Below are 72,089 nucleotides of genomic sequence, written 5' to 3'. Positions count from 1 at the left end.
ACTGGAAGTTTTGTGAGAGAATACCAGTCCATTGCTTTAATGACAGTCTCAATTTTCCTTGAAAAAAATTCCAAAGTCTTGATCAAATTCAGAACCACTTCATTTTTATATCTGCAGAAGCTCTTTCCATGTACCATTTAAAAAGACAATTTAAAAAACCTTAATGCTTCCCTACAAAAGATCTAAAATATATGTGTGATATGCAGTTGATAATATATTCATAACTGAAGAGGCTTGGACAGCATTGTTGATATCTCATAATCTAGGATACTGAGTATAAAATTAGGAAGTCAGCGGTCTGTGGATAAATATATGACCTTCCTATTTTCTCTGCTGCTAGAGTGTTAGGGTTTGGGTCTCACAGCATCAGGTTTTGGCTAGGAAATCAATGAGGTTTGCCTAGTTGTGAGTGGGAACATTTTGGTCTAGATTTTGGTTTTTGTGTAATCTGATTTTTTTGGTTGAAACCTTCAGGATGCAAAAAATATGTTGGAAAGGAAGCCTCTCTACTCTTGGTTATATCTTCAAATCTGGCCCAGGCTACCACTGATGAGAAATCTTTTCTGCCTTCTGATAGCCTTTGCAGTTTATGAGGGAAATACAGATAGAGGTGGCTGAATTCCAGGTGGAGAAAGCTCTCAAAGCTACACCTCGCTGGTGAGCCACCTCAACGTTGGCCACTGCAAAAATCAGAACTGCTTACTCTCTCAGGAATGTGGGATCCTTCAGGGTTACTCTCAGAACAATGTTCACTTGCCCTCTTGTTGCCCTTACTGGACTTCTTCTGAGATAAATATTTCTGGTTTCTAAGACTCTGTTCATAAACATAAACTTCACTTTACATTTTGTAAAAATACAGAAAAAAAACCATATTCCGAGAAACCACAAGGAGAAACCCAGAGAGCATGATACCAGGAGAGAAAACATTGCATCTCCACATGAATATTGGTCTTGGCAGTGCAATGCAGTATCACTGATCTTGTTAAAATATCTAAAATTAATACTCCATCAGTATTATTACCTGCAGAGAAGGAGACAGACAGGAGAAGAAGTTCCTGGCATGGTTCAGAAAGACAAACTGTCAGAAGAGTTGTAATGGACAAGGGTAGAAGTTTTAAAATTGGGATCATCTGGACTATTTTACCCCTTATAAGTTCAGAGTGAAGTCCAAGTTAATCACATCATCTGCCTTCACATACAATGGAGGAAAATCAGGCATTTGCAGATCGTGATTTATCCTGTTTGTCCTAAACATGAGTTACTGTTAGGAAAGGATTGTTTCTGTCTCTTGAGTCTAGGTGGCTAATGCAGCCTGGATGGCCAGTTTTTAATTAGGTTAAGTTTGACAAGATGAATTCTATCCTGAATGACTTTGGAGAGTTCACATTTCTTCATATCAGTGGCATTTAGTAGTCAAACTAACTTGATAAATTAGGTTCAGTTGTACAATAAGCAGTTTAGCACAGCGAAATGCATGGTCATTCATCTAGGTGTATAGCCATATTTATAAGAAGAGGGATTATATCCTGCAAAGCAGTGATGCTGACATGGATTTCATGTTCCTTGGTAGGTAACACATTAAACATGAGCTCCTACAGAGACAGCAACACTTAGAGGGTAAACATCAGTTTTGGATGTATTAACAAATGAATATCTTGGAAAAGTAGCAGATAATATTATCGCTTAATAAGATACTACTGAAACCGTTATGGCTATCTGTTTCCAGCTCTGTTACCCTTACTTCAAAAAGGATAAACAAAACCAAGAAAAGAAATATAGCAATGCTTATATTACTGAGAAACAAATAGCATGCTATAAGACCCAGGGTTTTTTTTCAGTTGATCCAGAATATGATTAAAAGATTACTTCCTCAGCTTCACTGAGAAACAAGGAGGAAGATTAAACAGTGGGAGAAGGGCAAAATGAAAGTCGGTAACAGCACAACATTTTTGTCAGGTTAATTAGCCACCGCTTCTTTTGAGCTAGCTTATTTGAGATGTGGCACATTCCCCATTGCTGGTGTTCCTTAAGAGAGGGCTGATAGTGTGACAGAGATATTATGAAAGACACAGATCAGATCACTTCAAAAAAGTGGGGAGATTGTTTTCCAGTCTAGCATTGGTATGCATTCGTCTCTCCAGAAAAATAAGACTGCTATCAAACTGGTCCTAAACTTCTGAAAAACTTTGGTAGTTAAAGGCTTACTTCAGTCCCGGACCTCCCAAAGTCTTCTCACTTCTCTGTGCTGAGCTCTCAAATTCCAGCGGAAACATCCTCATTGTAGATTTTTACTGTTTCCGAAATGTGCTACAGTGCCACGGCGTTGAGAAATCCTGTTGTTCAGCTGTGCAGAAAGCAGGTGCCAAACAGCATTCCTCCCATCCCCACTCTGCACCATCATCTAGACTTCTGTCTTGAAAATTGTGCACATCTGGAGGAAGTAGCCTTCCAGGGGAATTAAAACATCTTGTTTTAACATCAAAGAACAAATAATTGCATGCACATATATATATGTATATACATACATACACATATATGTGCGTATGTGTGCACATGTATCAGTAGTTCCTTGTAGCAAACAGAAGACAATAAGCATTACTCTCAGTCCTTGCATGTTCTTCAATTAACTAAGGTAATGGCACTGTGAGGCATATATAGTTTCATCATTGTGATCTATCTACAATGACTTGGGGTAGATATTTAAAAGCAGAGAAAGAGAACAAGGGATTATTTCAATTCTTAGGGTTCTTTCTCAGCCAACTTTTCTGAGATCCTTTTCAACAAGATACATCTATCTTTGGTTTTCCTTTTGTAAAACTATGCTGGCATTGACCATCTTAACTTATTTACCTAGCATACAATCATATTTTGCACAGTGTTTCTTAATAATTCTTTGAAGTTTAAAAAAAATCATTAGATTTTTGCCTTTTCTACCGAAGTCCACCCCCTAAATAAAATGCTGTATCCTAAATAAAGCACAAATCTGCCCATACTCTTGAACTAAGTAAGGGGGGAGGAAGGAGAAGACATTTAGAGAAACCCAATTCACTTGCAAGAGAAGAGAAAAAAGAGAGAAGGGCAAATGAAAAAGAGGAGATTGTTTGCTGTAAATGTTAAATGTTTATAAGGGCCTGGTTCAATTCTCATGCATATCAGTCAGATTTGTTTTTGTGACTTTGAGATACGGACCACAGATAAAACTTCCACAAAGGTTATGCTGTATTTGTGCTCCCTCATGGTAACAAGTTCCTTTCTGGTTTATATCCCAAATTAACCCCACCAACAAAAATACCCCAGCATGAGATCTGCAAAGGTCACCGACAGAAATCCCCTCTGTCGGGAAGGCTTGCGAGGACGCCTGCACGCGGTGGACATCCTGAGCAGGCACAAGGGCAGTGAACATGTAGCTCAGCTTCCCATGCACTGCATCAGCTATTGTTATAAACACAATTAGCTGACAAAATGATTTCTCCAGTAAAACAAGTAGAACACACTGAGTGATTGGAGAGATATGAAAGGTGAAAAAGTGCCTTTTCTTACTTTTTCTCCTGCTAATAGTAATTTCAGGTGCAAGATGCTTTTTTTTATTCTTTTCCCTTAACTGACAAAAGGAAAGTTGCAATTTTTTTTTTTTTTTCCGCCTCTCCATAACAACTATTCTGCTCGCTAGATGTCTGTTCCTTTATTATCAGCCAAGGACAGATAAGGCAAACACGTCACACCCACAGTGTTACTGGCACTCACTTGGACTAACTGTATATTGAAGCACAATGCAGAGTTCCTTTTATTAATCTGAACAAACATCCATCCCATCCTGAAGTAAAATCCTGAACACTTACAAATGAGGAGATTAATTCGCTGGACAATTCTTTGAAGCTTTGGGACAATAGCAAACATCATGATTCATGTAGTTATATGTTGAAGAACCATTAGACAAGGATCTGTCAGCCAAATTCTCCAACTGTGGAGAACTGATAGAAATCCTTTGCTGCCAAAGGATTGTCACAGACAGGAATGTAGTCTTTGATTTCTAAAAAGCCCTTCTGCTGAAAACACCTTTGCATTTACTGATATTCTTGGTCAGGAAAGCACAAGACGAGGATGGTAAAAATTATCTGAGTTTAATAAAAATCTCCCAGTAGCTATGCCAGAAACTTTAACTTGTTTGCAAGGTTTTAGAAAGCTTAAGAACTTAAACATAGTTACTGTTATGATTCTTACTGCTTCCTGTTTAAGGGCAAGACAAGAAGTGGAAATTGCTCAAAAATAGCTTCTTGGAAGTTGTTTCCATACCAGGCTGAGTGTGTTTTTACAATATTTCCAGCCCCATTTTCCATATCAACAAGTTCTCATAAATAGTACTCGAACAGTATGTTGCTGACTAGAATCATACTGAACCTGTAAACCTTAGATCCACCCACAAATGTGAAGTTAATGTTGAACCTCAAAGTGATACTGCTAAGTTGAAAGAAATGATGAGTACGAGTTCTTATAGGTATCAGGGTGGAAGATAAAATTTCTTCAACACAAAGAATGTTGCTCACTTAGTCCTAGCCCTAAACTTACATGGTGATTTGTATTTTCTAGGTGCTCAACTGGTTGCTACAGAATGCTTTCTCCTGAATAATGGTATTATATTTCCAGAGAAATATGTTTTAAAATATTTGCTTTTTAATTGCAAAACTTTGTAATATGGTCTTATTTCATAGACCTATAAAAATGAGTGATGAGATTTATATAAATCAACAGTAATATCTGGCAAGATAATATAGGGGCAGGTATATGCAGAGATGTAGGAAATCAACTGTCCTTCATGGTCTGGTTATATGTTTCTACAGTCACAATCATCAAGCAGACAATATGGCTCATATACAATCCATCCAAATCTCATTACACCTCTGGGGATCAAACAAAACTGACTGAAAGATCGGCCCATCACATAGTATTATTTTCTTCATAGGGACAAAATTTCCACTGTCTGTTTTTAAAGCATTTTCCTCTCTGTGCATCTCTTCAGGACACTAAGGCAAACTTAGTTCAAAGTAAATGGTAAAACAAAAAGAAGTAAAAGGAAACACACCACCAACATGGTTCTGGTGACTATTGTATATATACAGTGGCAAATAATGTTACCCATGCACCAGGTTTGTGTTAGAGCTCGTTGCCTGTGAAGATGCACAATACTTTAATGGACCTGACCAAGACAACATTTATGACAGTTTGCTCTGTCCTCAAATGCTCTTCTTTCCTCCTCTTTGTTCTTGTTCATTTTCATGCCATCTCCACCACAGCAAGATGTTTGGGGTTTGAGTTCCATGGCTGCTGTTTCATGGTATTTGTGGTAAAACCCAAATCTGGCAGCTGTCTTAATATTCAGTCAGCTTGTTTTCTTTTTCTTCAGAGCGCTTGAGCTGTGGGGGGAACCCCAACAAAACCTAAAAGTCTGAAATGAAATCTTTTGGCAGGCTGACTTTATTCAGCATTTATTCAGTTCTGATGCTCAACCAGGCATAATAATCACTAGGGTGACTTTGGAGGATTAAAGTCTTAAGGCCCTGTGGATTACTATGTTCAAATCTATATCTTTCAGCTGTCAGGTAGTAGAAGAGTTTCTTCAGAGGCAGAAATTTTTTGTAAGTGCTTGCATGCAGAGAGCCCAATTTGTCAAAGTACTGAGCAGTTCCCAAGAATTAACGAATTTATCTTCCAAGCTGCCTGGAGAAGTGGAGAAGGATTATCTCCAGTTTACAGATGTGGAAGCAAAGCACAGATGGATTAAATTACTTGTTTCAGGTCACGTACAGGGCACTCCAGGCTGCAGGGGCACTTTGCTGATTTGGGCAGGAACAAAAGACAGTGGTCCTATAAGCTGCTTCACTGCTTTTTCCCAGGTGGGAAAAACACCTTCTTTGGGCCTTTGCATACTGAAAGTTTTGAGAAAGTTTTGGTGAACTCCAGAGCCCCTGATCTCTCTAGCAAGGTCTCTCAGTAAAGATGTTGGTGTTAGCCATTAAAAAGAGCAGAAAAAGAGCTTGGCTTGATGCCCTGGATGTAAAGGAGTACATCTTGGCTGAGTGAGGTGAATTGGGCAATCCACCAAAAGGTTTTGATTACTATCCTGGCCCACAAGTTTTCTTCAGCTAGACCTGTTAAGAGAAGGAATGCTATGCAATTGGTATAGACCAAAGCTTGAAGGAAAATTAAGTCGAAGGAGTCTCTCTCAGGTCTTTTGTGTGTGATATGTGCATCACACCAATTATTTTAGTGCTGGGAATAAGGGAGCTGTGCTGAAGTACTGATTTAAAATGCCTTTTGTTCTGCCAACTTTTCTTATTACCAATGACAGTCAAAATTATATTCTTCCCACTTCTGAGATAGCTGATAGGACTGGCGATCATTCTGAAAGTGTCTTCGGAGTTCAGGCATCTGTTTTCCATGCTGTCATTTTCTTGCTGTTTTCAGAGGTGGTTGAGATTATTCCCCGAAATATTTGGAAGATTTGGAAACTTCTTCTAGAGAAGAGTTGTGGAAGGTGTACCAAATATACATGCTGCAGATAGTTGCTAAAGGCTTCTTTCAAAACTAAAATCTGTAAGGCTTTCCAGGGCATCCTTTAAAAAAAAAAGTATTAAAGTCCACCATAAATAAGATACTACATATTATGGAAAAAAAAAACCGAAAAAAAAAGAAAAATAAAAAAGAAGGAAATCCTCAGTATGGATATTTCATGACATTTTGTCACCAGAGACTACTATGCAGACAGATGTATACAGCCCAGCTGACATTGTAGCACTTCCTCTCCCATCTTTCTGTGAGACTGCCATCAACCCAACACCACCATGCCCACTAAACCATGTCCCACAATGCCTTGTCCACACATTCCTTGAACACCTCCAGGGAGGGTGACTCCACCACTTCCCTGGGCAGCCTGTTCCAGTGTTTCACCACTGTCTCAGTAAAGAAATTGTTCCTAATATCCAGCCGAAACCTCCCCTGGCACAACTTGAGGCCATTCCCTTTTGTTCTATTGCTAGCCACTTGGGAGAAGAGACCAACACCCACCTCTCTGCAACCCCCTTTCAAGTAATTGTAGAGAGCGATAAGGTCTCCCCTCAGCCTCCTCTTCTCCAGACTGAACAACCCCAGTTCCCTCAGCCCCTCCTCATAAGATTTGTGCTCCAGACCCCTCACCAGCTTCATCGCCCTTCTCTGGACACGCTCCAGCACCTCAATGTCCTTCTTGTAGTGAGGGGCCCAAAACTGAACACAGGATTCGAGGTGCGGCCTCACCAGTGCCGAGTACAGGGGCACGATCACCTCCCTACTCCTGCTGGCCACACTGTTTCTGATACAGGCCAGGATGCCGTTGGCCTTCTTGGCCACCTGGGCACACTGCTGGCTCATCTTCAGCCATCTGTCAACCAGCACCCCCAGGTCCTTTTCTGTGGGGGAGCTTTCCAGCCACTCGTCCCCAAGCCTGTAGCATTGCATGGGGTTGTTGTGACCCAGGTGCAGGACCCGGCACTTGGCCTTGTTGAACCTCATACAATTAGCCTGGGCCCATGGATCCAGCCTGTCCAGATCCCTCTGCAGAGCCTTCCTACCCATGAGCACATCAACACTCCCTCCCAACTTGGTGTCATCTGCAAACTTGCTGAGGGTGCACTCAATCCCCTCATCCAGATCATTGATAAATATATTAAACAAGACCGGCCCATAAGCTGAGCCCTGGGGGACTCCGCTTGTGACCGGCCGCCAACTGGATTCCACTCCATTCACCACAACTCTCTGGGCTTGGCTGTCCAGAGTTTTCTACCCAGCGAAAAGTGCACCTGTCTGAGCCACGAGTCGCCAGCTTCTCCAGGAGAATACTGTGGGAGACAGTGTCAAAGGCTTTACTAAAGTCCAGGTAGACAACGTCAACAGCCTTTCCCTCACCCACTCGGCGGGTCACCTGGTCATAGAAGGAGATCAGGTTGGTCAAGCAGGACCTGCCTTTCATGAACCCGTGCTGGCTGGACCTGATCCCTTGGTTTTCCTGCACATGCCCTGTAAGCGCCCTCAGGACGAACCTCTCCATAATCTTCCCCAGCACGGAGGCCAGGCTCTAGTTCCCCTCATCCTCCTTCCGGACCTTCTTGTAGATGAGCGTCACATTGGCAAGCCTCCAGTTGTCTGGGACCTCCCGTGTTAATCAGAACTCTTGATAAATAATGGAGAGTGGCTTGGCAATCTCCACGGTCAGCTCCCTCAGTACTCTTGGGTGGCCCCATAGACTTGTGAGTGTCCAGGTGGCATAGCAGGTTGTTAACTGCTTCCTCCTGGATTATGGGGAGTTTAGTTTACTCTCCATCCCTGTCTTCCAGCTCAGGGGGCTGAATACCCTGAGGATACCTGGTCTGGCTGTTAAAGACTGAGGCAAAGAAGGCATTAAGTACCTCAGCCTTTTCCTCATCCTTCGTGACAATGTTCCCTCCTGCAGCCAGTAAAGGATGGAGTTTCTCCTTGGCTCTCTTTTTGTTGCTAATGTATTTATAGAAGCATTTTTTGTTATCCCTTATGACCGTGGCTCGATTGAGCTCTAGCTGGGCTTTTGCCTTTCTAATTCCCTCTCTGCATGACCTAACGAGATCCTTGTCCTCTTCTTCAGTTGCCTGCCCCTTCTTCCAAAGGTGATAAACTCTGTTTTTTTCCTGAGTCCCAGCAAAAGCTCCCCATTCAGCCAGGCTGGTCATCTTCCCCACTAGCTCTTCTTACGGCACATGGGGACTGCCTGCTCCTGTGCCTTTAAGATTTCCTTCTTGAAGAAGGCCCAGCCTTCCTGGACCCCTTTGCCCTTCAGGACCGTCTCTCAAGGGACTCTCTCAACCAGTGTCCCGAACAGGACCAAGTTTGCCCTCCAGAAGTCCATCGTAGTGGTTTTGCTGACCCCCCTCCTTGCTTCACCAAAAACTGAGAATTCTACTATTTCATGGTCGCTAAGCCCAAGACGGCCTCCGACCTTCACTTCTCCCACCAGACAAACTCTATTCGTAAACAGCAGGTCAAGCAGGGCACTTCCCCTGGTAGGCTCCTTTACCAGCCCTGTCAGGAAGTTATCTTCCACACACTCCAGGAACCTCTGAGACTGTTTCCTCTCTGCTGTGTTATATTTCCAGCAGACATCAGGTAAGTTGAAGTCCCCCACAAGGACAAGGGCTAGCGATTGTGAGACTTCTCCCAGCTGCTTATAGAATATTTTGTCTGCCTTCTCATCCTGGTTGGGTGGTCTATAACAGACACCCAGCAGGATATCTGCCTTGTTAGCTTTCCCCCTCATCCTTACCCATAAGCACTTGACCTTGTCATCACAATTGTTGAGCTCTACACAATCAAAGCACTCCCTAACATACAGAGCCACCCCACCGCCTCTCCTTCCTTGCCCATCCCTCCTGAAGAGTTTATAGCCATCCATTGCAGCACTCCAGTCATGTGAGTCATCCCACCATGTTTCTGTGATGGCGACTACGTCATAGTTGCCCTAATGCACAATGGCTTCCAGCTCCTCCTGTTTGCTGCCCATGCTGTGTGCATTGGAGTGGATGCACTTGAGCTGGGCTATTGATTTCACCCCCAATATCAGCATGCCACCCCTAGGCTCTCTCTTTCTACAGGAGATGGAGAGACAATGGAGCTGTGCAGCTCCTCACATGCCCAGGCTGACTGCTTTTGACCTTATGGATGCCCTCAAAGTCAAATTTCCCTGTATGCATGCAGGCAGTTATCCTGCATGGGCAGCCAGGATACTAGCCCCTGGAGCACATGGGACTCATTGCATTTAAGCACACCCTACTACGCTGACAGTCTTTTGGCTGTCTGTGAGGCAGCTGTGCAATAGGAAGGCAAGCAAGTAATGGAGCCCCATGCCTCTCTCTCCACTCTCCATCAGTTGCTGCCCAGATGTAGCCACAGTTTTATCCCACAAATTGCCAATGTCTTTGAGCAGTGCTAGTGAATTGGGTGTATCTCTCAAAGACGACTTAACAGCAAATGCATCAGAGTTTCATTTTTCATCTCAGTATAAATCTACAAGTATGGAAGGAAAAATAGGAAGAAAGCAAGTTTTCTTCTCCCCCATGATGTCCATTCATCACGAAGATGACACCGGGAGGGTAGTCTGGTATATATTATGTATTATTTTGTGGTACATAGATCATTTTTCAAATAGAAAAGCAATCCACATAGCCATTTATTCACATCTGGATATAACTTTTTGGTCAGACTAAAAATCACCTAAGCATCTTTATGCACTTAGGAATGATTCCAATGCATATGTAAAGGGCTGCTGCTTCACTTTGGTGTTTTTTCAAAAGACTCTGGAATACCATGGATTTTTCCATTAGACAAGTGAAATCAATTTACCTCCGAATGTGCCCCCTTGGCGATACTGTACTTTTGCCAATATTAAGAATATGTGATCATGTCTGGAACTTACTGGTGTATTTCCCGGACAAACAAAATTACGTTTGCAAGAAAAAGAAGTGGCTGAAAACAATTGCTTCCTCTTTGTTCTTTTGGAATAGCCTGTTGCTCCAAATAATCATATGTACATAGTATGTATAAAAAAGTGTCCTCCCTCTCTCCAGATTTTAAATTTATTTCAAGTTTTCATAGGAAATTGCATAAGCAATGATGTTGCCTCAACTTGCTGCAACAGTATGGCAGGATCTGTGGAGTAAATGCAACTGTCAAGTGAATCACAAAATGCCAAATTTTAAATGAAATGTATTTCTGGGATAAGATTCCAGGGTGAATCGCACCATATATCACTTAAGCATAAATTTTAATTCATGAGGTTTTATCACTCTGGCTATGAGGCAGTGTTGTACTCACAATTCTTTCTGTCAATCCACAGAAATTACATCAGCATACATAGATCAGAATTTTTTTACCTACATAAGGAAGCAATAATATTTTGGTACTCACTGAAGGACTGTTTAGAAATGCGTATTTATATTACTGTATTTTGGATTGTATCCTACTGTATCCTTCAAAGAGTCTCCAGAAAGATTAAGACCACTGTCTAAAGATGGTAGAAACCAAATAGGTAGATATTTGTGCAGAGATTTCATGGACTGTAGAAGGAGTAGAGAGCTGAAGGGTAGGGTAGCAGGATACTGAAATATGCTTTCTTTCCCCTCTGTTTTTTTTTGCAGATGTTACCTGTCCCATTACTGTAATTCATTTTTCAGCAGAAGAGAACAGCATGTGGCAATGTAACTGTCCAGCACTAAGAATGATTAGAAAAATTCCTTTTTCAAAGCACCTAAAAGGAAATACAAACATAAACTGTCAACTATTTCTAAAGAGCTCAGACCCTCTAGAGACTTTTTCAGTAGTTTAGAAGCTTCCCTGAGGGAAAGGTTTCAGAGCAGATCTCAGATCCAAGCTTTTCAGGTTGGACCAGAGTCTGCAGAGGAAGTTTTGGTCTGGGCATGCTTCTAGGATGATGAATTACTGAATTCATTTCATCACTTCTGTCTCTTCACTTTTCACCAACTACAGATATCCACGTATCATGAGGAATCCCAGCTGGGTGTGAACAGAATTGAATAGCATAATTTGCCATGCTATGTAATTAAACAAACATTGTAATTGTCTGGAATTAATGAAAGTAAGAGGAAATGGAGCCTAGCAAGTAGGAATGTAGGCTTTCACTACCGCTGAGCTGAAGTGTTAAAGAATGATAAATAGCAACAGAGAATTGAAGGGAAAACTTTGAGAGATGGATCCCATTTCTGTCAAATTGTCTGAAATTTCATATCTTGTGAAGAGCTGGGGGAAAAGAAACTCAGTACTGTAGCATTCAGCTGACTACTAGAGTGCAATACATGTTAACAGATTGCCATGTATACATACATGCTATACAATACTTTATTCCAGTCTATGTTTGATCTACCTATGGCTAAATTAGGAACAAAAATACATAGCAAACCACAAATTAGCAAATTAGCCATCAGACAGTTACAGATCTGTGCCCCAAAAGGTTTATAATACAGCAAGAAAACATTATTATCATCATTCTTATAGGCTGGTGCTTGAGGCCAGAGTTGGATACAGTGTCAAGGAAGAAGTGGAGGAGAGAAGGAACAGGAGGAAGGGTTGTACAGAGAAGCAGAGCATCTCTCTGCCACATGGCTTGGAGTGCTTTCTGCATCAGGCGATGTTAACAGGGGCACATAGTCTCTGCAGTGTCACATCTATGTGGTTAATGAGAAATTAAACAAATAGCCACCTCCTATTTATGTAGACTGTGGCTGATCTGGTAATTTTATCCCAAAGCTTTGAGTGCCAACCAGGCACCTGAATGGCAAAAGCAGTATTCCTTCATTAATCTCATTGCTTTGTCACTTGTCTTGTGCTTTTCTCTATTTCCTCCTCAGTCTCTGTCTCTCTGCTTGGTTTTCCTTGTACTGCCTTTCGATGCCTACAGCTCTAACACTGAAGTTATAGAACTGTGATTTTGTGTTATAGAACACCTGGCCTGGTTCCTTATTAAGGTCTGTAGGAGAAAGTTGTGTTTGTTATACAGATCTGGCTTTCATGAAGGCAGTCATTCTTTTACACATACAACTTGAAAACAGAACTTGTATTAGAAACTACACAAGATAAGGACTAAGTAAAAAAAAAAAAAAAGTATGCTCTTTTACACGTAGAAGTCTTGCGCAGTGGCTGTTTGGGCAATGGCAGGATGTGCAATGCAGAGACGGCTCCCCTGCATGACGAGGCATGTGTCTGTGATTTGAAAAATGAGAATGGAAGCAAACTTTTTAAACTTTCTGTGTGGATAAATCCATGCATGGTCAGGCAGGCATATAAGTAAACCATAAAAGAGGGGGGTAAAGAGGTGCAAAAACCCATCATAACAAAGATTACTGAATATGTAAGGAAAACCGGAATAAAGAGTTGAATCCCTTGAGAAGGAGAAAGAGATCTAGTATTTTAGAAGGAGATCACAGAATCACAGAATCATTCAGGTTGGAAAAGACCTGTAAGATCATCAAGTCCAACCATCAACCCAACACCACCATGCCCACTAAACCATGTCCCACAATGCCACATCCACATGTTCCTTGAACACCGCCAGTGATGGTGACGCCACCACTTCCCTGGGCAGCTTATTCCAGTGTCTCACCACTCTCTCTGTAAAGAAATTTTTCCTAATATCCAGCCGAAACCTCTCCTGGCGCAACTTGAGGCCATTTCCTCACGTCCTATCACTTGTCACCTGGAAGAAGAGACCAACACCCACCTCTCTGCAACCCCCTTTCAGGTAATTGTAGAGAGTGATAAGGTCTCCCCTCAGCCTCCTCTTTGCCTCCTCTTCTCCAGACTGATCTATTATTTTGAGAAGGAGATCCAGCATTGAGACAAGACTAGGAAAGACAAGAAAAGGGAATTTATTGGATGAGGAGAGAGGTGGCAGATACAAAACAGAGGCAGAAAAAAAGGACTGGGGAAATTTTATGAATTTGTATGTCACAGGAGAAAAGGAAGACACAATTGTCCCAATATCTGACAAAATGGTTTGGAACACAGGAGCAATTGTAAGCATGAGTTGAATGCAAATTAAACAAGTTGAAAAGGAAATATTGTATGATGTCTAAAAAGCATTCCACAGACTTTTTTTTTTTGCACACATATTTTCACTTACTAATTCAAGACAGAACTAGACGTGAAAGCTTGGAAATACAGTGCAAAAGAGGATTCTCACAATATTTTCCAGGCAGCTACCAGGAAGGAAAGAAAGGTCTCTGGGAAAGCTAGTACCTACAGGAATTCAGATCAAAGAGACTAATGTATATAGAAACCAGCTTTGAACTTCCACATGCTTTTCTGAGCCCAATTTGCCAGCTTTTGGAGGGCCAAGCAACATACTTGAGAATAGCAATACAGAAGAAGAAAGAGAATTCACAGAGGGAAAAGTGCACAGATGCTGAATAGAGAATGCTGGAGGATGGAAAAGAAAAGAGTAATAAAATATAATTACTCCACTTAAATTTGGTCCTTTTATGCATGTCTCAACACTGTGTGTACATATTCTGACCCTTGCATTATGGTTCTTTGCTTTCATTTTCTGTTGATTTTCTGAAGCAGGTACAAATGAAATAGTAACTGTATATGGCACTATAAAGGTGGCTGTAAGACCAGAGTTATAAATCTGAAATCAGACTGACTGGTCACTAAACCATTTAAAGGAACAGAAGACACAATCTGAATGTTGAACTGAAGTTCTAATGGAGGATCACAAATGGAAAAGGAAGAGTTTGGGAGATTAAAATTGGATGACCTGAGTACTTGGGGGAAAAATGTAGGGAAAATGTATGAATGATGTGTGTGTGAGAGTATCCAGAATATTCTCTGTTAAACTGCTGTCAAATTTTAAATTTAGAAAGAGAAGGAATTTCTTTGGATGAATACTTAAAAAATATAACTATGTATTACAGACTTAATATCTGGCAGGCTGCTGGTTAACAGCCATGACAGTGCCTTCCTTCCAAAGACAACCTGAGCCAAAGAAATGTAACTTTTTTTTTAAAAGCCAAGGAGAAAGTTAATGAGTCTTTCACAGCCTTGAAAACATAAATCTTAAGATGCCAGGATCAAATGAGGTGACTCTTAATTGAGCAAATCTCCCATGTATATGCCTTATGATCAGTCATGAACCCAACACATGAGCGATCACCACTTAATGATGCAAAATCTGTTTCTGGAGAAGTTCGAACTCTGGGGGAGAATGGTATGGATACATAAACATTCCTCCCAAGAAGGTGTTGTTTTGGACAACCTTCAGTTTGGCAGGTTTTACACAACGCTGGCTATATCTGATGAATACAATAATCATAAAATGACCACCCTTTATGTAAAAACATTAATGGTCCATGTGTAAGAATAGCTTTGATGGATAAGGTAAAATTTATGAAAAGTATTAGTTATAAAAACAGACACAGAATAAGGCTTTCTGTATAAACAGTCAACCAAAGAAACAGATTGCAGTGACTCCTTTCTTCTAGTCCAGTTGTTTATTGAGTGCAGTAGTCTCCGTGCAAGCCTTCGCAAAAATAACTAATTCAAGTTAACTCATATTACTTATTAATATTGCTATTCTGCATAATAGCTACAGCATTTACCATGATCCTATGTTTTATTCAGATATAAAACTTTACAGTGTCATCTTATTGACCTATGATTTGCAGTAAACTATTCCATAATAGGACAGGTTGAAACACACAAATCTACAGGTGGAAATGACAGAATTAAACTCTAGAAATAAGGATGCCTTTTTCATCTTTAGAATTCTGTTTTTCTGGCTTTTTTCTCTTCATTAGTGACTACGCCGCTACATGATGACTCACAGTGTGCCTGGTACTCAATTGTATGTGGTGCTGGAACGTGTTAGTCATCTGCGTGATGCATTTCCTGCAATGATGAAGGTCTCCTCTGGCAGGGACTGCACACTGAGACAAGCTGGTGAAACAGCGAAGAGAAAAGTAGTATGCTGTTTCCAATAACACATGATAAAAACACTTGATAAAAGTGTATGCATATAATGGTCTATCCATCCCAACCCCATATCCATCCATGATTAAACTTTTTGTGAGAAGTTATGCCTCTGGCCAACATCCTGTGCTCTCAGTAGTGGGTAGTTTCCTTTTGGCTTTTTACCAAAAATAATAACCAATACACAAACTGAATGAAAACTATTCTAAGTCAACTGCCCCAAACTGAAAATGGTAATTAATACCATTTCTCATACAGATTTCAGGAACTTCACATCCCATCTTTGAACTCTCAGGAAGGCAGAAGCATTTTCCACTAAATATTTTCCCATAATTGTTCAGAAAACAGTACATTGAAATTCCAGACACCTTTTCTTGCTGAAATCAACAATATTTCGTTTGTCTTGCAAGTCTCACTTGAAATTAAAAAGAAAGATTCTGGTTGCTATGGTTAGAGGTCAGCACACTATGTGAGATGTTAGATGAGAAAAACAACTTCCTTCTCCAAACAGTGTCATGAGTCCAGAAGATGAGATGTGACATTATTTTAGAAGTTTTCAAGATACAAGAGCAAAGAACCACTCTATCCTCTATGAACCCCTCTTTTCCTTTTGTCAAATAAACTCATTCTGGGTTCTGCAAATGCTGTTGAATTGTGAGTCTTTCCTTGACATTTAGAGTCAGTGAGTAAGAAAATTCACTGGTGCTGTCTATACTGAGAACATTTTAAATTTGGATGGTTTTATAATGTTTACTGAAGACAAAGACCCAAAGCATCCAAGTTGGTATTATATCAGAGGGCCTTTGATCACTTCCAAAGGTGGTTTCAAAAGGGTGGGCATAAGACCCACAGCAAGCACCAGAGTCTTCAATAGATGGCATACCATAGATACACACCAAGAAACACAATCCTGCTGTAATTTAGAGCACAACTTTGCTGGCTAGTAATGACAGAATTTATCTTACTGATTAGTCTGCAACTCAGGCCAGTCTCAAAGCCTAATTTTTGCATAGGGAGAATAGTCTAGGTAATCTATGTCACTGTAGAAAGACAGACTCCACTGGGGTGAAATCCAAGGTTCCTACTTGGTCTCCTTTACAAGGGGCCTTTTTCTACCCTTTATTTAGTACAAAGGGAGTCTAGGAAAGTGTCCTTCTTTTCTTCCCTCCTTCAGTTATCGACCAGAATATTATCAGTCTCTGGCCTGACCAAGATATTTACACAGAGAAGCAATGCCTCCTGCTTTACCCTACCATCACCTTATGTTTGGTTGATAAGGGCATGGCAGAGTAATGTCTGTGCACCTGCCTTTTTCCATTCTGTAGTTATTTCTGTTCTGCAGATAAATTCCCCTGACAATTACTGAGAGGCCAGAAATGTTCTGGTTTAGGCCAACAGGAAATTCTGATAGCTCTTTGAAGCAGAGGATCTGAGCTACTATCTCAGAAGACCTCAGAGCCTTCCAAGTTAATACCTCTGACCCCAGAGCCTTTCTTTCTTACCTGCAACTGGCACAATTTATGTCCCTGATAAGGGCTGTGTAAAATCTACCTAAAATCTGTCATTAAGATATCTATGTTCATCATGGTAGTTTTACCTCCAGAGGTTTTTGAATTCACTGAAACATAAATCTTTGAAAACAATGTTAAACAGACCTACCTGGGTGTTTAGAAGTTCTCCCTTAAACCAGCTTCCTATCACCATTTACCATATCTCATCCTATTCTCCAGCATAGATTTTCTTACTATTGAAACAACAGAAATAATACATTTCTAGCTGATATCAGATTTCCATCTCGTGGGATTATGTTGTCAGGAGACAACAAATGAACTATCCTATTTTCTTACTGTGCATGGTCGAAGTGCCACAGACACCTGAAAGGACCTTTACTTTGAGATCATTAAATTAATGTTAGTCGTTTATAGACTGGACCTGACTTTTTATGAGAATCTAGAAGAAGTCTGAGCTAGCATTTTGGGGAGCATCTGGCAATGGCTTAAATAAATTTAAATAAATAGGAAGCTTCCTGCAAATAAATAGTATTGACTCTGATTTCTGTATGATTCATTGTAAATGCTTTAATATAAAATATTATTCAGGTAAGTCCTACAGCAGGATTTTGACCTTATCAAAACTGTTTTTCAGTTTTTCTTATAAAACAGGTGTTTTAAGTCAGTGTTGCTTCCCAGAATGAATGGACATTTGACAAATAGACATTTTTGGTGGAAAAAATGTTCTCTTGGAAACCACGCAAACAATTTTACACGTCATCTTGTAACATGCTTCTTAAGTCCCAGTCCTCTCCCATATCAATCAGCAATTTTTTATCACTATGGCAGAACTGGTAGAGTTGCACTTTATACACAAAGTAAAAGCCTTTTGAAAACTGCCTAAAGTGCATGAGCCTTACTTTTCTGATCTCAAGATGAAAGGCAGACCCTCATTTCATAGTTAGTGTTATTTCTACTGCTGGCATCCCATCAACCACAGGAATGTGTAGCACACAAAGCAAATAAGTTACAAACATATCTAAACACCGCCTTCTGCCACCCCTCATTGTTACGAGAATGGATTGTATTATACTCTGCTCTCATTTGATGAGACAGATTTTGCTCTTCATGCCAAAAAGCTTGTTTTGAACAGAAAATAGAAATAAAAGCACATTTTTAATAAAAGCAAAATTCTGCATATTGGTGTTGGAAGTTACAGTAAAAGAAAAAGCTCTCATATAACAAGTTAGTGCTAGATCTGTAGAGGTGGAGAAGAAGGGCTGAACTGCAGGGGTGGGGGCTGGAGCCACCCTGTGAAGCAGTACTGTGAGTGCCAGGATGAACCTCTGCCGGGACAAGCCAGGCCTGGCAATTCATCTTTTGCAGAACTCTCAACCTCTCCTAAAAAAGCTGTTATTTTGGGGCACTTTGCCTTGAAAGATAACTTGCATTCTGGTCTCTCTTAGAGCATGTGTATAAGGGAGATGATAGAGGCAAGACCCCCAGCCCTAATTTAACATGTCTGTGTGAAACTGACTCTGTATCCAACCAGATGATGTGTTTAACTTGAAGCATCCCTCTGACATGTGTTACACAATCTCCACTTGAGCCAATTTGAACACTTGGCTTAAGACAAGCACCCCACATAGAAATATTGCTTTCTTACACTCCTACTGGGTGGAAAGAGAAATGGAAATATGACCAGAACCTTTTGCATATTTACTTTTAAAGGGAGGGATGAAAAACCTCCATCATCCAAGCACTGTGTGTATAATACCTTCAGGCAGTATCATCCTCTTTACAGGAAAGCTTGATACATTATCAAGACTTTTCCTTTAAATCCTGTTGAGAGATACTTAATTTAGCAGACGTTAGCTGGTGGTTAAGAAGGTTAGCAAAAGAGCAGATGTGAAGATGAAAAAAAATTTGCAACGCTTGAGTACATGAGCAAAGCTGTGTCAGCTACCTTAACTGTTGTTTTATAACCTATGCAATGTTAAAAGGTATAAAGATACAAAGAAGAAAATTAAAGCCTGTCTCTAGAAAGAGCTTTGCTGTTTATTGGTCCTGACTCCTCTATGAAGAGATAAAAGTCAGGAATATATTCTAGTATCTTCCGATCAATACTTCAGCTAACATAAAGTTGACTAATTCTGTCCTGATTTTCACCCACTAAGACTCTGGCCTGCTGGGATTTCAGAGACATATCTGAAAGACAAACCAACCCACTGGTAGTACTATGTATAGAAACTTCTTGTACCATATCAGTGATATCTGTCAGAGCTTTCCTTAGCAGTCAGGTACATAACACAAAGATTGTTGAGATGCATGGTGACAACAGAACAGAATTTTCCATGTGAGAAAAATTCTTCTTCTTTTCTTTTAATTATTAAACCCAAGTAGAAACAAGGAAGATGCATCGGTGTTTAAACAGCTGAAACTTACAATAGTAAGGTATATTTGGAGCAGAAGTTCCTTCCCAATGCAATTCTGAAGGACCAAACATATTTGGAAATGTCCAGCAATAATCCTTCTCAAGTAAATAATTCATCTGCTCTAATTCATAGCACCCACTGGATGATGCTATCACCCAACTCTGTGACATTAATATGAGACCTTGTTACCTCTTGCCAGGAAGGTTAAAGAGAGTGGGAGAGGTAAAAGTGTAAGGAAGAAGGGCATACCTCTTTACTGTAATCAGACACTAAGAACTACTTTTGGAGCCACTTTTTCATAGCTTGGCTTTCAGTTCCAGTTGATTGTGGAGTGGTACCTACTGCCGAATTCTTTTCTGCACTAAGCATCTGCTAAAACGTGACAAAACAAATTCAACAGCTGAGTTCACATGCTTCTGGGAGAAGACGAAATGGACTGCTAGCCCACCCTTCCCCATGTATGCTACTAATTACAATAGAAGAGTTCCTTGTCAGCTCTAAAACTCGGTTTCAATGATGCCCATATCATGGCCCTCACACTTAGTCCTTCCCTACTGGAAAAATGAGGGGAAATTATCTTTTTGGCATAGAAGGTTATCTTCAGGCTGGAAGAAAGGCTTGGATACAGGGGAAGCCAATAAAATATCTTGTCCAGCCAATCAGCTTTCTCTTCAAGGTGAAAAAAGGCTGATGGGTATCTGGTTAAGCAAGTTACTATTGTTAAATGGGTTAATGGCTTGCCTTTCACTGCTTGTCTAAGCAGACAAAGGAAGTGATTTCATACAGAAAAGTCCAAACTTGTGAGACTGCCAGCTTCGTTTCACAGATTTGGTTATTTCAAGTGAGTTTGAAGAAATGCTTGAGAAACCTTTTTCATCCAGGATATCAACCTACTGATATGTTTCCTAAAAACATGTTTAAGAATAGATTTTCAAAGTAGAGCACACTGGAATTTTGAGTGCACATGCCAGTTACGATGTGCACAGATGCCTGATTTGCTTAAGCATATGGCAAAAGCCAAAGTATTTCTTTACAGGGAATTTTTTGCATGCTCTGTTTTTAATTGACTTTTATGTTTGCTCATGCAGTTCAGTTATTTGACTGCACAGATCAAACCGTGGGATTGAATGGATTTGAGCAAAGAACTAGTTTCCCTGTGCTATAGAAATTCTCAAGAATTAAAAAGAATTTCACATTCTTTCTCAGGACAAACCCAAGATTTTCCAATTTTTTTTATTCATTAAATAATCCCCAACTGTCCTAACCTGAATATCTTTAGGGCACTTAGCTGAAATACCAGGGACCAACATTTTATTCGGCCTGGTTCAGCAAAAGAACTGGAGCACCAGTATCTCAGGTAGGTATTTCCGAGGAGGGGAGAGGAGATGACTGTAATGTGTCTCTGAGTCCTCCCAAGCTGTATATACAATTGATCATTCATTATTGGAGGAAATAGAAACATGCTATTAACAAGTTACAGAGTCAGAGTTGCTTGCTCACTCGCTCACTCATCCAGTAGATATTTACTTAATCAAGGTACAAAAGCCCCGGCAACAGATGCTAGCCCTAAAGGACCCCCTTGAGGTTAGGGCTAACCCCCCTGAAAGACTAAAGCGCAAGCCCCTGTTCCAGTCTCAAAAACAGAACAGTCACAGCAGGGGCTTAATGAATAAGCCCACCCATCACAGCCACCCGGGAACATCCAGTATGAGTGACTGAGAGTCAAATACTTGCTCCGAATCTACCACAACAAAAACCTTGACTGCTGTTTGCTATATCTTAGTGAACATCTTAATAGCTGTGTATTAGACCTTCTCAGGCATCTCTCTCTGAACAGAAACCCCACCCTTGTCAAAACTATATATGTGTCTCCACAGAAAATCACATTCATCTTGACAAGATATTTTGACAGAAAATTTCTGGCCATCTTTAGCTCAATTGACAAAAGTTCAGCTATTTATCTTGTCTTCTTTTCAGTCCCACTTTCATGGCCTTACCAAATCCTCTCTGACATCAGGGTCCTCCATTTGATTTAGTCTTTCTACTGTTACCTAATTCTGCAGGCTTCATTCATCATCCTCCCTTTTACTTTGTAAGCAGCAGAGGAAAATAGGTTCTTTGTTATTAACTGGTATTTTTGGGATATTTCTAATGCTGCTTTTTCTAAACCAAAAAAACTAAATTAAAAATAAAATGTAAAACTAAATGTTCACTCTTATTCACAGATCCTGCATAGTTAACCACTTGCAGATTCCAAGTGTGACAGGAGTCTTAGTCTCTTGTACCCAAAATTTCTTAAAAGTTCAAACCCTTCTAATGATACTGACCTGTGTCTAGGAACTTACTCAAGGATTTTCAATAGATTGGAGATTTTATCCATGCTAAATCCTATCATGTGGTCCTGTTTTCACTACCAGATTATGGCATGAGAGGGATCAGATGACTTAGGGCCCACACTCTCAACACAGTCTTAATTCTTCAAGGAAGACCTCCAACAAAATCTCCCCTCCCTTCTCCTTGACTGCAAATTTTACTTTGTAGAGTGTTAGAATTTCCAGGAGATATTTCTGGAAACTGTTGATTTTCAGTTTAGCCCATTGCTGGATTTGCTTAAGGCTCAGTTCTTAATGATATATACATACCTTTAATGAAAACATAATTTAAGAATCTAATAACATGAGAGCAGGGAATGAAGAGAGCAGGGTTCACATTACTGCCTTTGTTCACGTTAAGTGGATGTGCCAGTCTTCTGATTCCTCAGGAAGTCCTATATAAATCTGTCAGCCCTTTATACTTTATTCCCTTAGACAACTGCTCAAATTTAGTAGTACAAAGAATTGGTTGGGAAAAAAGCACAGTGTCCTGCTCACTTATCTCCTGGATGTTCTTAGGCTCCTCCTGCCTAAGAACACAGCTGGCAAAAGTGATTGTTCTGCCCTCTGCAAATCAGTTGCTGCCCTCTATGCCCTCTTGAACAGCAGAGCTTACATTTTTCTCATATCTACTTAGCAGAAAGACCTTTCAGTAAAACAACATCCTCTTAAACCACCCAAAAAATAAACTGTGTGCAAAATCTAACTTTTGCTGATCCCAAGGTGGAAAAAAGTTATTTGCCTTAAATTATACTTTCCTCACATCCCCCTAAGATCTTATTGTGACTAACAATTTACAAAGCAACACCTCTGAGATGTTCAAAACCAATTCTTTGCCTATGCAAACAGCAGGATAAATTATAATCCCCATGTGCGCACGTGTGCACACTCACACACAAACTTACATATAAAGGTAACATATGAAAACTTTGAGACATTGGAAGATTTAGCAGGCTCCAGAAGATCACCTGGCCTGCCATTTCAAAATTGAGTCTCTAAACATAAGTAGATACTTTTAGTGGGTCAGACATGGACCAAAAATGTTTGTTATGTCTATCTTAGGCACAATTTACATTGTTCTAGATCATCTTTTCCTGTTTTCTACGTTAAAACAACAATCCAGCTTCTGCCCTTGCATACATGCATGCAGTTTCATGAAAAGCCAATACAAACTGTGGTTTGTTTATTTCAGAACAGGTTCTGAGCCTTAAATTGGGCTTTGGAGGGATTTTGGGTGGGGAGACATTTTTATGGTGATACAATTGTTTGTGATTCTTGTTTGTGCTTTCCTGCTACAAAAACTTCATGGGTGTCTAATTTTAGACTCCTGAAAACAGTCATTAAAAAAAAAGATTTTAAAGTACCAAATTTATTTGAGTGTGTAGGAAATATGAAGCACCAGAAACACACACAATAATTCAAATTCCTGCTAGGCTTTTGCAAGTGTAAGAATGGAACAATCTGTTCCAGATATCTGATAGTTTATCATAATTATTTGGACACATAGTGGAGAACTGGTGCCCGGAAAATTATATAAGGTCTATAGAGTTTGAACTTAGGCATGTGATCTACCCAGCATTCATGTCACAGAAAAAAATCCTACAGGGTTTAGCAGCATTTAGGTCATGTCCCTGCTCACTATAAGAGAGCATGGAAGTTTTAATTAATCTTTCTGAGGCTCTCATGTTGGATTCTGTTTTCTCAGTTAAGTTCATGACTTTGATCCTGTCACTTTTGAGCTCCCCAGTGGGAAAATCTTAACCAACATTTTTTAAATAGAATGCAGGTAAAGTTTTTGCCAGTCAAAAATGCCCTATGTAGTTTTTTTGCCTATGTAGTTTTTCTTTTGCTTTGGTTAAGGAGTTGTACTGGATGTAATCGGATTTCAGTGAACATCCCTTTATGGGGCAGACATATTCCACAGTGCCAGTTAGTCAGGGTTAAACAAGGTAGAAAGGGAAGAATTTGCCAGCTGTGTTTAAGGTAAACAGAATGCCTCAATTTTATTTTTTTTTAAATAAAAGGTACATTAAAGTTTAACTTAGAATAATGTAACCGGCAAGTGGTATGAGAGTTTAAAAAGTTCTAAAAGATCTGGGGTTTTGGGGGTGGTTTTTTGCCAAGAACATAACAAGGACAGAGAGGGAGGAGAGACCTCTCACAGTTCAAAGATAAGAACAGATAATCATATTTTGATATGTAAAGTAATAAATATAATTGCCATCTTGCCATTGGCAATGTTAACTTTTCAGAGACAGAAATAATATTCAGAATTTCATCAGGCTGTAAATAATGATCTAGAAAAGTTTCCTTTAAGTTTTGCAGAGCCAATGAAGAATAATTAGAGCAAAAAATGCTGATAACAAACATGAACTGTGCTAATAACCTTGTATACATCTCAAAGTCATTGCAAAATCTTAATGTCAAGAACTAAGAACACAGGCTCTCATCCAATAATTCCATGTTCATGGACAAGTCTTTGTCATCATGCAAAAATCCTTGCTGAACTCAAATTTTAATCATTTGCAGAGCTGAACACAGGATTTTTCTTCCATGAACAGCACACTTCCTTCTACCTACTGTATTCAGGATACCATCTGGTCCTACCATGATATCAGGGTCACAGAAGATGTGAAAAATTATTTAAAAGGATGAGAATTGGGAACTTAGGTGAAATTTTAGAAGTGCATCATCCATTTAGTAAAGGAATCTAATACGTAGGAAATAATTTCTTCATCAAAGTTTCTGGAATAATCAATAAACTTATATCTGTTGCATTTCGTACTACACCCATGATCCTCAAACTTGTTCAATTGCACATTTTGTCTGCTTGTTTTAACATAAAGCTGGGACTGTGGTCTGACCCTCTCATTCTTGTTGCACTTAAGCTATTTCTGCCCCCAGAAGTTATTCCTGAGATTGATATTTGACATAATTCTTCTTACATAAAGAGAGATACATTTTGTGGCATAAATTTAGTAAATGCCAATTTGACTGCTTTTAATTATTCCAGAGTGAAAATATGGTGCTAAGATATCTTTTAAATGCTTTGTAAGGTACTCAAATTACTTAGAAATTGCTTGATTTTTTAAATTGTAGGGGCTTAGCTCTCAGTAAGAATGAATGCATTTCCAGCCACTGCATGTATTTAGATTTTAAATGATGAAGTGTTTGGATATCTTATAACATATGGGATGATTATTGATACACGCAATCAAACACCATATTTTGCTTTGTTCTGTATTTTTGGAGTCTAGCAAATGGAAAAATTAGATTCAATGCTGTGACTATGTATTTAAATGCATAAAAATGAAATCATGGGTTGTGTATCTACATGTGTTGTAGATTGTTCCTCCTATACATAGATATGGATACAATTAAGTCATATAAATCACTACATATGTACATTGGCTCCATGGCTCTAAAATTAACATTTTGCTCTTACATTCTCAGTCACATTAGTAGTGTTACAGAGGGACTCTTAAATTTGTTTTCCATTAACTTTTAAACATTCATAGATAGGTTATTTGTTATCAATCCTTTCCTGACAAGTTTTATTTAAATAAAGATGGAAAAAAGATCATTGTTTTGTTTTATTATATACCTGCTGAAAGTGACTTTATTCTCAAGACAGTAAGGTCAGAACATATTAATTTCCATGAATTCAAATGTGGACAGCCATTATCCTAAAATGTAAATACAATGGAGTAACATGAATTTCATTGCAAAAACACTTCCTGGGGTGTCTGTTTAATCCACAGCCAAATGATAAACAGTCCTCTCAGGAAGACCTGTCCCTTTGCCCAGTGGAGTCCATTACCCACTCAGTTTTTACACCTTCCAAAACTCGTCCTTGTTTGTTCTTTAGTAGCGACTCAAGTATATGTTCATTTGATAATGGGAATGTTACCTTTACAATGAGAAAACTGTCAGATGCTTAGTTCAAGGGGTATTCTCAAAGATAAATTCCATTAGAAAAATCAAAAAAGAGTTTGCTGAACTTCAAAACTATTAATTTCACCTGCTATCAAGTAAAATATTCTGAACCTTTAAAAAGATGCGAATCTTCAACTCGATACAATAAGTATATGAAAATCAGTGCTTTAGTATTAACAGCCATTTATTTTTCTGCTGACTTGCTGTGACAATAGTAGAACATGCAGAACTGTTCTCAGTGCTGGGCAGTTTCACTCCTGCAAAGGTTATTGCAAACATTTTCCTTGGTTTCATTCTTTGTGGATTTACACCCTTCCCTCTAAAAGTTTTGTTTTTGTGATGTTCAATTTGACAGGAATGTTAAACTGACCTTGATTTGATCTAAAGACCACTGAAAGATTATCCATGACCAGGGTTAACCTCAAAATTCAAGATCAAGGCATAACTGCTGAGACTCACTCTTTTTCCATTGAAAACACAAATGTTTAATGCTCTCAGCACTAAAGTTTCCATTGACTATAATCTTCTCTTAGAATGTTTTCTCATAACTAAGTTGTGATCTCTGAAGAATCATGTAGAAAATTGAAATGTAGGAAGGATGTGTCTTTTTATCATTCTGAAAAGATCAATTTTTGCTGATAGATAGTGGACTTGAACATGTGAAATGAAGAACACTTTGATAATAATTCAGCAGAACACTTAAGCAGATGCTTAAAATCAAGCTTATTTATCAGTCTGTAAGAGACTTACGGGTTTGTGACCTTCTGAGTTTATGATGAAGCAAGTCTTTAAGTGCTCTGCCAGAGAGGGGACTGAATGCCCTTGCAGTGCCAAACCTGTGGCTGGTTTATAACAAGAGCAGTTTTACAATGGAATGAGGTGTGGTGTCTTTGATGCCTACCCCAGATGACATTTCGTGTAAGAACAAGGATACTAACACATCTAACCCAATAATGTGCCTCTGACAGCAAGGGACATACAGCTACCTAAATGTAGGTGACAAATGACCTTTTAGTGCCCAAGGATGTCCTGCTTAATCTCCAACAGCTGTTCCAAAAATATACAGGTCTCCCGTAAGATCACATGTCATACCTGTGCCAGATAACATAAGGCCTCAAAATAATGTTACTAGATGCATGTGTTCAGGCACCTGAATTTCTCCCTATTTGCCAGAGTGCTGTGGCTTGTGATGAATTGCTAGCAGTTATTTTGTTACATGTCCTCTGAAAGAAGGAAGAGCAGCAGAAGTTTTCGGAAGAGCAGCATGGAGTTTTCTGGGGTTTTTTGGATGGGAATTATTAATCTAAATCATTCTTGAAAGTGATAGGTCAAGTAGTCAACACCATTGTAGTGGAAGATGAAAAATGTAGTCCTCCAGATTGACTGACAGGGTAAGCAAGATTTCCAATACACTCCTTTATAGCAACCTTTGCTACTTACTAGATTTGTAAAGCAGCTGTTCTCAGGGGAAGAAGAGTCAACTAGAAGGATCACTGATCTGATCTGCTCCAGCAGTTCCTGTGTTTTTATGTCCCCTTGCTGAACAGATGTAAATTAAGCTTAAATTGTAATAATAGGATTACCCACAGACTACAAGCCTGTCCTACAATAGTTCCTGGTTAAGCTCAGATATTTATAGGGCTATACAAAAAGGGAGTGAAATTTGTATTGCCCAAAATAGTGTAAAACTCATCTATCCTTGACTGCATCACTTCCCACTCAGGTTGAATGGCCTGTTTTATCCAATTGATGACCTTCTTTCCTCCAAATAGTTGACCCCAGTTTCCAAAACAGAATGTAAATCATGCAGAACTAGCCTGCCAGAGAGCTTTAGGTGACTTGGTAGAGCTAAGGACAAAGGAATGAAGTTGGACAAAATAAGTATTAAAACTCAATCAGATGTCAGGAGAAGTCAAAAAGCCTATCAAGACCAGCCCTGGAATCAGCTTGAAGGACAGTAAACAAAGACTATTAGCTGTAAATACATTTTTGCTGTTATTAACTGGCAAAAGCTGCTATTACTAGGAATACAAAGTGTTCCATCTTTTCTCTCAGAAAATACAGCATTAGTGAAGAATGTCGTGTCTGTATCACCTTCAGAAACTGACATCTTATCTCGGACTGAGGTCTATGTGTCAAATGGCGGTACTGGTCAAGACAAACAGGCTCAGTCCCCAAGCAAACATTCAAAAGACCTGGAGGCCTATGGCACCAATCTCACATGTGGATGTGAAAAAAGCTGTAGTAATTTAGACGAGAATGTAAGGCAATGTCCACTGCCTCCAAACTGACAGTCTACATGAAGCTGCAAAGTAATGAATTTGTTTGTTTTTCATAATTCATGCTTTCTTTAGCGTTTTCTTTCTGTCATAGCCAAAGGATTAATTCATCAAGAATGTGCTGATAGGCCAGACCAAGTAATGAAACGTACAAGCACACAAATTCTTCCCACCCAATGATTAAGAGGTAATGTAATTAACACACACTAGAGAAGCCGGAGTTGCTGTCATGAGGATGGTGCTTGCTCCCACTGTGAACAAGGCAAAGGCCACAGACAGTATAATCTCAGGTCTGCAGCTTCACAAAGACTCATGGAGGGTGCTAGATGAAGGGTTAAAAAAAACTTATCCACAGGAACCTGGTAATGAACTTACCCCACAGGAAATTAAAAGCAATAACTTAAGGCATGGTCCACTTGCTCACAGCTTTAACCCACAATTTGGCAGCTCATCTTTTAGTAATGATAAAATAAAAATATGCCAGGTGCAGCTATTTTCTGTGTGACTCCTTACAGTTGATAAAATTCAAAAATATGCAGATAATCTTTTGTAATCCTGCCATTCTGATGCCTTTTACCTTCAGAGAAACCTTGCCTTAAAAAGTACACCTGGAATTACTTTGTATATGCACAGCCCCTGATAAATTACAATATTTCACAGCTGACATTTGAGGAAATCCTGATGCTTATTCTCACAATTCCCTGAGTATCTGTTGATGGCGAAAGTGTTCTTCACACTTTAAGTCTTCCCTTCTGCTGTCCTGGGCAGACTTTCTCACCAGACTTCCTCACCGGTTTAGTTTACAGTCATACCGATGTTATGAGAATAGTCTTGGTAACTTCTGTACTCGAGGCAACTTCAGGTGAAGGAGGTGGTGTGCTGGCCGATTTTCTGGCTGCACCATTTTAGATCACAGACTGCTTTTTTGCTGTAATATCTTAGGATTAGAGGGTACAAATATTGCTTAGTGCCATTCTTACAACCTTTTCCAACAAGCTTTGCCTCTTGGTGTCATGTCACAGAAATTCAGACTATGGAGTGAGAGCTGTGATTTTCACTGAGCTGTCACTATTTTCCTATGTTCAGTAACAGCAGGATGAGTTCAGGACCAGAGTTCTCAACTTTTACTTTACTTGCCTTTACCTCCAAAAAGAAAATCCGTGGCCATAAAACATGGTATTCTGTGAGATCCTTTTATTGAGCCCACTTCGTATTTGCTAGCTTATTTAATTTGCACCTTCTGCTCACATCTTAGATCCCTCCTGTCAATTCTGTGGCTTTTATATAGTTCTGACCGTTGCTGCAGAAATGTCAAAAAAACCCCTCCTAACAACCCTCCTGAGCAGATGGTTAGGTTAGAAGATTTTTTACTTATTTTTATTTGAAGAAGAGGTGAGGAAAGTATAGAGAAATAAAAAGAACTATTTGAGGGTGATTTACAGTATAAAGCATAGCAATGTGTAAGACCAAAGGACAGTTTCCATTTTTAAATAGAAAGTTTCTGAAATTAGAAACAAGCTTTTCTCTTAATTCTTCTGTCATTAGTGTGGAAATTACAGTCCATGTGAATGGGCTGTCAGCCAACCAAGGGGAGAAAACTGTCCCACTATGGTACATAAGAACATATTTCTTTTGAGGTTTGGGTGCAAGGAGTCCACTACTGTGTCTCTGGCAAAGATCAGTGCTAAATGCTAGAATAAAGTGTACAAAAGGCAGGAGAAGCATTTCATGGTACTTCTCCCAGTATGTCCTCTCAGCTTCAGGAAATCTGTGGTGCAGGGACTTCCTGAGTTTGTAACAGCATTTTTCTGTAAAGTATGTCCTGATGGGCACAGAGTAACTATATAATTTTTAGTCACTTTTTGAACATACTTATGCTTTTTGGCATCTTCAGCAACCTGTAGTTATGGACTGTGTAAAAAACTACTTACTCTATTTTGATCCCTCTCAGTTCTTCCACTGTAAGAAGCAATGAATAATGATTACCTACTCACCTTCTCTATGCAACTCATAATTTAAAGATTGCTTTCAAATCCCTCCCCTCCTTTTACCAGGCTGGGAAGCCCTAGTTTATGTAGCCTATTTCTATGATAACCATTCTTCACCACTGTTTTTCCTGTTGATCTCTGTTGCATCTTTTCTACTACAGACGTTAAGACAAGGAAACAGAAACTTCATGTCCACTTACTTTGCTAAGTAAGTGGACACACCAGACTTACGCCGTAACATCACGTAGTTTCCTGTTTTGTTACATATCTTAATAGTTTCTAGTGCTCCATTTGTCTTTTTGGTTCATGTTGGGCATTGATTTTTAATTTTTTCCTAAAAATTTACTCACAGCAAAAATTGACTTCAGGTTCTTTTCTGGGGGGAGTGGTAATATGCAACTGAGAACCTGTTACAGTGCATGTACTATACAGGATGTATATTGTTTACATTTATTGAATTTTTTCTGCCTTTTTAGCTGGCAGTTTTACCTCTTTTGGTTGGGAAAATCTGTGTGTTTACTCCCTGTTCTTTTCTTCCCATCTTTTAAATAGCATCTTATATTTCAAATTCGTAAGAGGATTTACTTTTTTCTTAACCTGTGATAGCTTAATTTCTCTAACGGTCTTTGGTGAGCAATCATCTGAGAGCCTTCTGGAAACCCAAGTCCAGTGTATTAACCTGATCTCACGTATATGCCTCTTTACTTCGTCAAAGAACACAAGCAGATTGTGACGCTTTTGAAGCAACAAATTACAAGTAACATGTTGACTCTTTCCTGGTGTGTTACATTAGCTACATGCCTACTACGTCTACCTTTATGACAGGTTTTTCCCATTTTGCAAGTATAGAAATTAGGGTTACTGCGCTATAATCTATATGAGTCCCTGTTTAAGAACAAACCATTTTCTATGGATGGTGATTGAATTGATAAACTGTATACAACATTTAATAGCTTGGCAATGTAATATTTTAGTCCTTGTAAAGATCTTGGATGACTGTTATCTTGGCCTTGTGACTCAGCTCTCTTCATTTACTGAACATTTTTCTAAGCTGCTTCTGCTGCTGTTTCTGCTCGAGATGACTCCTCTGACTCATTCCTCAGAAACAACAGTTCCAGGATGGGAGCTTCCTCATGCTCCTCATAGTCAGCAGGAATGCAAGGAATTAATTTAGCTCTGCTCTTATGGTCTTGCCTTTTCTGAGTAAACCTTCTACATCTTGACCATCTACTAACCCTGCAGACTCCGTCAGGCTTCTAGTTTCTGGTATGTTTGCTTTCTAATTAATACCTTTTGATTAACAAAATTATGCCTTTAATAAGTTGATTCTAAGAATCTGGTTTGGCGTGTATTAGAATTGTTCTGCATTTAATTAATCAAAGTTTTTATTTTCTATTTTGCTTTTAGTTTTAATAAAACATCGATTTTTTTGAAGAATAAATTTTTCATAGTCGCCCCTTCTCTGATGTTTACCAATTTATTTTCTTTTTTTTTGTTCTTTTAAAGTCCTTTTTGATATGTATTACACATTCAGTTTGAGGTCCTGATAGAATGTCTTCAAAAGATATTTCCTTGCTTCTGTAAACATTTGGCTGCCTTCCCAGTTTGCTTACATTTTCTTGAAAATCTGTGGTTCCTCATCCCTATGCTGTTTCCATTTTTTAAATTAAAAACTACTCTACTGGATTTCTGTGGGTAATAAAGTTGAAGGAAATTTGATTTCACAGAGGAGCTACTGGCAAAATGTTTCATTTCAACTGTATTTGTGTATCCCTATCATTATTAATTATTGTCACATAAATTACTTGTAAGAGTGATATCTGACAACAGTCTGTTGCAGAAAACACGTCATTTGGCTGAAAAATCTTTCTAGATGCCACCTGCAAAACATCTGCTAGCAAGACGCTATCCCTGTGAGCAAGTTATTACTTTTATGTAAATACCAACCCCAAAGAGTTTCACAGGACAGCCTCATAACAAATACATTGCAATAACCTAATCTTGAGGTGACAAGCTTTCAAAGACCAGTGGCAAGAAGAAGTCACCTTCCTGGTCAACAGCATTGATAATACCTTGTTGAGCTGCTAGTGCGAATTGTCATCAGACGGGACCTGGGTACTGCTCCAAGTTGTGAGAAGTTTTAGTTATGAAAGGCTTTGCTCTGTTAGTAGAGGGGCTGAGGCTACTCCTGCCACCTCTGTCACCCAACTTGCCTTCCTGCACTCATCTTATCTGAGCTGAATTGCAGTCAAGTTCTCATGTATCACATGACCCTGAGTCAGATACTTGCTGTGGTGAAATTTTGGGTTGAATGTCTTATCAACATATTGCTGTTGTCAGCCTTTGAGTACACATATGTTGCACATCTGACTAAATTGCTTTTGGGATTAAATTGGGTAATAAATTCAAGAAAATAAAGGGAGAAACTAGCTCAGGTTCATTGTCCATTGTCTGTGCCTGTTGCTTTTTGCCCACTGCTTACATAGATTAGTTTTGTGAGACATTCAGGATCTAGCATCTGTGTCAAATTCAATAAATCAAATTCAAAAATGGGAAAACTGCTTGAGGAGCACAGTAGATTAGTTCACTCTAGCAACTTCTATGTTTTGGGAGCAGGGGGTATAGATCTTTGTTGGAGTAGAAATTTTAAATTATAATAATGAACACAACCATAGAATGTGATGGAAACAAGATAGTGCAAATTTTGCCCATATGACTTCCTAAATTATTTCTTATGAAATATTTGTATCACTTTCTTGTCCTTTTATATAACTCCCCCATATGAAACTGTCAACCCAAACCATATAGGCCTTTTCACCTTCTTTTCCAGTATCATCAAATACTCTCTTTCTACCCTGGATACAGGTGTACTTCCCTCTGTTTCTAGCTGGACTTGACCAACATGTTTCTCATTCAGAACTGTCCCCCAACATGTTCCTTGAAGAGTCCTTCTAGTGTCCCCTACCCATGGCAGTTTTTGGGACCAGTACCTATTCACAATCTCTTCAAGCTTCCTGTTGTCTCTGACATGCCTGGAGTCCTCCCATCCATTGACTTTGGGGTTTCCGTTCTCCCCTGGTTTTCTCTCTAAGCTTTTAATGCACCATCTGTGTCTCATTCAGAGGCATCTTACCTTTCCTGTCACTGCTGCCGATGGTGGTCCTGAATTTGTAGTCCTTGGTCCACCTTCTGTACATTTTCTCTAAATTACTATCCGGTAAGATAGGTCTGAATTGTAAAGGATCCTTGTAGAGGTCTATAGACTCACAGCAAGTCAGAAAATCTATGAAGCTGAAATGTCAGGAATCCCTTTGAAAATTAATCTTGAATGTCCAACACAGTACAGCACTATACACCTACAGCAAGTGTCTGAGCTTCTGCACTGTCGCTGGATAAATACTGAGAATATGCAGCTCTCCGTGTCCTTTCCTCTTGTCTTCAGGTTTCCTCCTCCTTCTTACATATAAACTACGCTGGGTAATAAAAAGCATTTCTGGTTCTGCTTGTCCACTGTGGAACCTCTTCATGTGTTTTCAATACAACACATAACAGATTATGCTGTTCCCAAAAAAGGATAAAAGGTTTTATAAAGTACAGTATAATTATATTTATAGAAACAACTAAAATCACTCACATTATACAACTTTTTTGTCCTAAAATGAGGTAAAATATTGTAGGAAAGAAAATAGCTGTTTCTCTGAATCCTTCATAACCCCTGTGGGACACTCAGAAATTTATTTGCAAATGGAAAACACACGCATTGTCAAGTAATGCCAGACAAGTTTGCTTACAAAGACTTTGGAGCATTTCAAATGTTCATGTTTGTAGCAAACATAGTGCTCTTCCAGTAGGGAATCTATCCAGGCATGCAACTGTCATTTACTTTTAAAGCCCACATGATCTGAAATATGACAGCTCTAAAACTTCAGGCTTTTTTAAAAGCAGGCCTGATAAAAGACCCCATCTTTCAAGCTGGTGATGCCTGTACAGCTGGAAGACCACAGCCAACCTTACCAGAAAAGGTCTGGAAGGCAGAGTGGGCCAAGAATCATTCCCCAAGGGGCATTTCATATGTGCCCATCCTGCTTCTGAGGTCTGACAGAGTTTAATAGTATGGAAGTGGCCAGATTCTGCCCGGTGGCCTCCGAGTCCCTTAGTTTACTGCCAGAGATGTAGTCAGTGCTCCTGCATCAATGGTCAGGGTGCTGCACGTGCCGACAGCTTCCTCAGGGCCATGAGACGGGGCCAGAGGATCCCACAGCCGGCAGGGCAGGGCCTGGCCACCAGGGCCTGGGCCCACCCACCCAGCCAGAAGCGGGGCAGCCAGGGGGCACTGGGGCAGGTCAGGACGGGCCACGGGCCAAGGCCCATGGCTGGGCAGGGCAGGCCTGTGGGCAGCTGGAGACTGGTCCTGCCGCAGCATTGCTGGGGCGGGGGCTGACACGGCGTCCTGGGCCGTGGGCAGGTGGGGCAGGCCCCAAAGGGGTGGGCAGGGACAGCCAGAGCTGTGGGTGCTCTCATGATCATGATATTGAGGCTTTGCGCCCCTTCTTGTAACAATTTAATGCTCTTATACACTCCTCTATAAAATAGTGAGATTTTTTAATATAGATGAGTGGTTACTTAAAAAAAACAGTACATGCTATTAAAGACCAAAAATACAGCTAGGACAAATACCCCCAGGCTACAGCACCCAGCTCTTTTCCCCTTCTCCTGCCCGGCAGCCGGCGCCTGTCATCCTGCCTGTCCCACCTCCTCCCACGGACACCGCAGGGCTATGGGGACAACTGGGTACAGTACTAATGCAGAGCAGACTTTTGGGTTTTCCTGAACAGTTACGGAACAGAGGGCAAATATAATCAGAGTGTACTGTACAGGCAGTCTCAAAACCCAGAAAACTGCTTCTGCCTATCAGGAAGTATTGTATTAGGTGGATGCTCTATTTTTTTTCCCTGCTAATGAGAATATCTGAAATTTGAACCTGAGGACACTCTGTACCTGTTTTCATAGCCCTGAGTGCCTCACAGGGAAGCATTTCATAAGCGTGAGCTCTATTCTTTTGAATTCCAAACATCTGCCTTAAGCATCTGCTTTTAATCAAAGTGAAACCAATGCCCTCCTTCAGTGGACAATGAGGTACAGATTAAAAAGGCCAATGGTGTATTGACTCCAAAGCCCTCAGCTTTCTTATTCCCCTCTTCAGATCCTTTGCCAAAGAACCTTTGTTGTCATTTCAATTTTCCAGCAACAACCCAAATTTAATGGTCAAAATTTCAAGGAAAGGTTATATAGAAATATATTCTTTGCGATTAATTTTCATCTTACTCTTCTTTTTCTACAAGCAATGTGCACATGCTTCTTTGAAGGAAAAAGCTAAATTTTGTTCATGCAAGATTAAAATATAGTTTATCATCTGTGAAGGGATTGAAGACGATTATTTAGTGCGGTATGTAGTGGGGGGAGTTAACCACATAATTCCTGTTAGAGATGAAAAACGAGTAAGCAGTTCAAAGTACACCAGTTTAAAAACACTCTGAATGTCCCAAATATACATATACATGGTGCTTCCAAAGGCCACATTACCTGAGGATATAAATCATTTTGTACACACATATGTGACAGCTTTTAAAATGTTCATGTCTGCTTCAAGAAGCACTTTTTGCAGTAAAACTAGGTTTCTTCCAACTCTATTTAGCATAAATTTCATATGCTGTTTGCATCACACAATAAGCTATTTGAAAAATTCAAATTTAAATCAATGAAAATGAGAGCATGGCCGGAATAATTGCAGAGCCATTCTTAGAGCATTGTCCATTGAAGTTGATAAACTTTTTTTATTTATAAAAAATAAACAGGTTTTATTTGTCAGAAAAGAAATCATAGACAGTCTAGATGCAAAAAACATTCCCCCCAACCTTTGCATTGGTATACGAAATGCCACCTGCTTTCCATAATTGTCTACCTCAATAACATGGTTTCTGGTTGTCAGATATATTTACAGTTTCTTGGGAAAGAAAATCCTCCATGAAGAATTAGTATATCAGAGAAGGTACAAATTTTCTAAAAAATTTTTTTCATGGGTCAGACATTTTAACATTCCTAAAAAGTCTGGCCTACCTGAAATAATATACTTAGTCCTGTGCAAGAACCTAGTATTTAGTATTTAGATAAAGTTGAGCTTTCTTGTAGCCAGAATAGGCAGCAGGAGACTGGACAACCAGTCTCTGCCTCTGCTAGTAAACTAAACTGCTCCAAGGCATGGACCTGATTACTGTCCCACAGTCAATGGATGGCTGTCACCAGCAAGGCCCATGGCACACTTTGGTGAGCTAGCACCCTCCCAAGCAACGCCTGGCCACAACTGAGGGTTTAGCTCAGTTCAGTGATCGTTCTCCACAGACAGCGTGAATATGGCTGTTCAGTAGGGTATAAGGGCTGAGACTGTACATGAGCCATGCCAGCTGGCCTCAGTGCCAGAGAGGGGTCCTTAGGCTTTTTTATTTACTACTGGAAATATAGCCCTAGAGTCTATTCCAGGCTCTGCTGCTGAACTGCTGTCTAACCCCTCTGGGCCTCAGCTTCTCCTGTTCTGCGTAAGGGTCAGGTTAGTGACAAATGCTTTCCTGTCAGATACAAAAAATGCTAAGAGTTCTAGGCAGAATTAGATCCACTTTATTTTATAAAACAGTCTGTCAAACTAATAAGTTATGTCAGCAATATGACCCTGAAGAAAGTTATAAAAATATTATCTTTATAGTATGGGAAACCTGGATAATGATCAAATTATACTGAAGAGAGACTCGGTAGTTTTCTGGGACTTGTGTACCTAAGAAAGCCTAGTTTTTTAAAACCTTAATAATTGCTATCAGATTCTCATAATTCACAGCAGACCAAAAACAATTTAAGGTGAAGCAGGACATGATTGGTAAGTATCTGTGTTTGTCACTGTCGCTAGCTGAAGCTGAAGACATTGCCTGCCTGGCTGAAACACTGGTACATCTTTTGACTTTCTTTCAACTCAACTTGCAATTGGTTATCCAGTATGACTGTTCACTGAGATGTGCTTCATATTCCCTTTCCTGCCACACAGAAGGATATGTGGAATTAGAATTCATTGTAAATCAACATGTATGACAACTTTCAAACCTCTCTGGGAATTTTTAGGGAGACGACTAGTTGGTCCAGGCAAAAAGTAGGCCAAGGACCGTTCAACAGCTTAATAATATAGACAATAGGCTTTTAGCTCCTGTTCCAGTGCCCTGGCACTTTTTAATTTACTAGTATGGATACGTCCATTATGTGGAATGGATCATAAAAATGTTATATTTGTTTCTTAGCATCAGAAGCCATACTAATATATCATAAACATAATTCCCGGCTCTTTTAATACTACTGTTTCTGAAAATATGACTAGTCTCATAGACATAATTAATTTGATGCATTATCAGTAATTTCAAAATCTTTATCATGTTTGGTGTCTCTGCAATAGAGAAACTCTGCATTAGTGAAAGTTTCTGATGTTTTGCTTTTCTGAATTCAAACAGACTTTCTTCAGCTCCGTTCACAGTTTTTAAATTGTAGTCGCTGGCTTGTAGTTGGTAAATAGAAAAAGAAAAAACAGAAAGAAAAATGTATTCTGCTATATTGAAATGTTCTCATCATCTCTTATTTTCCAGTGATTAGCTGGAAATACAATTATTTCTGTTTCCTAGAAGGTGGGAAAGACTATTACTAGAGAAAGTTTTATGCACTGACGTCTGCCCACAAGACTTGATTCTTTTAAAATTAGATGCTGAGCTGGTGTCTGAAGCTGGATGAAATCAGTGGAAAAACTCCAATTAACATTAATAAACCTTAGTCTGTCGGGTCAAACACTGGCCTCACTGTTCCCGTTTACCATTGCTGCCAACTGAACCAAGAGTTCACGCTCAAGCACTGCTTGCTCCCATGGGGTTACTGATGTCCTGCTAGAATCTGGTGGAAGTGGCTTTCTCTCAGCCAGGTCAGTTCACCCCTGGTTACACTGAGATATATTGCTAACTTAACCATAGCATATCTGTTAACTGTGGCTGCCAGGCATATGGCAGAATCCATTCTAGATTAACAAACTAGGTAGTTTTGGTGGTTTTACAGAAGCTATGTGTTTCTCCCACTACTCCAGCATTATTTTTAGACTCTTGCCCTTCTGTTTTTTACATTAATCTTTCATCTGGTTGATAGACCGTTACCTTATTTTGACTCTTCTGTCCTCTCCATTGCTGAGTTGTGAAGGCCGGCTGGAGAGGTAGTGCTGGTTCAACTATGGCTCATGATGTGATCAGCTATTACTTGCAAATGAGTCAGCAATGTTGGCCATGGAGCGCTGGGTGAAAACACATTGTTTTCTTCTTTCCCTTTCTCTTGTTGCTACACACAGAAAGAAAAAGGAGAGCTGATTCAGTCACTCTGGTTTGCAAATCTGACACTGACAAGAGATAATGCAGATTGCCTTTTATGCTGTATTCTGTCCTAGAGCATGATTGCCATTATGGAAAAGTCCTATAAAAGGCTAATGAAACCCAGTAGTTATAAATAATTAATTTATACTTTGTTTTCAGAATGACTTCTGCAGAAACCCATTTCAATTCTGTAGACCCTTATTGCTTTATCCTCTTAAAATTATGTCCCTATTGCATTTCCATAATAAGGCTCTAATCTTTTGAAGATCAACTGAAATGTTCTGCAGATTTTTTCTTATATCTATCGTACAGATCAGTTCACTACAAAGAAATCAGTCCAAAATATGAAGAACCTGCAATTTCAGGTGACAATGGAAACTGATAAGTGAAGTTTATATTTTCCAGTTCATTTTGCAAGTATCCACCCTGAATTCATTCAGTATCTTTATTGCCTCCATTACCACAACAACTTGATGCTTGACTATATATATTTAAAGTTATGCTAAGAAGAAAGTGAGCCATAGGAAAAAGAATTAATAAGAGTTTCCTGGAGGCTGTTCATACTTTTTTGAGCTTCTAGAGTTCCTTTGTCATTTCTTCAGCTGAAAAAAAAAAAATGCAAGGAGCCCAGAGATGTGAAACACCACCTTCCCTCCTTATCCCCTACTCCTGTATTCCTGTCCCGAGTGCAAGTTCTGGGGAAGGGGAAGTCTCACACAGAGATAATTATTTTCTCTTAGGTTAATTACCAAAGGGCATATTATTTTGAAACAATAGGTCAAAGGATAATTAGTGGACCTGATTCTGATGTCACTTATTTACATGTACACCCAGAACAATTCCCTTAAAGTCAATGGAGTTGCAGTGGTGAAAATTGTTAGATAATTTGGCTTCTTCTGGGGAAGACTTCTAAAAACTTGGCCATCTATTTTAAAAGAAAGCAGAGAGGCATTATTTCTCCTCAATTCATAAAACCTGAATGACATTTCCTCATTTTCTCCCTGCTGTACAGTATCGAAACTTAGTGCCACAAATAAACTAGCTTTGTAATCCAGAGACAATATGTGATATTAATGTTTTATGCAGAAGACAGGCCAGATGATACAATTTCCCATTAGAGGACTGCACATGAAGGCAGATGTATCCTTCTTTTCCAGTTATAATTTTTATTAGGCTTTGAAGAAAATCCAAGTACAAATGTGTTGAACAGTAACGGTAATAGCATAGCAGGGAAAATGCTTTCTTGGCAACAGTCTTGCAGATACATGCTTGTTGTTTATATCTTCAGCATCTTCTGTTGCATCACATTGGTGACCTATCACAATCAGCCAATTTGCAACAGGCTTCACTGCCACGTGTCCAGTAGCAACAAACGCTGAAGTGTGCAACAGAACCATTGCCACACATTGATCCCCTCCTCTTTTTCCATCGTTGCACTTCTAACCCTACTTCAGAGGGTATCAAATGATCCCAAGGAAGTGCTCAATGTCTTACCATCTTTCAAACTACTCTATAGCCTCTTGATTGTTAACCCTGTCCGGGGATTAACAGACTGTATTTTGGGGACTGGAGACACTGTCCACTTTCGTAGATAGGATGTTGGGTTTTGATATCCTTCTTCCCTCTGATTTTCCCTGTTGTTTGTTCTGAATCTAGATGACCTTCTTTCTATCCTTTTAAAATTAGGAGTGGATAAAAAGAACAAGCAAAGTTGCAAGGGACAAGGTCAGGTCAGCTCTTTCTCTTTAGATGAAATATTTCACTTCATTTGGATAAAGGCTGTACAACGTGCATTTTTTTTAATGAGCTGTCAGTGATCAGGCAAAACAGATGTACTTGTGCTATTTGTGTATTTGAAAGAAAGCAGAGCTGTTTCACTGTATTCATTCAGAGAAGTGAAATCTTGACAGAAGAATTGCAAATGATGCCATCATGCTGAAGATTTCTGTCATGGGCAAGCACTTTTCATATTCCCTCCTCACACCAGGAAAAAAAAAAAAAAAACTACCTAAAAAACTGGGAGGCATTTCCCAGGGCATTTCATATTTCTTTTTTAAATAGTTCTCAGTAAGAATGGCAGACAAGAATAGACTTGATCTAAAATGTTTTGAGCTGAAACTGGAAATTCAAGGCTTTTAACTTTAGGGCCCTACTTCACCTCTATTTTTCATGCTTGCCTATCCCAAGGTGGTGGAGGGGGAATGGAGTAAACAAAATAATTTAATAAAACAGTTTTATTTACATCCCTAACATTTTCACAGAGAATAGATAATATTTTGTTTCATTTAACCCAAGAAGGCGCAAGATGCACTGGGAACAAGGCAGTTAAGGCATAGGTTACAGATGTTACTTATGGGCTTGGGTAATATTTGACGCAGAGTTGGAAAAATTATGTCAGTTAACTAAAATTTTTTATTCCTGCTTTTAATTTATTATTCTCCACATTCTATTTGTATGGATGTCTTCCTCTGAGTGACATTTATCTATGGGCAGAGGACAGCATAATTTTGGTAAGACACTCACCTCTTATTGCAATGCTTTATAATGCAAGCACCATCAATTTTGAACAGAGTGAACCAGATTTGACATAGAAAGGGAATGTGAAGTTGCAGGGCTGCCCTCCTGATGTGTGATCAGGAATGAGGCATGCAATAAGAACACCTATAGTCCCTTTTGTTCCCCATGTAAATCCATATCAGTAAGTCCTAGAAATTATATGTAGCTTGAAATTTAATTTTTCAGCCATTCCAAAGTCACTGTTAATGTGAAAGCATTACTTACCTGAACTACGAAATATTGTTGCTGGTTTCTCACTACACATATGGTGTTTTTTTAAATTATATTTTATTTTCTAATGAAGAAAGAACTCAAAGAAATTTCAAGATAGTGAGAGAGAAACATCTTTTTTAGAACATGTGTATAAACTTGCTTTGTACGTTCACACCATGTAAATAAAAGACTATCTCTACCACTGTTTGCAGAGAACAAAAACTGTCCAGTTACAATTAAGGGGAGTAAATCTCATTAATTCTAAGTAATGAAAATATTCTTTTTTTCAGAATTCATTCCTGTTCCAGTAATGTGGTTTGTCATTAACTTATGCCAAAAAAATGGTTCTTAAAGAGTTGTTAAAACAATAAAGATCTCATTAGAATTGTTCTTAAAATAAAAAAACCCTGCCCTTTTCTAAACCATGCGCCCAATGTATCTTTGGGGAAAAAAGTCCACATTTTTAAGCTGCAGTGATTCAGAATTATGGCAGCTGCAGTTTTCCTTCAAAAGTACTGGTTTCTGAGTCAATGCTTGTGGGAATATATTGTTTCAAAGTAGTTCATGGGATATAATTTTCAAAGGGATGTATGAAAACCATACACTTCCGATTAACGTTAATGGGGAGTTGTGTAGCTAAACACAGCTTTGAACATTCTGGTTAGAAGTTTATATCTTAGTGAGCTGCACATGGTTCCCCTGCTCTAAGCAGATGGTGTTTTTATAAATTGCAGAAGAGCCCTGCTATGGATCAGCAGACACCATGTTGAACGTTTCTCTCTACTATATACTTCATAGGTAACTCCATTAGGAGAGAAAGACCTTTTCTCTATTAGCGATCATATTTCATAACTTTAGCTTATTAATTATAAAGTATAGCTATCTATTATAATACAAGAAACTTCCTCATGCAAAATCAAAATAGTTCCTTGCTCACAGTAACTCTGTCATGTACCGCCAAGTAACCTAAATTGCTATTGTGTGGCATTCTTATCAGACCTGAAAACCACTGTGGAAAGTGCTCAGTTAGCTTTACTCACTAATTGCATTCTCAGAAATATTTTACTGTTTGTTTGTGCCTCAGGTGATAAATGATGATACAGCATTACATAATTACAGCACACACCACTTGAAACTGTGCATGGAATAATGGGAAGCCATCCAATGCTGAGTGGAAAGAGGCTAAGGGCAATGTGATAAGATAGCATGAAAAATTATTGCTTGAATAAGTGTATACAATGAATTGACATTCACATTTGCTAGCCATGAGCTGGAAGCTGTTATGAGTAAGCCCTAAACTACTTCAACTATATCAGTAACATGGTATATTAGATGTAATAGCATTCATTATCTATTCTTGCCTGCTAGATATCTAAACAAATAATCTTTTTGAAATATGAATTGATCAATCTTTCTTTTTCTGTTTGAGGATCACTAAAATGCAATATGTACACTGCAGAAAGGCAACTCATCTAGTGGTTAGGCGAGCGTTTGCATGATGAGGATGACAATCAGCACTAGAAGGATTCCATGGGGCTTTTCAATAAAAAAAAATCAACAGATCTCCTTTCTCTTCATATCTCTGCAGGTGTTCAAAGAATCCAACTTATTTTATTCCAGATATTAGTCTTGCCAAATAATTGTTTTTATAACAATAGCTTATGCAGAGCGTGGGAAACCGGGCTTTTACGTTTTCACTGCCTGTGTCCTGATTCAGGACTCAGCACAGAGATCCAAGATATGCAGTAACACTCTGGTATCATAATGACTAAACTGCAAGCTCAGTAATACATGATCATGCATAACATAGACCTGAATTTAATGCCTCATATTTTTACCACTGCTATGCAAGGGGACAACAGTGGTACAGCTTTATAAGAAGAAAAAAAGTTTAAAGAATAGTTTTCTGCTCTGACCATCTTTTGCTTACTGGTCCACATAGATAAAGTTGGTTGTCATTTTAAAGTACTTATAAACTCTCAAAAAGTAATAAAGCTGCATGCAGTTTACCTCCAACACTATAACTAGTTCAGCTTTTCTAATTTGCTGGAATGACAAAAAAGATGGACAGAATAGCTTTACCAGTCTGGTGTTTCTCTCTGTTGGAAATCAGTGAGAGTCTGCATTAGAATCAATGACCTCTGGATCAGTCTCTAAAGATGGTGTTTTTATAAATCATCCCAAGGAAACTAAATCATGACTCTGGACCAGAACATCAGTGAGGTCAGAAGGGTTTAAAATTTGGCTTTGTAGTGGAATCTTAGCTCATATCTAACCATATATCCCATCATAAAAATGTTACCTTCATTGGTAAAACATTTGTATTAGTTACTTCTGGAAAAACAAAATTTTCACCCACCGAGTAGTAGTGTTCTTATGATTTTATGCATTATACCAAATTCAGAAATTATAATTGTTTTAAGAACCTTTTGTTCTAAAATTGTAATCTTTCATTTTAAACATCAGTGAAAAGTATCACAGCTGAAATATGCTTTTCAGAATGTTCTCATTTTTATAGATCAGAAAATGTCATTGGAAATGGTAGTTTTATCAAAACATAAACCTGATCACATATTTTACTGAGAAATATTTCTGAGAATTATATTGAGCAGGTTAGTAATATGAGCACCTTTTTTTGTCCACTGGCACTTTTTATCATGCAGCTTCTCTAGAAATCAGATCACCTGAAAGACCACTGTGAAATGGAACCCTCAGTTTTTAAAAAGTAGAATATAACACTGCAAAATAAAATGTTTAATTTGCTAGACAAAATTTTCATCTACATTTTTAATTCTTACATCTTGCCTAATACACAAGAAAAACAACAACTAATAGTAAGCTTGTTTTTTTAAATTTTTGCAAACTGGAGAGCTTAAAATATCTTATTAGCTTAAACTGATATTTCTACTCATAGTCCAAAGAAGAATAGACTCTAATACGCAAAGAAAGAAATAATCAGGAAATGTTCAGCTTTTTCCCATGTTTGTTCAATCATGGTTTATTGTAGGTGTCACTAGCAGGCAAAGGTAAGTGAGCTGGTACAAAACCTTTCCTAGTCATTAATATGATATTTATGTTCATGTCACCTTTTAAAAATAATACTAAGTTAATATATATTTATGAAGGTAGACAATGATACAGATCAACATAACTTTTTTTTTCCTGAAGACTGGAAAAGCATCAGAAATCAGGCAATATGATCCTAATGTAACAAGATACTCAGTTACAGTCTTATTTAGTAATTTTTTCAGTTCAGTTTATATGGATAAATCTCTTAAAACAAGGGAGTGCATATTTTTGAAACTCATTCCTAATAAAATGGTCCTCGCACCTCTTTCATGTTCAGTCATATAAGTTGGCTTTCCAAATTAACTTTTAGCTTTGGCACCTGAGAATGAACAGATTGCTTTGTGGTAGAGAGTATTTCTGATAAACAATGAAAAAATAGACAAGAAGATGCTACTAACAAATTCTGAGTATGAAATAGCAACTAGAGGTCTAGACTCTGGAGAGGTTTAGCCAATTATGTTGATAAAAACACCTCTAACAAAACTATTGTCACTGATGTACACAGACCTTTGCTCCTTTGGGAGCATCTGTCTTTCAGAAGAAAAGCATAGCAGGTTAAAACTCCCAATTAATTCTCTTCCTAATATTCACGTTATAAGCTTTCCTACAACTCTGATAGAACTTTCCTAATTATTCCCCACAGTTACCCTATTGTTCCTTATTCAGCCAAACATCTTTCTTTTATTGTTTGCTAACAGGGCATTTCCTGCAAGCACATTATAAAAGATCAGACAAAATTATGTATCTTGCACGGAATACTCATCTGATTGGTTAGACTGAGCATGAATAAAGTTCAGTGCAAACAAAGATTTTAAAGTTGAAATAGCTAAGATGCCATTAGGAAACACTTGGCCATCAGTGGAAAAATTTAAGATGCCAGAAGGATATCTATTCAACTTGCAACACACAGACAACATGCAGTTGGAGCAGTATGGAATATTTTCTTTCTAATCTTTAAAATCAGATCAGACAGTTAAATGGGTGAATGGTTTTTTTCTCTGACTGGAAAACAGAAATTCAGATTATTCACTATGGGAAGGGACTTCTTTCCTCAATCCACCCTGACAACTCAGTGATGCAAAAACATATTTCCCACGTGGGACCAAACAATTTACAGGTAAATTATGCAGAACAGATGAAGTATACTCTAGTCTCAGTGCCTTTGCATTTATTGCTCTATGTGGATGGAAGCTGAACAGAAACAATTGTTTGGAATTATAGTAAATCTGCTTCTTAGTATGACAATATACAATAGGGTTTTTAATGACTTCCATATGATTTGGAGGTGAATATCAGCTTTACTTATTACATTTATACATTTCTTTAATACACAAGAAGGAGTAACTTATAACAGCAGATGAATTTGACTGAATCATTTAAGGCCCAAACTCCAGCTGATCAGTACACTGGGCAGTACACTTTGTAGTCATACCCAAAAAGTAAATTATAGAGTAACTCTATGAATATCACACCTATAAAAATATTTTCAACAATTGGTGCCATCTTAGGGTTTTACCTGGAAATGTTGTAGCACGGTGGCTTAAAAAACCATTTAGGGCAGAAGACATTTCATTACTGGTTTTATAAAAATTTTCAATAAAAATATTGTGGCTTTCTGTTTAAACATCTCATGCAGAGCAGTGAAACCAAAGATAACAATGTTGAGTTCCTGGTGAGAGGCAGGAAGTGAAAAATCAACACTAAATAGAATTGGGAGAAAACTGATTTTATTGTCCAGACAGACACAAAATGTAAACAAACAGTTTAAATAGCGGTCAGTGTATCGGATAATAGAACATGTTTTTAGTCGATACTTTTCTGTACTGATTAACACAATGATCTTTTAACATACTCTTCTTCTAGTGTTTCTTTTTACAACCATTAACATCTCAGGGTTAAGAAATCCCTTTTTCAAATGTCAGTTTTGTGTTGTGGAAGGTGATGGAGCTGATGCAGTCCCATGAAGGTTTTACCTCCTGATCTTTAAAACAGTAATTTTATTGTTTAGGCAAACCCTAAAGTTAAGCCTTGGCATTAGAGAGTAGTACAGATCTATCCCATCCCAGAAGGCTGGTGCCTGGAGGTACACATTCCTTGCTAACTAGTTGAAAGTTATGTGAAATCAGTCACCTTTGCTAAATAACATACACAAAACAAAGCACCCTATTTTTTCAAATGCCCATGCCATAGTCTTTAGAAAAGAATAAGATCTCAGGGGTTCTTCATGACTCAGCAGTGAAAAGACAAACTGGCACGGAAAACTTGTCCTTTTTCCTAACAAATGCTTTATTTCCAGTTTCTGTAGGACACAAACTTAGTTTCAGTGGATTTCAGTGGAAGTTTAATCAGTGAGTATGGCAGTTATGACAGAACCTTTCTTGACCGGAAATGCCACTTAATCAGGACTGAAGTTTGTTAGTATTAGGGACACTCATCACTAGATTTAGACCTGTGGTCTAGTCTAACCTATTTGTAGTTACATCTTCCTACCCTGTGCTCAGGTGAGTTGGGTTTTGGAGCCTGTCTTCGTCTGATGTAGTTGATTTTTATACAGTGAAACAGCTTCATCAGAAGGGATTGAAAAAGTTACAATGTGGTATAACCAAGTGCATATCATCTTGCCTCAACTGTCAGGGAGGCAGGCTCAATCCCTCTTTGAAACAGGCGAAGAAGTCATGCCTTTTGCTTTTGAGGTGAGTGCTTTCAAGTAGTTTGAAACCTTCAACTCGATGGTTTTAATGAAAGACTCCAACATGCCTAAAGTTCTTTGTGCAGAAATTGCACCTTCTCCATTCCTCAGCAGAAGCTGATACCTCTTTACTTGCCCATACTTCTTTCTGAACTTACTGCTCTGCCACCAGACTGAAGCAGGCAAACTCTTACTACACCAATCTTCCCTTTCTTACCTGCTCCCAAACAATCTCGTTTAACATGCTTATGTATTACCAGCTTTTATTTTTATGCAGCATCACTCCAGAACAATGAAGCTCTCCTGGAACTAGGAGCACTGGGGACTGCTACGCATTGTCATCTCACCTAGTTGTTATCTCTGCAAAAGAGCTGTGCTATGAAAGTAGTACCTTGTTCAGGCACTAAACTAATAAGTTCCTGTCTGCTCCACGGGGCTACTCTGCATCCTACATACTATCTTAATTTATTTTAACCCAGACAATCCTGATTCAATCTCAGCAGATACCAGGTCAACTCTTGGCTCTGCTCAAACTTCTGACATTTTCTTCAGTAGTTACTCCTTACGTGACTAAATTTTGGTTCTAAAAATGAAGATAATAAATAATCCTATATATATCCAAGTTTTTGGTGCTTTTCACTAGGTACAGGCAATGAGGGTCAGACAATGAGCTCATCTGGCTCTTTATTTCAAATAGGAAAGTCAAGCAGAAGGTACTGAAATGCTCTTTTTTTCAGTGTCTGTTACTGCAAGACAATGGATGGGCAGCACGTTGTTCCTGATGCTAGTGAACTCAAGAAGACAGGAACAATCTACACTAATAAGTTTTAGTGTGCTCAGGAACACTTCCCTGCTTTAAAACGCTATCACTCATGCACATGAAATGCTAAATTCTTCTGTGACACAAATCTGTCCTCTTCCTGCTAGCATTTTCCCTGTACAATTTCCTTTGTTTGAAGTCAGAACACACCAGGGGCTATGCCCAACAGGAAATTTGCACCTCACCCTGTTTCGGAAGCTAAGACAGCCTCCACTGGCAGAAATACAGGTGATCCCATGCCTTTTGACCTCACTGTTGTGCAACACTCCTAGTCTTTATTAGAACACATGTAGCTATATTTACTGACTGCAGGGGTGATAGTGCTTTAAATACATACATATTAAGTCATCTGTGGCTTATTTATGAAATTTTGGTACCACCTTTACATTCCTAGTGAATACAGTAGGGGTATAATCTGTGGTGTTTTATTAACAATTTGGATCACAAAAATTGTATATTCCAGTTATCAAAACAACACAGTATTGGATATGTTGGAAATGACGGATATTTCTTTCCTTGACCAAAGATAGAACAAATGAACTTTTTCACATGAATCGTCAGTCTTTTACATGTTTGAACAAGTCAGCTTGAATCCTTTTAGTATACAACATTGACATTTCTACTGACAAAAGCCAAGAAAACAGACGGAAAAGAAATCTGCCAGGAATACCATCTTACAAGGTAAAAAACCTAATTATCAAGGGACAACTAATTCTAAAGTGAAGCTGTCTCCAACTACATCACTATGAACTGTAAAAGGAAAAAAATATGTTATGCAAAAATCAGAGACAGAACTACACTCTCTGTCTTATGTGTTGACTGAGATACGGGAAGGGCGAATAGAAAAGAGTAAGTCCTTAAGACCTCCCAGTAAATCTTGCATCCCACCTACAATAAGTTCTGAGCAAAGAGCAATGCACATTGCTTCATCTACTGTCATAAAAACACAGAATCAAAGAATTATTTTAATTGGAAGGAACCTGTGAAATCACCTGATCGAATCCCTCAGTGAAAGCAGGTGCAACTTAGATGAGGTTGCTCAGGGCCTTGTCCAGTCAACTTTTGAATATTTGCAATGATGGAGATTCCAGAACCTCACTGAACAACGCTTCAAATAAATATTTGTTCACCCTCATAGTGATTTTTTTTCTTCTCAGTATCTAACTGTAATTTCCCTTGTTGCCATTTGTGTCCACTGCCTCTCATCCTTTCACTGTGCACCTCTGAGAAAAGTTTGGCTCCATCACGTCTCACACTCTCCCAGTTGAAGATAGCAAGAAGGTCTACCTTGAGTCTTTTCTTCCTAACATTGAACAAACCCAGTTCTCTCAGCCCCTTCATGTATGTCATATGTTCCAGCCCCCTAATCATCCCTGCACTTGCTCCAGTATTTTAGTGCTTTTTTTTGGTTGTTGTACTGAGAAGCTCTTAAACAGAATTACATAATCAGAGAATGGCTGAGGTTGTAAGCCACTTCTGGAGATGGTCTGGTCAAACCCCCTGCTCAGAGCAAGGTCGGCTAGAACAGGTTTCTCAGGCCATATCCAGTTAGGGTTTGAATAACTCTGAGGATGGAGATGCCACAACTTTTCTTGGCAACCTGTTCTAGTGTTTGATCATTCGTATAGTAAAGAAATTTTTTCTTATGTTTAGATGGAATTTCTTGTATTTTAATTTCTGCCAACTGCCTTTTTACCTTTCCTTGGGCACTACTGAGAAGAATGTCCCTCCATGTTCTTTACCACCCCACATCAGGTACTCATACACATTGAATAGATCCATCGGAGGCTTCTCTTCTTCTGTCTAAACAACCCCATCTCTCTCAATGTCTTTTCATATACCAGGTGCTCTATCCAGTCCCTTAAATATCTTTAAAGCCCTTCTATGGACTCTTTCCAGTATGCCCATGTCACTTTTGTACTGGGGAGCCCAGAACTGGACCCAGAACTCCAGATCTGTTTTACCAGTGCTTAGTAGAGGGGAAGGATCTCTTTCCTTTACTTGCTGGTGATGCTTTTCCTAATGCAGCCCAAGATGATGTTGGCTGCCTTTGCCACAATGGCGCATTACTGACTCATTGTCAACTTGTTGTCCACTAGGACCCTCAGGGCCTTTTGTGAAAAGCTGCTTTCCAGTCTGTCTGTCCCCAGACTGTGCTATCATATGAGGTTATTCCTCCCCAGCTGCAGGACTTTGCATTTCCCGTTGTTGAATTCCATGAGATTCCTGTCAGCCCATATCTCCAGCCTGTTTGAGGTTCCTCTGAAATGCAGACCTGCCTTCCTGTGGATTGACCATTTCCCCCAATTTGTTATAATCCATGAATGTTCTGAGGGTACATATCAAGCAATCTGCAAACACTATAAGCAACCACTCCCTTTCTGGGGAGTCTGTAGTTTGATATTGCCTTTAGCTACCAAGGGCCAGAGGCAACACAGGTGGGTCATAACTTAACATTAAGGAGATCATAAAGAAGTATAGGTAGGTAGCTCTTAATCACTTTTGTCACTGCCCTGTGTAACTCTAATGTTCCTCAAGAGATTAACATTAGAGATTTTGCCCCTGCACATGCCAATAATGCTCCAGTGCTGGCAGGCAGAGATTGCAGACTCAGCACCCAAGCTTGATCACTATCTACAAATTACATGCTCCTCTGACACATACATCCCTTGTAGGACTTGATCCAACATCGTCTTCCAGAGAAGACTTCCTACAGATACCATTGCTACTATCACTTTATACGAGCATGTCAGAAGAAGACGATGATACTACCTACCTTGCCTATATAATAACCCCAGGGACAGGCCAGTCACCTCTGAGAAGAGGGTCTGGGGGTCTGCATCCACACTACCCATAAAGGCTCAAGTCCACCTCAAGCTGAGTGTCATGTTGAATCTCACCTACTATGCAGAAACAAGCATTCAAGAGTCATTGAGCTGGACAAAAAAAAATGTGATTTCCTGTTTACCAAAGAAAATGAGATCATGAAAGTCACTATGGAGAGAACTGAAGTTTCTAAACCCAGGCTAACCAGGAAGGCTCTACCGACTGAAGTATTGCACAGGACAGGTACAGCATGAAGTCTGGCTGTAGTCTAAAGAAAGGTGATTGCTCTATGCTGCTACTTCAGACTATAGAGCATGTGTGTTGAATTCCTTAGCACGGGATTCTCTATGGAAGGAGGAAAATGGTATTTATGTGTCAGCAGACATTAAAAGAACAAGCACACAAAAAACATTGTTCTTTACACTGCTCAGATCTAATTGTGATGGAGGAATGTGGTTTTCTAAGTCAGAAGGAAGAGTCATCAAAGAAGAATCCCTAGTTATGAAACCAGTAGGGCAAGGAAAAAGATAATCTAAAACAATCAGCTCAGAGTTTTGTCTGTATTGAACACGGTGATTTTCTTCGTACTTTCTAATACCCTTGCAACCAGAATCTCTAAACAGTACATACAGTATCACAGTTAACATAACAAGGAGGAAGAATCAAATACTGAAAAGTATTATTGGCAGACATATGGGGGAAAAAAAGACTAAAGAAACAATGAACATGGACAGTGGAACATAGATCCACACATATGACTTGTATATGTGTGTTAGGTTGGTTTTTATATCCCCAACTCATATATAAGACCCAGAAAAGAAAAAAGTGATAATAGATCTTAGGGATTTTAAGTCTGGAGCACTGGCAGCACCTACATAAAGGCAACAAGTAAGCCCAGAAATCCACTGAAGTTGTTAAAGAAATTATTTAATTGCCATTTACAGGTCGGTCAGTCAGTCATCTGTGAAAAAAAAAAGAAAGAGAAAAAGAAAGAGAAAAAGAAAGAGAAAAAGAAAGAGAAAGAGAAAAAGAAAAAGAAAAAGAAAAAGAAAAAGAAAAAGAAAAAGAAAAAGAAAAAGAAAAAGAAAAAGAAAAAGAAAAAGAAAAAGAAAAAGAAAAAGAAAAAGAAAAAGAAAAAGAAAAAGAAAAAGAAAAAGAAAAAGAAAAAAAAAGCTGTGCATGGCAAAAGGCAAGGAAACGAAAACCAGCAGAATTAAAGTGTCTTTCTCCTATGCTACAGGGACCAGACAATTCTTTTTACTCTCAGAAAAAGGGGGATTCAAAAGTCAGCTGGTATTAAACCTGAACACTAATGATCTTACTGCTTATTCCGAGGGGTCTGATGACTGGGCAAAAGGCCAGGGCATCTTAGCCAGTAAAATATCTCAATTAGCTGCAAATTCTTTGCCAAGTTACTCAAACACATTATATGGCTCCCTCTAATTTCTTCTTGATCTCATTCAGTCAAATACCTTTTGGAATTCAACAAATCGGACTAGACAGAGGCAACTGGAGGCAAGCAATGATGGTAGACCATTTTTCTTTTCTAAGGACGAAAGAGGAATTTTTCTCTACATAGAAGTATACACTTCCAGAAGGTACTGATCACAACTATAGAATTTAAATTTAGACAACGTTCAAAGGGTTCTACATTTTCTTTCACTGTAGGCCAAAAACCCCCAAATCTTTCAATCTTCTGATGCTTCTAACTGTAACTGTTACCCTGCAGCTTGATTGTTCAAATCCTGGGTCTGACTGTCTTCATGAAACATTTTGGATTTACTAAAACAGAGTACTTCGGCAAAAAAAAATTCTTCCAGTTCTAATGAACTGATATCCTATATATAGAAGTTCTCAGTTATTGCAGTGTTTTGCTTTATACTAGGGATGTTTACAGAAGAGACTACTAGTGTACAAAGAATCACAGAATCACAGAATCACTACAGTTGGAAAAGACCTGTAAGATCATCAAGTCCAACCATCAACCCAACACCACCATGCCCATCAAACCATGTCCCACAATGCCACATCCACACATTCCTTGAACACCTCCAAGGATGGTGACGCCACCACTTCCCTGGGCAGCTTATTCCAGTGTTTCACCACTCTCTCAGTAAAGAAATTTTTCCTAATACCCAGCCTGAACCTCCCCTGGCACAACTTGAGGCTGTTTCCTCTTGTCCTGTCACTCGTCACTTGGGAGAAGAGACCAACACCCACCTCTCTGCAACCCCTTTTCAGGTAGTTGTAGAGAGCAATAAGGTCTCCCCTCAGCCTCCTCTTCTCCAGACTAAACAGCCCCAGTTCCCTCAGCCACTCCTCATAAGACTTGTGTTCCAGACCCCTCACCAGCTTCGTCGCCCTTCTCTGGACACACTCCAGCACCTCAATGTCCTTCTTGTAGTGAGGGGCCCAAAACTGAACACAGTATTCGAGGTGCGGCCTCACCAGAGCCGAGTACAGGGGCACGATCACCTCCCTGCTCTTGCTGGCCACACTATTTCTGATACAGGCCAGGATGCCGTTGGCCTTCTTGGCCACCTGGGCACACTGCTGGCTCATCTTCAGCCGGCTGTTGACCAACACCCCCAGGTCCTTTTCTGCAGGGCAGCTTTCCAGCCACTTGTCCCCAAGCCTGTAGTGTTGCATGGGGTTGTTGTGACCCAAGTGCAGGACCCGACACTTGGCCTTCTTGAACTTCGTCCGATGGGCCTCAGCCCATCAATCCAGCCTGTCCAGATCCCTCTGCAGAGCCTTCCTACGCTCAAGCAGATCAACACTCCCTCCCAACTCGGTGTCATCTGCAGACTTGCTGAGGGTGCACTCAATCCCCTCATCCAGATCATCAATAAAGACATTAAACAAGACCGGTCCCAAAACTGAGCCCTGGGGGACTCCGCTTGTGACCGGCCACCAACTGGATTTCACTCCATTCACCACAACTCTCTGGTCTCGGCCGTCCAGACATTTTTTACCCAGTGAAGAGTGCACCTGTCTAAGCCACGAGTCGCCAGCTTCTCCAGGAGAATACTGTGGGAGACAGTGTTGAAGGCTTTACTAAAGTCCAGGTAGACAACGTCAACAGCCTTTCCCTCACCCACTAGGCGGGTCACCTGGTCATAGAAGGAGATCGGGTTGGTCAAGCAGGACCTTCCCCTCATGAACCCGTGCTGGCTGGACCTGATCCCTTGGTTTTCCTGCACATGCCCTGTGAGTGCCCTCAGGACGAACCTCTCCATAATCTTCCCCGGTACCGAGGTCAGGCTGACAGGCCTGTAGTTCCCTGCATCCTCCTTCCAGACCTTCTTGTAGATGTGCATCACATTGGCAAGCCTCCAGTCGTCTGGGACCTCCTGTGTTAACCAGGACTGTTGATAAATGATGGAGGGCGGCTTGGCAAGCTCCTCTGCCAGCTCCCTCAGTACTCTTGGGTGGATCCCATCAGGCCCCATAGACTTGTGAGTGTCCAGGTGGCATAGCAGGTTGTTAACTGCTTCCTCCTGGATTATGGGGAGTTTACTCTCCATCCCTGTCTTCCAGCTCAGGGAGCTGAAAACCCTGAGGATACCTGGTCTGGCTGTTAAAGACTGAGGCAAAGAAGGCATTAAGTACCTCAGCCTTTTCCTCATCCTTCGTGACGATGTTCCCTCCTGCAGCCAGTAAAGGATGGAGTTTCTCCTTGGCTCTCTTTTTGTTGCTAATGTATTTATAGAAGCATTTTTTGTTATCCCTTATGACCGTGGCTCGATTGAGCTATAGCTGGGCTTTTGCCTTTCTAATTCCCTCTCTGCATGACCTAACGAGATCCTTGTCCTCTTCTTCAGTTGCCTGCCCCTTCTTCCAAAGGTGATAAACTCTGTTTTTTTCCTGAGTCCCAGCAAAAGCTCCCCATTCAGCCAGGCTGGTCGTCTTCCCCACTAGCTCTTCTTACGGCACATGGGGACTGCCTGCTCCTGTGCCTTTAAGATTTCCTTCTTGAAGAAGGCCCAGCCTTCCTGGACCCCTTTGCCCTTCAGGACCGTCTCTCAAGGGACTCTCTCAACCAGTGTCCCGAACAGGACCAAGTTTGCCCTCCAGAAGTCCATCGTAGTGGTTTTGCTGACCCCCCTCCTTACTTCACCAAGAATTGAGAATTCTACTATTTCATGGTCGCTAAGCCCAAGACGGCCTCCGACCTTCACTTCTCCCACCAGACAAACTCTATTCGTAAACAGCAGGTCAAGCAGGGCACTTCCCCTGGTAGGCTCCTTTACCAGCCCTGTCAGGAAGTTATCTTCCACACACTCCAGGAACCTCTGAGACTGTTTCCTCTCTGCTGTGTTGTATTTCCAGCAGACATCAGGTAAGTTGAAGTCCCCCACAAGGACAAGGGCTAGCGATTGTGAGACTTCTCCCAGCTGCTTATAGAATATTTTGTCTGCCTTCTCATCCTGGTTGGGTGGTCTATAACAGACACCCAGCAGGATATCTGCCTTGTTAGCTTTCCCCCTCATCCTTACCCATAAGCACTTGACCTTGTCATCACAATTGTTGAGCTCTACACAATCAAAGCACTCCCTAACATACAGAGCCACCCCACCGCCTCTCCTTCCTTGCCCATCCCTCCTGAAGAGCTTATAGTCATCCATTGCAGCATTCCAGAGAATCGTCCCATCATGTTTCTGTGATCGCAACTATGTCATAGCTGTCCTGCTGCACAACGGCTTCCAGCTCCTCCTCTTTGCTGCCCATGCTGTGTGCATTGGAGTGGATGCACTTGAGCTGGGCTATTGATTTCACCCCCAATATCGGCATGCCACCCCTAGGCTCATCTCTAGGCAGCCTGGTTTCATCCCCTTCCCACTTCAAATCTAGTTTAAAGCCCTCTCAATGACGCTCGATAACTCATAAGCGAGAATCCTTTTCCCTCTTGAGGATAGTTTAACTCCATCTGCAGCCAGCAGGTCCCATGCCGTGTAGACTGCCCCATGGTCAAAAAACCCAAAATTCCTCCGGCGGCACTAGCCTCTGAGCCATGTGTTAACCCCGTTCGCTTTCCTGTTCCTTTCAGTGTTCCTCCCCGCCACTGAAGGGATTGAGGAAAACACTATCTGCACTCCCAATCCCTCAACCAGTCTCCCCAGCACTCTGAAGTCCCTCTTGATCACTTTTAGTCTTCTTTGCGCAACTTCATCGCTGCCAACCTGCAAAACCACCAGCAGATAGTAATCAGTGGGCTGTACCAGACCAGGGAGTTTCCTAATGACCTCTCTCACCTGGGCCCCAGGGAGGCAGCAGACTTCCCTGTGGGTTGGGTCTGGTCGGCATATTGGGCCCTCTGATCCCCTCAGAAGGGAATCGCCTACGACAATTACCCTCCTTTTTGTCTTAGTAGAGATGGTTGTGATGCGTGGGGCAGACTGCCTCGCCCTAGGCATTGTTGATCAGGATAACTTTTTAACATTTCGCACATGAGGTCTCTCAGGGTCTTGGGTTTTTGCTTTCTACCCCATCAACAGACACACATTGGACACTTCCATCTGTGTAACTAACAGGGCTTGTTTAATTTTAAACATTTATATTGCACCAGATATCTATAGCTTTTTGTAGTAACTGAAATGCAAATTATGATCTTGACCGAAAGGATGTACACTCAATGTCATGAAGCTTACCTTCTGACCCTGGTATCCCTGGAGAGGATGGTGGCAGCATAACACTTTGACACCACTGCAGTCACTGTCAAGGAAGGTAAAGACTAATCAGGGATACAAGATTGGACAAGAAGATCTCAAGATGTCATCGGATTCATGCTTTCACTTAAAGGTAGAATGACACAGAGAGACCGTCCACGTTTGCTGTTTGTTTTCCGATCTATCTTTCAGAAAACACAAATTACATTTTTAGCTGTCTTGTTCCAATGCTTAGCTCTCTGTATAGTTACAAAGGCCTGTTTACTATTTAATCCAACTCTTGCTCACTAAAAGTTATGGTGATTATTTCTTCTGTTTTTCTTGGCAATTTGAAACCAACTGAATATCAGTCTTGTTATAACAACATTTGAATCCTCTACATTCTATTTATGTTTTAAAGTATGGGGAAAAATATTTTTGTTTGGATGATAGAAATGGGACATGACATGTTTTGTTTTGTTTTAGATTCTTTAACCATTTATAATCTTTTAAGACTATTTATACTGATTTTTCAAATGTGAAAGTGATCTTAGAAAATGTTAATGCAACTATTTCAGCATTTCCTAAGCAGTATATTTAATCTAGAAAGGGATGAAACAAAATGCTTCAGCATTTTCCCCATTGTCAAAATTCTTCATTGAATTATAATAAAATTTTTGTATCACATTGATCTCCACAAAACTATTTTCATACATGTACTGTTCATCCTCTTCCTACATATCTTCTTAGTTTGCCTTTAATAACTGATTATTATCTTTAAATAGTTTCTTAGATGAGTTTTACACACATCTTGTAATAATTTATTATAGGCCATATGTTTCAAATTTCCTCATAGGATATCAAAAGGGAGTGTCAAAAGCCTTACTAAAGTCAAGGTATCTCATGTCTCTAACTTCTTCATCTGATGGGTCACTCCCTTTCAAAGGAGGAAATTAAACTAATCTAACATGATATGCTCTTGACAAATTTAAGTCTGCTGTTTCCCCTTGTCTTTAAACATTTACAAATTGATTGTTTAATTATATGTTTCAGTATCTTGCTAGTTACTATCATTAGGCTGACTGTGCTCTAATTCTCAGGTCTTTATTCTTCCTTTTTACCTATAAGACCTAAACTTGCTTTCTTCAGACCTCTTGAGTGTTACCTGCATTGAAATTCAGTCCTCATTCACAGACCTTGCTGAAGGATTTCAGATGATTTAAACTGAGTCTTGGTAGTCTGATTTGCTACATGGAAAGCTATACTGGATAGTCATAGTCCTTCTGTGTGTTGAGAAAGTGGCTTTTCTGGCCTTTGGGTAGATGGTACAAAAGATGTTTTTGATGTAGTTTTGCTTATTTATTTGAAGGGAACCCTTGGACCAATTCTATTTGCTCTTTTTGAAACTAAAGGCAACGTATCATGAAGGCCATCTGTAGTTTAACCTTAATCTCAGCAACAACCTGTTTGTATGCATGACCTCATTTGTGCTTTTTTTGTTCTTTTTGTTTACGGACAAATAATTTTTTAAATTGATTTTGATGTTCTATATAACAACTAATTCTTTTTGTTGTTGCATTTCCTCTGTGCTAAGTCTTCTCTTTTCCTCAAATGATCATTTCATTTTTTTATTTTGTTGTGAGGATGTGGAGACTTCTTTTAAAAGTTTTTTCTCAATTTGGAAGAAACTTCCAGATTTTTTTCTGTGTTTGTGCCTATCTCTTCTTTAAAGGAATCTCTATTGAATTTGTCCTCTGCATTTGTCCCTAATTTTTCCTGCCTCTTAACTAATTATTCCTTTAACTTCTCAAAATGTACCCTTTGAAGTAATACAAATAATTTCTATTTTAGACCTACTTTTGCTTCTCCATTCATTTAATTTAAATGCACTATCTTTATATCTGAGGATATTTCTCATGAATTTCTTTTCTATAAAGGCCTTGCTACTTGATTAAAACTAACTCTAAAACAGTATCTTCTTGTAATCACTCCTTGACTACTGAGCAAAGAAGTAGGATTTTTTCCTTAGCCTATACTTAGTGATAAAAGTCCCTTATAGTAATAAAAGCATGTCCATTAAAAAGTTTTTTTATCTATAATGAGCACAGTCATATAGACTTGCCTCTTCCTGACATCTAGGTTTCTCATCCTTTTCCTTCTTACTAATTACAAGCTGTACAGTACCTAGCAAGCAACAAACAGCTTGCCAATCCACCTGGTCTCTCTTTTCTTTCCCAATCCCTCCAATTTTTGCATTTCTCTGTGCATGTGTGGCCAGCGGCAGGGCTGTCTTGGAGCCAGCTGGCATTGGCTCTATCGGACATAGGGGAAGCTTCTATCAGCTTCTCGCAGAAGCACATGCATGTGCATGTGAAATGCATACACACACATATACATGTTCACACACTTCTTTCCACTTACACACCTAAGTGTGTGAGGTGATCACTTATAGTGCAATTGTTCCTCTCCCTGTAGGAAAGTTTCTCCTCAAAATCACCGGAGCTACTCCCATGCAGTGGGAGAATAGAGCTGAGACCTCTTTGGGGCATTTGGTTTGGCAGGGGTACACCTTCCACAGGGGCTAGTACCCACGAACCGGTTACATAAATGCAGGGAAAACCTTTTGAAGTAGAGATAAATAAAAACTATGACATTGATATCAAGATCTGCATTCCATTTTCATCTGGACCCGCATCTCCTTTTGCTAAAGAAATGCAAGGCTGTTTAGAGGTAGAGTTTGGGTTTGGTGGGGCTGGTGTTTACAATAAGGTGCACGTGTTACTGGAACTGCAATTCCCTTTGAAAACTATCTTCTACTCAGAGCTTGTTTATGGTACTGAAAAACATTATTTCCTTTCAAGAAGGTTCACCAAAAATGTTATTATTATAAACAGTATTGCTTGTTACTAAGTAAAGTTAAGAAAACATACACAGTAACCAGTGTTCATAAAGGAGTCCATACTAGGTAAGTCTGTAAGAGATGAGCAGTGTCTTGACTTGTCTCAGCTTCAGAGTGATTTTGTTCACTGTTTTAAGTGGGCTGTTATAACTACATATAATGTACTTACGAGTTTATTTAGTCCCAAAGTGTATAGAGAGATGAAAAAAGGCAGGGTGCTTTGTAATACAAAATGCACATTGCTGTTTCTAGCCAGCATGCATTATAAGACCTTTTAGAATATTTTGCAATTGTTTTATGTCTTTCCATTCCCAGGCTATGCCATCAATTAAATTTATGTAAGTAAATGAAATTATGTTAGTGCTGAAGTAGTAAGGACTATATTTGAAGCCAAGTCTTTTCTTGGCCTTTGAAGCTATGTGTGTACAAAACTGTTCCTTCATGTGCATATGGCTACAGATTTGACTGACTCCAACACCTGCACAAACATGTGATATTATGTGTGTGGGTTATCTTAGTGAATGTTTGAATGCCAGATCTCTCACTTGTGTACTGGTGGTGTTGAACAGCAGGTCCAGTGTGGGTGCAAGCATTTGCACTGCTGAATATGGGAAGGTGTATTTGTTAGTGCAACTTTGCAAGTACATAAAGGAACTGGCAGGTTGAAAATCAGGTCTGTGGGGATGAGTGACAATGGTTGCATTGGTACAGATGTCTCAGCTCACGGTGGAACTCTCCAACACACCTCAATTCATTGTATATCTACACCTAAAATTATCTCTCCCGTGTCAAATTTGAGTTCCAAGAAGTCACAGTCTAGGTCCCTGGAAGGCTAGGCAGTGAGCAGGAGCAGTTTCCTACATCTACCCTCCAGATGCCTTCTGCATAAACAAGATTCATGCTGGAAACCATAAGTAGAAAAAAAACCAAAAAAACCAACCAAACAAACAAACAAAAAAATACATCACATGTTTTTCTTCAGCTCTTCACCTGCCTCACACACCTTCATGTATTCCCAGATTTTCTTCCAGAAAGTTTCCAGAACTTATCTTTGTCTGCCTTTTCCTCTCTTTTCATTGTTTTGTGATTTTGTTCTCCTCATTTAGCTCTTCAGAACCATTTTTAACAATGTAGAGAGCAATTGTAAAGAAGAGAACAGTTTTTCCAAAGGAAAAAATACCTGCAGATTAGACAGGGCTACTGGCCAGAGTTTTATTTCAAAACTGTATTTAATAAAAAGGATTAAGCTAGCAGTAACTTGTGATTTTAGCAGATGCACCTTTAAAATGGAAGTGTTGATCAGGTGTGTAAATCGGCACACACTGAAGTGTATTGTCAGACTCAGTATGCACTGTTTGGAGAAGGTTAACAAAAGAAACTGAGTTACTGTAAGACTAGGTGAATAATAAATTGAGATACCATGATTCCCTTACAAATAAGGGTATTCAGGAAAGAGAGACTATTACAGAAACTTATCCTGCTTGACCTGCATGAACCCTGGCCCAGCCAGCACAGGTTCATGAAAGGCAGGTCCTGCTTGACCAACCTGATCTCCTTCTATGACCAGGTGACCCGCCTAGTGGGTGAGGGAAAGGCTGTGGATGTTGTCTGCCCGGACTTCAGTAAAGCCTTTGACACTGTTCCCCACAGTATTCTCCTGGAGAAGCTGGTGACTCGTGGCTCAGACAGGTGCACTCTTCACTGGGTAAAAAATGTCTGGATGGCCGAGCCCAGAAAGTTGTGGTGAATGGAGTGAAATCCAGTTGGCGGCCGGTCACAAGCGGAGTCCCCCAGGGCTCAGTTTTGGGACCGGTCTTGTTTAATATATTTATCAATGATCTGGATGAGGGGACTGAGTGCTCCCTCAGCAAGTTTGCAGACGACACCAAGTTGGGAGGGAGTGTTGATCTGCTTGAGGGTAGGAAGGCTCTGCAGAGGGATCTGGACAGGCTGGATCGATGGGCTGAGGCCCATCGGACGAAGTTCAAGAAGGCCAAGTGTCGGGTCCTGCACTTGGGTCACAACAACCCCATGCAACACTACAGGCTTGGGGACAAATGGCTGGAAAGCTCCCCCACAGAAAAGGACCTGGGGGTGTTGATCGACAGCCGGCTGAATATGCCAGCAGTGTGCCCAGGTGGCCAAGAAGGCCAACGGCATCCTGGCCTGTATCAGAAACAGTGTGGCCAGCAGGAGTAGGGAGGTGATCGTGCCCCTGTACTCGGCTCTGGTGAGGCGGCACCTCGAATACTGTGTTCAGTTTTGGGCCCCTCACTACAAGAAGGACATTGAGGTGCTGGAGCGTGTCCAGAGAAGGGCGACGACAGGTCTTTTCCAACCTTAGTGATTCTGTGATTCTGTGATTCTGCTTGACAATGGTGAGCTCAGGAGGTGTAGGTCACATCCTCGTAGACACAGGCAGTGACAGTGGTAATGAAAGTTTCTGTGTTTGGAAAACAATCTAGAAAATTTACTTAGTGGAAAACACAGTACACTAAGACACAGTTATACCACTTGTCTTAAGCCTACTCAGACTTCTGAAAATGCCTAACACATTAGGAGCCTGCTTGGAAAACATCATCTACCATAATACTGTGAGTCTGCACTGCTGCCATATCTCACTTGCACTGACAGCTTTTTGCTGGCCTGTCCTGACTGGAGTCGCTGTGATCCCATCACTTTGCATGGGAGGAGGTGTCTCCTTGCCCAGTATTGATGGGGTAGTTAAGGTCCCTTTAGGTCTGCCATATAGTCATGCAGAAAACCTCCTTTTCTAAACACACTTACTCCCTTTTTTCTTTTTCTTTGTGTGTGTGTACGCTGCATTTTCTCTACTAGTTCCCATCTTCCCTGTTGAAGGACTAATATGCCATGCAGTATGATACCAAATGCTAGGTAAGCCCAGCCTACAGCATTTCTTCACCTGTGGAGGGGAAAGCAGATATCTTTCTTGGAGCAGTGGGTATAGGAGTAAACAGCTCTGAGGTGATGAGAAGCGTCATTGTGCAGAGTGACACAGGACATCTGCATATACTGTGACTCCCAACAAGTGTTTTTTTATTTTTTATTATTTTTTTTATTTAAAATTATTGTGTAAGCTTATAGTTTAAAGTTATTTTTGTGTGATTTCTCAATTGTAAATAATTCATAGGATTGCAAACAATTCACTGATATACAAATACATCCCAGCTCTTACAAGTTCTCCATGTTGTTTAAGCAAATTGCTTTAATGAAAACATTTATCAGTGTCATAACTACATTTTTTGCAGCTTAAAATAAATGTAAATTAGATCGCTGTAATAATTTGTTCCAGACAGAAAACTAAAGGTCTGTAAATAATTAACGCAAAAATTATCTACTTAACATACTCAGTATTAAGCCAGTAGGAGAGAAATTATATTTTTACACATTTATCAAAAGAAGTCAAGCACCTTTTTAACTGAGTGATAGCCAAACACGTACAGTTTGGTCACAAGTTTTCTGAACCTGTTTCTAAGTGAATTTTCAGCAAATGCATTTTAAACTTCTAATGCTGAAGGCAATTTATCATGCATACCTGAAGAGAGTTGATTTTGTACGACTTGCATCTTCCTGTTGAATTAACTATAAATCTGGTACTTACTGAACACAAAGGGCTTTCTGCCAAACCTCATCCAATTTGGTGACATCAGCAAACGTGACAAATCTCGTAACTGTACCATCTCCATCCCGCTTCTATATTTTTATATGAAACTGTAATAAGCAATGGCAACATGCTTTATGTTTGAGCCAATTTTAACACTTGAACTTTAAATAACTAAGAAAGCAGGAATTTTTGTTTGGTTTCAAACTCATGATCTCTTTACTATTCCTTTGCTTCCTAACTTGTAAAGAATGAAGCAGATGTGTATTTATGAGACTACTTCTTCTTAGAACAAGTTAAGGACTGGCTTCCAAAAGTTACGATCTGCTTTGATTTCTTGTCTAGACATATTTTTACATTGGAAAAGAGAAAAGGAATGTTTATTGTTTTTCATAGTATGTCAATGTTTTGATTAATGCTGTATTAAATAATTAAAAAAATCAAAACACAGAAACCCACTTACTTGAGGCAAGCAAAGTTGCATTCTGCAATACAAGGATTTTATCTCTCATTGCAACAATCTGATATTCATGTGAGGTTCACACACTGCTGTCTGACTCTGATTCTGTCAGATATCTGTCCTGGTGAAACTAATCGGAAGGGAGTGGCTGATATTTTTGTCAAAATATACACAAAAAAGGCTGCTGCCTTAAGCTTGTTAACAATCTTCCTTGCATGGAAGAAGGATTTTACTGGAGAAAATTTGATATCCGGATTTCTCCTGAAAATTTTTTCCATATGCAGTGCCTCTCAAGTAATTTCCATTGTCTTTCTTCACATACAGAAAGGAGTTAAGTTCAGGCTGTTTTCCTGGACATGGTGTTTTGCTTCAACTGATACTTGAAAAACCAAACAAGAAAAATGCAGTGAAGCGTGATGAGAAAATCTCCAAAGATTTAGAACATGGGTTCCAAAAGTATGGTCCAGATGTAAATTGTCACAGACATATAGACCTTAATGGAATTACGCAGTTATATGCCAGCTGAAGGTCTAACCCAGAATGTTCATAGGAATACTCAAATGTGTGAAACTGGGCATCCAATTGAGTATAAATTAACTTTCTTGGACAAACCAGATCACATTCATTTGGAAAGGAGCCCCCACTAGTTGGCATTGATTTTAAAAGCATTTTTTAAGCACCTTTTATAGGGCCTGATTCAAACCCAATGAAGTCAGTGGAACAGCTCCCCTTAATGGGCTTGGAATCAGGCACATCATGGAAACTTTCACCATATGTTTCAATGACATTTAAGCTCACTCGTCCTGTTTTAAGTCTTTATTCAGCTACTCACAGCTTGAGATTCTCAGTTCTTTGGACATTGTTGGTTAGTTCCATTCTTGTTTGGAAGAAGTTGGAATAGGAAGAATTCAGTGAACTTTTTAGGCTACGAAAAATAGTAAGCATTCTGGAGTTGGCTTGAGTTATGAAGGAATGACCTTTTTTTAAGATTAATTTAATTATGGTTGCTCAAACTTTGATACAAAATATAATATTATGTGTGTGTCAGAGATGATAGAGAAAAATTTGAAAATATTTTTTTCCAAATTTTTTTCATTTTGAAAGGAGGAACAAAATAGAATCCAGACCCTATATTTTGCAAGATCATGCAAGATCATTTTTGGTCTTCATAGTAGCTGTCTTTAATAGCCACATTTATTACAGACTGATTATCCTTCAAAATTATAATAATGCACCACTAGAAATTTGGTTGTCATTATTCTTAATACTCTTACTGTAATAGTGACAGCCATTTGGGAGACTATTCCAACAAGATCAGTATGATCCTGTAGGGAAGCAGATATCTTTGTATATAAACTTTCTAAGCATCATCCCATCTTTAACAGCTTAAAATCTCCGGTGAACAGATGAACCTCTAAAAAGAAAAACTGGTTATTACTAGAAAGAGCAAATATGAACAGAAAATAAGAAAAACATGTGTGTACAAAATTCATGTCTGGAATTCGTTTTTCTGTGTTACAAGGCATTAGTTAGTCTAAAACTAAAAATAAAGACAAGCTGAAAAGAATCCTAATAGTGTGGTTTCTTTTGAACTGCAAATTGACACAGATATTTTATAGGGGGAAAAAAAAGTGAGGCAAGCCATCTACCAGTGTGAAACAGTGAATGTATGCTGCAAGTGATATATAAATCCCCTTACAATGGTGATAACTTCCATATTCAGTAAAGGTGGATTTAAAATGCGGTAGATTCATGTTAGTTTTTGCTGTCAGATCATTCCAATTTCAAAGGCATGTCCATGGAGTTATGCACAAGGAATATCTTATTGTGAAATGGGGCACAGGGCCTCTGGTAATGAAAATATTTATACACACACACACACACACATTTTCTTAAAAAACACAGACAAGCTTGCCCTCATCCCCTACTGCAACAGCCAGTTGAATAATAACAAAATAAGAAAAATCAATGTGGTTAAGGAAAGTTTTGCACCTGTTGGCTGCTCTCCTGGGGTTTAAGGGTTTTATCTTCCTTTATTAAAAAAAAAAAAAGTTTAAAGAATTTTTAAAACAAATAATGTTTTTACTGTGTTATCACCTTATATACTGGACTGTGGAAAACAGCACAGACTTCTGGATAATGGTACTTTCTTCATTTAATTTATATTGTCTGTCAAGGAACCTTCATGGTTCTTTACAAAAATATTTAGACCTCTAACCATATTCCCATTGAAGGAAGTATTTGCATCAGATCACAAATGTTTAATTGTTTTAATTTATGTAAATATGCACATGATAGGATTTCTGAAGCACTTATGTACCTAATGGGCATTCACAATCTCTTAGATACCTTCTTCCTCCATATCCTACAGCTGCATTAGCACACTATCTTCCTGAGGCAGCTGTGTCCCTGTTTCCCTTTGGGAAGTCAACATTTTCTGCTGCACCGCATTTTTGAAAGCCCTATAAAGTGTTTCAGGAAAATTGAATGAATTAGTTTAAGCAACAGGTCTTCGCTAACCCAATGCATTTGGTTAAAATGGATTAGGAAGCAAACTGCCCGTGAAAATGAGGGGTTGATAACTTACAGCAGGGAGTGGTCATGAGCGCTCAGGGTGGTACCTTTCTCAGCCCTGATGTTGAAGCCAGCAGAAGCTGTGTGAATATAGCCTAACTCTCTTAACAAATGCACACAAAGTTGTCCTCCCGACATAGACGAAACTAAACACTTACTTCTAGTGGGAAAGCACATAACTAAAGGGAGAAGTTGGTAGATATTAGCCTACTGTCTTGCTCTGTTTTATGTTGCAGTTAGAAGTCAATTTGATATGATACAGCCCAGCATAAGCACATATGGAATGAAATGTGACATGCAATAAACAAAGTATTTTAAATGAGACTTTTTATATCCCTTAAGAAATAGAAGAAACAGTCACACGCTGCTCGTTAGCTTGTAAAAGTAGACACAATGGCTTGTTTTGTAGGGAATTGCAATTCATGCCCATAAATCAAATAACAACATAAGCTGTTCTGATTCTAGTTTGTGGGAAAATGTTTAATTGTTTATTTATTTGATTTGTTGTACTAAAATGTATTCTTATAAGTTGTATTCTTACATCACATGTCTGCAGAGAGTGGAGAGATGGTTTTTAAAGGCATTTTTCAGAATGACTTGGTATCGGTCCAGTGCTCTGATGTCACTGGAACAAAAACAGGACTCTCTGTCTGGATTTATTAGAAGGGGGAAAGGTTTTCTCTGTTTTATTGCATCTTTCTTGACATTAAACTCCAGTACTCAGTACAGCCTATGCCAGATGTAAAATCTTTCTTTAAAATACCATGCCAATTACTGACACATAATGTCATATAAATTATTGTAAACTATTAGATAAAATGCACTGATAAAAACAGGCCCATTAAATACTTGCTCCTCAGTTTGATTTGTCGTTTTAAACAACCACATTAAAATGATGAAGGGTAATACATTTATTACATCTAGCATATATTTGCATAGTAAAATAACAAAATATAAACTTAACTCTCCTTATTACTGGTTGTCAAATAAATTTTCTGATAAAGACAGACTTTTAGCAGCTCCTGTAGGCTTTATTACAAGATTACACGCTTTCTCTCTAGTATGGTTGCAAGATAAAGGACACATATCACAGATCTCTTCCCAAAACAACAATTTCTTCTTTCCCTAAACGTCTTACTTTTATCTGTAAGCTGTAAAACTCCAACACAAGCTTGTAAACTACATCCCTGGCTTCAGCGCTTCACGACGTGCATCGTATATCTCATTCTGTTAGGTAACGTTAAATTGCAATATATTATCCCCCATCATAGTGCTGTTAGAGATTGCTTTTGCACGTATTGGAGAACATAGCCTTATTTCCTGTCTTTTGCACTTAAGGCTAAAATGTCCACATTACTTAGCTTACAAACATTTAGACTCAATGCTCAAATATAGTATGAGATTAATTATGTTTAGTCACCTGTAGTAGCGATCATAAAACCTTATATTCAAGTAAACCTTTATATACTTATTTAATTCTTCTGTTCAAGGTCATACTTTTATGCCTGTTAGATAATTATTTTTAAGTAGGCCTCTCCAAAGCATAGTTTGTTTCTATTTGTAAATCCATTATTTCAAGAATCATCAGTATAAGCAACAAATATCTTCATATAGTTAATATCAGGCAAAAGATCGCTGGGGATCTCAGACATTAGAGAAAGAAATATACTTTAGCCAGTCAAACTAGACAAACCAGAGACTTTTGGCTTAATTACAGACGGGTTTGGGGTTTTTTTTGAGATTTCTGATACAATCTTTCTGAATGAGCATGCACAAAATATAGATATACCATTGGGTAACTATCGGTTGTACGTTCTTTTGACCTCTAAGCACTTCTGCACAGCCAGGAATTAGATCAAGGTGAATGTCAGGCAATCTAAAAAAAAATCAAAAAGCGGGTAAATCATCACAACAAAATCATCATGATAATAAGTAATCTATTTGTTAGCTTTTCAGAAATTCTGAATTTTTTTGGAACTGTTAACAAGCCATACAGTGCAGTTTCTCCACCATGCGTGATTACATTGGCAAATCTAATTTTGAGCAATATGTCATACTCAGGGCACCGTAATCTTTGGTTCACTCAAGCCAACAGTCAAGAGCATGACTTTTTAGTTTAACTATGCTCAAAGAGTTTGCTTTAGAGCTCTCCGAAGAGTGTGGAGGGAGTTAGTTGCTCTGGTGAATTCTTTGAGCACATATAATAGATAATGTTCCTACAGCTACCGGGGTGAAAGACACTGCAGGTAAAGTGAGGACAATGAAGCCTGGTAAGATATGTGATAACTTTTAGTTTAATCAGGTTAGAAATACCTGGGAGCATCTGTATGAATCACTGTTTCACATTAGTTTCCCAAATTCTTACACAACAACAAATAAGACGTTAGCATAAAAGAACATTTAGGAGGAAAACAATGACTCCATTCCTAGTGTACCATAAGCTTGAAAAAACTACAAATCCTAGGGTTTCTCAGAAAATATTTTTACAATACATATAATGAAGGAATTTGTAGTTTAGGATAAAGAAGGGAAGAGTAGACCTATCACATGAAAAAGAAGCTGGCTTATTTAATACAGTAAAACAAAGACTAAAAAGGGACATGACTCTTCCTCATACAGTATGAACAGCTCAGTAGTAGAGAGGGAAAAACAATGCTGGCACAGGAATTAACAGGAAAAAACTGACCATTAATAAATTAAAGCTGAAAATTGGAAGTCTGTTTCTTGCTTTCTCTGTAAAAGCACAAAGAAATGTACAAGTAGGGGTAAAAAATGTAACTGGTTTTGAGGAAAAAAATTGGATAAATTTAATTTAAATTTCAGTTTTACCTTTTTGTGCTGAGGAAGATTGACTCAAGATACCGAGTATTGTGAAAAAAATGGGGGATTTCAATCAGGAAAGTATATTGTGATCCCCCTTGCACTTGAAATTAAATTACTCCACACAAAAGTCATTGTTTGATGTTCAAGTGTTTCATAGGCACAGTAGATAATTGCATTTAGTTTCACACTAGATAGATTGCTTCATACGGTTAGAATAAAATTATGTTATTGCAAAAATTTTCTGCCTAAAATGGTCATAAAAACCCCACTCTGCCATTGGGCTTACTGAAGCTGAGCAATTTTAACCAGGGGAGAAGAGGATTTGGGGCTGTGTTGTTCATTTAAGTTCTTGTATTTGCCTGCCATATGTGACGCATCATTTAAGAAGAAAAAAAAAAGGGGGGAGAAATTATTTCAGCTATCACTACTTACTGTGAACCGGTAATGGTCACATAATCCATTTGGGATTTGAAGTAACCAGAGATCTTCCACAGATTCCAGTGGAAACCTTATAGTCAGAAGTATGCTAACAAGTCAAAAGTATGCTAGCAAGATGTTTTAAAAACAAACAATTAAGAGAAGAATATCATCTATTTATATCCATTCCCCACTCCTGTCTCTCACAACTAGGAGACAGGCAAATGTATGTTTGTTTCCCAGTGCTGCAGCACAGATTTTTTCTTTAAAAACCCCCAAGAGTGAAGCTGGAGCTTCACATTGGTTAGAGCAGAGGACTCAGTATCAGATTTCCTTTTTTACCACTTTATCTCATGTTTAATTACAACCCCTAATTCTTTTAGCTCTCTTTGGGATAGAAAAGAAAAAAGATTGTAGCACCTTAGTAATGGAAATTCAGGAATTACACTGCCCTTTCTCCCTGCCGAGGTGTGGCTGTCCCACATGGACTACTCAGAGTTTTCTGAGGATAAGATGAAAACCTCCAAGGAGTGGGGTGCCAAGTGCATACACCTAGGAGCATTGTCCTGGGACCGAATTGTTTTTTTCCCATGCTCTATACCACTTCTCGCATTTGAGAGTGCACAATGTCCTCAGACAAGTCATTTAAATTTGACTGCAGTATCCCTTAGAAGGGGGCGCATTTTATATTTTAGAGACTGCTATAAGGCTTGATTAACAAACATCTTGATCTATTCCCAATATTGTATGAAAAACTTTTACACGTTGGTCCTAGAGTGGTATATTGTCTGAGTTATTCATGTCAACGAGGCATGTATTAGAACCCATGGGTTTTCACAGTTTTAGTTGTATATTACTGGTCTTATGAAAAACAGCATAATTAAGGCCTTGCACTTCTTAATATATGTGAATAGATTAACTTGATAAGATGCTGAATATGAAACAAAAAATTTGAGGAAGATAAAAGGAAAATGTATTCTCTTCACCTGAATAGAAGGCACAGGTCATTAAAAGCACATGGGCTTGACATTACTAAACACTGAACACACTCTCAAGTGATAGGATTTAATTAGGAGAGACAATCAATTCCCACGTCCTTTGGATTTGTATGTCATGACTTCTTTTTATTGTCTAACATTTGAACTGAGTATGTATCCAGGGTAATGAGACTAACAGTTAAATCCTTTTCATTTTCTTGTTGTTGTTTTGGGGTTTTTTTGAAGTTCACCACATGAAAGCTGAAAATTGGCACTGTCAGTTAGAAAAAACAGAATCAACAGACAGCAGAAGGAAAGGGAACTTTTACTGATTCTCCAAAGTTTCTGTTGTCTTCTTGAGAAAGACATGGGAAGCAGCTTGGCAAAAAGAGGCAGCAAGTCTCATCCTAACTACCCAGCTTTTGCTTTGATGGCCTGCTCCATAGCACTGATGCTCCAGGATATTACATTTGCTTAGCTGGGATTCCTGAAAATCTTTTTGGAATTTCAGGCTTACAGAACACAGTATATTTTGTGCTTTGCCCTCCCTCTTCCTTCACCTTTCAGAAGTAAAAACGTTCCACTTGGGAAAACATATTCACTCTTGTCTTCTTTATGGGAACTACTTGAAGGAGAAAAGAAATCTTAAGTAGCCAGTGAAGTAACAAAAGCATTTTTGGTGTACCGGCTTTTTGAGAAGTTTACGAATCTGATCTTTTCAAAAGAAGCATTCCTTCAGGAAACAGAAAGAAACTTTCTTTAAAATTCATTCTTTTACAGCAGTTATTTGTCACCCTCTTAAGTGTGGTTAAAACATTTTCCAAAACTATTTAATAACAAACATTGCTTTTTTCTTAAACATCAAAAGTATGTAATGCTAGCATATTCTCTGAAGCCAATAAATACCAGCTGATCAGCCTCAAATCTTTTTAGGAAGTTTAAAACAGCTGTGTTGCAAAATGAAGTGAGAAAAGCAGCAGGAATAGGCTTTGGCAAGCCTGGATTTGTTCATAATGAAACAAAGTAAAGGTTCTAAATTATTTCAGTGCTGGTAACCTGCAAGCTGTTACTTCAGCTATTCACTTCCGTGAGTGAATAGCACACAAGAATGATCCAGCAGACAAATTAATTCAGCTGCAATTGAGACACAAAAAAAGTGATGCCTTTATCAAAGTTATTTGTAAAATAAGGGTTCAAATACCTTGCAGACTTAAAATATGTCACTTAGATCCTCCTGAGCCATTTGCACACTCAGAAAACTGGAAGGAAATTAATCCCTCACAGAAATTATGCTTATTTAATTAGTCTAATATGAGAGAGAAAAGCTACTAATAGCACTTGAAGACGTCATACAACAAGAAGCATTTCATCCTAAGTATTGTTTTTTGAATCAACACTGCTCATGGGATGTGATGTTTCAATAAGCAGGTTGTAAGCACCCAGTGTGCTATTGGGTTGGCCTTCATAGGCAGCCAATCTCATCTTCAGTGTCCTCATTCCATTGGTAGATATATTCAGTAGCCAACCTTATTTAATGGTTTATTTCTTTTGACAGTGACAACTGATAATTGTTTCTCATTTAAAAACAGCTTGCAGGTTCAGTAAAATGTTGTATTGCTGACTTGAATATTAGCTGTGGCTTTGGCACCTTCTTTTTCCCTGGATTGATTTCTGTCAGCATAGATGGACAGACTTATTTCAGAAAAGTAATAAAGACAGAATGGTTTTTAGTTTGTTAAATTTCAGTTTCAGATCTGACTTCTGCAATAGCTCTTTGAGAGAAAAAGAGGACATAACCTTATTTGATGTTCAGAGGAAGAAAAGCCTGCCAGGTTCTTATAATTGTGGAAAGAAATAGATAAGTGTTTGTCATAACTCCGGTTCCTTTCTTTGAATAAAGTTCAAGAGTAATTTTTCACACAGCTCATGTGTATAAGAAATCTAGTTCCAAGCATTGACCAAAATGGCAAATCACCAAATTAAGTTTTTTAATCTTCTGTATTAACTAACCAATTTTC

This window comes from Gavia stellata, chromosome 2 (assembly GCF_030936135.1).
Source record: "Gavia stellata isolate bGavSte3 chromosome 2, bGavSte3.hap2, whole genome shotgun sequence".
NCBI classification, from domain to species: Eukaryota; Metazoa; Chordata; class Aves; order Gaviiformes; family Gaviidae; genus Gavia; species Gavia stellata.
The sequence above is the reverse complement of the archived record's forward strand: the minus strand, read 5'-3'. Positions refer to the sequence as shown.